Consider the following 72089-nt stretch of genomic DNA (forward strand, 5'->3'; position numbering starts at 1 on the left):
TTTGCTAAAGAATGAACAAAAACTAATTAGTAGAATATATAAATTTCTATTACGGTATAAAATGGAAGAGGAAATAGTGAAAGAAATGATGATCAAATGGGCCCAAAATTTTAATTATGTGGTAGAGTTGAAGAAGTGGGAGAAGATGTAGAAAACAAACATGAAATTAACAATCTCAACTGCATACAAGGAAAACCAGATGAAAATGTTTCACAGATGGCATCTGCCACCAGCAAGAATAGCGAAAATGTTCCCCAGCAACTCTCTGAAAGGTTGGAAGTGTAAGATTAGTTATGGAACATACTACCACCAATGGTGGACATGCCCGGTGGCGAAAGAATTTTGGAAGAAAATTAAAAATTGGATTGAAGAAATAATCCAAAATTCAATAGAGGGAAAGCCTGAACAATTTTTATTAGGGATGTCAATAGAAAATTATACCAAAGAAATACAGTATCTCATACTACATATATTGACTGCAGCACGTATTATATACGCGCAATATTGGAAGAAAGAAGAATCACCACCAGAAATAGATATAATTAAGAAGATTTTGGAATGCGCAGAATTGGATAAATTAACTAAAGAAATTAAGGGGAAAGAGGAAACCAAATATTATAAAGTGTGGAATAAATGGTATGAATGGCTGAAAAATAAGGAAATAAGTTAAAGGAATGAAGAAAGGAAAGAGAAAAATGTGATAGATCAATCATTATGTTAGCAGAAATGAAATATAATAGAAGATAAAGGTTGAATAAGTTAATATTATAATATCTGTAAATATTGATATATAGCAAGAAATGGATCACTGCTAAGTAGCTGAAAAAGAAACCAAGATTTCTATATATGTTGTATGTCTATGTATGTTTTTAATTATGTTTAAAATAAAAAACTTTTTTTAAAAATAAAAGAAAGAAAGGAAAAGGTGCTCTCAGACTCTTTCTGGTTTTTAGCTTTCACCTGGTTGTCTTTCCTCTAGGCTAAGAGCAGCTTCTTTGATCTCTTCCTTGACTTCCTTGCCCTTCCCTAAACCTGATCCAGATCTTCTACAATGTCTTCTCCATTCTTCTCTACAACGGTCCCTATTGTGGACAATTTTTTCAATATTTATTTTGTCAATATATAATTGACAAATTCTGCTGTGTTTTTTTTCTATTTACGGAGAACTGAGTGACACTTGCTTTCCCAACTAAGCATATTTGTAAATTAGATTATTTTAAACTAATGATGATGATCATAATGATCAAATGTACATTTTTAAACACAGGGGTTTTAGTGATCATTCAGAAATCCTACGGTTCATTTTCGCCATTCAAGTGGTCAACAAGAATCCCTATTTCCTGCACAATCTCACACTTGGCTACAACATCCATGACAACTATTTGAATACACTTGGCACTTCAGAGGCATTGCTGAGCATACTCTCTACTGGCGAAGCCAATGTTCCCAACTATAGTTGTGGAAGGAAGGACAATATTTTGGCCCTTATTGATGGAGCTGACTGGGATGTCTCAATCCAGATGTCAACATTAGTAGGTCCCTACAAAATCCCACAGGTTTGTGTGTGTGATTTGTAATTTGTAAAATGAGAGGGAAAGTGATTAGGTCTATCTTCTCTATGGAATTGAAGAGCTCCTTTGGCCATTTGAAGTGTCATGATCAGGGATTAAGATTATAGTGGGGAGGAGGCAAGGATCAAAGCAGACATACCTTATCATGATACCATCTCCATTGTTTGTGGGCTTCTGCTGCACACGTGTGAAGGTGAGGAGAGCCTCTGTGTCCAATTAAAGGGACATCTGTGATAAGAAAGGTGCAGCAGTGATGGAAAACTCATATTTTGTGCAGGAACCCAACCAAAATATTTTCAATGGTAAATAAATCCCATATTCATGAAAATAAATCCAATGGATTATTTTACCTACAGTTGATACAATATTTATGTCCTATGGATTTGTAGGGACCACTAGCATTAATTAATAACTTTATGAAATGGATTATCTTAAGGACTGTTAGTAAAAACATATGTATGGATGCATAGAGACCAATAGCATTAAATAACCAATTGAAAAAAATTACATTAGCCAACACATCAACTATTTTTACCCTAATCTGCTGAAATTCATCACAAAACATTGAAGGTCCCAGAGGGACTTTTCTTCCAACTGAACTATTCAATAAATTTTGTGAAGCTTCTTCTCCGGTAACATTGTATTGCTAACTAGGACATTCAAAACCTTTGCCAGACCAATTCTCGAATACAGCTTATCTGCCTGGAATCCACACTGTATATGTGGATATACATACAGATATTAATATGATTGAGTGGGTCTAGAGGTATTTCATGAGAAGAGTACTCTATTCCTCTACTCACAATACAATCCTTTATGCCACCAGTCTCTTTACGCTCTCCATTGGACTCAATGACCATCAACGCAGCTTACTTCAGGCATGCCTTCTCCAAATGGAGACAAGTCAATGTTTTGGTTCACTTCTTGGAATATGATTCCATTTGGGAGAGAATTTTTCCTTTCCATTTAACTTTTGAAGGTTTGCCAACACCCGTTGAAGGAAAAGTCTGGATCATGACAGGCTTGGGATCATATAACAGTAAAAAACACATGCTTTACAAATACGTCCATAATATTTGGATGTTCGCTTTTTTGCTGAAACAATGGCTAAATGATAATACATTTGTACCTGTTTTGTTTGTGGACCCTGAGTTTGAAGATCAGTCTTTTCGCTGTTCTTTTTCCAAGAACATCTTTTCTGTCAAAAGCCGGAAAACATGCACCCAGAATGCTCCAATGGAAAGCCAGAAGAAAAGGAACAGGATCCAGATTAAAAATCGCCAGTATACTCACAGTGTTATTAAGACGTTGACCTATGCTTTGAATGCTGCATATTCCTCCAGATCCAGGAGGAGAAGGAAGGAGAGTGAAAAGAGTTTGGGGGCTCTAAGATTGCAGCCGTGGGAAGTAAGGAATCCTAACAAGGATCCATCAAACTTAGTTCCTTTCGAGAAGAAGTGCAAAGGAGGAGGGGAACCATTTCAAGCTCCTTGTGCTACAAAAGGCCAATAGGTTTGGCCAATCTAAGTACTTATGGGATAAGGTTCCAAAGAGTGGGAACCAATGACATATATATTATACTAGCAGATAACCCGGTGTTGCCCGGGTATTTATTTATCCCAATCCTGTATTAGACAGGAAAAGGAATTAATTATATCTATAGTGTCAAATCAATCCCCTTTACCTGAGGGAGCCCCCCCTTGTGGAGTACTGTGAAGCCATTACCATGGCAACTCCACTGTGCTGTACAGTAGAAGCCATTTTAAGGCACAACAGGCTGTATCTTAACAGAACTTGAATCCAAAATCTGCACTATCACTGTCAAAAGTACTGTGATTTGACACTATAGATATAATCCATTCCTTTTCATTTCAGCAACCCAGGCGTTCCAGAGTTATGCTGGAACACACACACACACATACATACGCGCACACACACACACACACACACACACACACACTGATGAGTGTTAGGGGTGTATTACCCCCACAGTATTTCTTCCAGACAGTAAATCATCTGATTTATCACAGAGCTATTTATATATCTATATATAGATATAGATATATATAAACATTTCCAATATTAAAAATGGCATTTAAATAGATTCCTGTATGCATTGGTTTGTGATTAGCATAATAGAATTTTACATTCATAAATTTGAAGGAGATCCTGAGATCATCTAGCCCAACTCTTCCTCTCTGCAGGAATCTGAGTTAAAGCTTTGACTGATGGTTGCATCAAGACAATCAGTGAAGTGGAGACAGTGAAGTGGAACTTCTAAAACTGCTCCTCCTTTTAGGATGTTTTTCTTCTCATTCAGCCAGGCTCTCCTCTCTTGTGACTAAAGTCATTTTCCCATTTCTGACACTCTGGAATACCAGAGAAAATATCTTAAGCTTCTATATACCTTCTTTCAGCTATTGGAAGAGTGTTGTATCTTCCCTTCTCCAATGAAAATATTTTATTCATTGGAAAAGATGCTCTCAGACTATTCCTGGTTTTCAGCTTTCATAGACGAAGATGGTTCTTCTGTGTCACTGCGTTATGTGTTTGTCAACCGAGCGTCCATTCTGAGCATTACGGTAGCCTGCCAGAGAACTTTATCACGTATCTTTAGCAACAGAGATAAGACTAGTCTTGTGAAATTTTGAGCTACTGCGCATGTCTACATTCTTTCTTTTCTAACTTCCTGATTTATACTTCCTTTGTTCGTCTGTGTGATAAGCTGCCGGTAAAAGATGTAGTTAGCTAACCTTTTTACCATCGCATGCCAAAAGCTGGGGGAGTGCGGGGTGGCCGTGTGTGTGCATGCCCACACCCATAATTCTATGCACTCTGCCCCCCGCGCAAGCGCGCATGACCCCCCCATGGTCCCCCCGCTTTTGGCATGTGATGGCCTGGTGGGCCCATTTGGACCGTTTTTCACCCTCCCCAGGCTCCAGAGGCTTTCTAGGAGCCTGGGGAGGGTGAAAACAGCCTTCCCCACCCCCCCTGGAGGCCCTCCAGAGGCCGGAAACAGCCCATTTGAAGACTTCCAGTGGGCCCTGAAGGCCCAAAAATCAGCTGGCCAGTGTGCACATTCGTGCTGGAACTGAACTAGGGCAACACTCGCGTGCCCACCAATATGGCTCCGTGTGCCACCTGTGGCATGTGTGCCATAGGTTCGCCATCACAGCTAAAAGCAGGTTCTTTGATCTCTTCATTGGCTTCATTGCCCTTCCCTAATCTTGATCCAGATCTTTTACAATGTCTTCTTCAAGCATGATTTCTACAATGTGAACTGTTAATTGAGTTAGAATCCCTCCAAACCCAAACATTCTCTTTCTGAGATTATTATGGATGCGTCTATGTGGTTTCCGTGAATCGGTTTGCAAACAATTACTATTTTGAGATTGTTTTATCTTATGAAGATATCTTATCTTCATATCTTATGGTATCCCTCATCCTTCTTCCAGTGCATCATTAATAGCATTTTCATCAAATTAAATTATACGATAAGAATCAAATCAGTAAAATACTACTATTGCTACTAATTCATTACAAAATGACTAGTATACATGTATAATAATATGGGAAAAAGTAGAAATGTTATCTTAATGAAGGGTCTATGTTAAAGCACCCTATCTAAAGCATGATTTGGTGATTCAAAATTTATACCAACTTGTAGGCAAAGCTATGTTCAACTCTTTTAAAAACCACCAAACTTCCAAAAAAATATTTATGATTTCCTGGCAGAGAAAAATGCATGAATGGTATCTATAGTCTGTCAAGTCCTAGTTACTAAAAATAAGATAGCAGTAAGCAGTCCGTGGAATTAGTCTTCAGTACTGCATTCTAATGAGAAGGAAGGACTCACTGGAAAAGAGCCCAATGCTGGGAAAGACTGAGAGTAAAAGAAGAAGGGGACGACAGAGAATGAAGTGGCTGGATGGAGTCACTGAAGCTGTAGGCGTGAGATTAAATGGACTCCAGAGTATGGTAGAGGACAGGAAGGTCTGGAGGAACATTGTCCATTGGGTCGCGATGGGTCAGACACAACTTTGCAACTAACAACTGCAGTCTAACCACTGCACCACCACGGCTCTTACAAACTCTTGTTTCTACGTTAATAACAATTTTATTAGTTTATAGTGTAGCACACAAAGAAAATAGAAAAGTAAATAATAGGAAAAATAGGAAAGATAAATTGTTCAATTGTTCAGTTTATTTGTGACCTGTTCTACAATGTTCCCTATAATTGACAATTTTTTTCAATTATTTATTTTGTCAATATATTTGTCAATGAGAAATTTTGCTGAACTGTTTCTTTTTTTAAAAAAATTTATGAAGATATGGGTGACACTTGCCCTCCCAACTAAGCATATTTGCAAGTTAGATTATTTTAGAAGAATGATTCAAATGTGAAAAGGCCGCATGGAATAAGATATGAAAGTCTCAGGTTTTAAAATTCCTCAATGTTTTCCTTCCAATTCCACCCCTTCCTGGAGAAGAATGGATTTTGCAATCTTTCCCAGTGGAAACAGTACTTGGACCAAAATGGAGAAATAGCATCAGACTTCAAAATCATGAGCTTAGTGATTCTCCCCATAGAGGATCTCATCAAAGAACAAATGGGGACATTTGAAAGACAGACACTTGATATCAGCCAAGATGCCCTGTCAAAGCTGAAGTTGCTTAACAAGGTAGCTTATTTTTTATTTATTTTTTCCAGAGCCTTTGGACCCATTTCAAATTGGTTCAACCTTGAGTCTTGAACTTGGGGAGTTGAATCTTGATAGTTTTTGTGGACAGCTTGGGAGGATTCAGTAGTATGGATCAAGGTGTCCTTCACCTGTTACTTGTCCACCATTTGCAAAGAAAAAGACAATTCTGTTCACCTGTGCCCAAGTTAAGGTTTGAATGGATCCAATAAAATTCCATCAGGTCTGGATTGACATCCTGTGGGTCACAGTGCAAAATGAGATTTCGAATCAGGATTCATGTTGTCAGATTAGGGATATTATTCTCTGAATGGGGAGGACTAGGGCAGTAGTGGGTTTCAATTTCGGCCACTACCAGTTCGCTCATGAGTGCGTGCATCAGTGGTGGGTTCCAACCGGCGTTATTACCAGTCCTCTTCATGCACATGCTTTGCACACAATCGCTGCATGCATGCACACTTTGCTCGCATGCGCACCAAACTTCCGCTCTGCACAAGCGCATTAGGTTTCTGCCCAGGAGAGGTGTGGCAATCCACTCTGCTGCACCTATCAGCTGGGCTGAAAAAGAAGAAATAAAGGTAGGAATAATGTGAGGGTGGGCAGGAGGGCCCAGCTCCCAAACAAAGAGAACCGGTTCGGTGACGTCACATCGTCACCGCTACCGGCTCAGCCAAACAGGGCCAAACCGGGAGCAACCCACCACTGCTGTGAATGTGCAGAAGCTTCTGTCCATGCGCAGAGACGTCTGAGTGGGTGGACGGAGCCTCCCACTGCACCGCTACCGGTTCACCCGATCTGGGGTGAACCGGTAGCAACCCACCACTGGACCAGGGTCTGTGACATTGTTAAGCAGCTAGGACTTTGCCAGAGTTATTCATGCCTCTCTTTCTAAAACTGCATTTGACTAGATTGCCAAACTTGAAATTCATGAATATATGAAGAATTGTGTTAACACAACCATGAGGAGGAATCAACGGGTTGTCACTTAATGCTTACATATTTTGTCAATTCCTTCCATCCAGGCTTAATTAAATAGAAAAGTAGCATATTGTAATACTATTTGCCAGAAGCAGAAGGAAAGAACTGAATGAAGAATCTGCCAGTGGGACTATATCCTACAACTATTTAGAACTAGTTAGAGATTTTAGATTTACTTAGGGGAAGCCCAGAGACTGCTAAACTAATGTTCAAGTCAACCTCCATTTTCCATGGATGGTGAGTCTTAACATATTTTCTTTGGCATTTCTTGTTCTTCTTTTTAGTCTCTGCCTCAGTCCAAATGTGTGGAAAATTGTCATCCTGGATTTGTCAAGTGGGCTCGAGAAGGAGAGCCCGTTTGCTGCTATGACTGTGTTCCTTGTCCGGAGGGGACTATTTCCACTCAGGAAGGTGGGTGACTCCCAACAAAAGAGTTTGTAAGGACTTGCCTCTCCTCCTTTCCCAAGAAAGTATAGACTCTTGAAATGTGCTATTTCAAAAGGAACCTTTTATTAAGAAGAAGTGATAGCAGAATAGGTGAAGCAGACTCTAAATTCCTTCCCAAACTATACAGTTAGAAATAGGGCTTTAGAATCCCTCCCCTCCAGTCTGAATGTGGATTTAGATAATCCACAGGTATGAAGATGTTTATTGCAACAGCCGCCTGGAGAACCAGATGAGGATCCATTCCTGGGATCTTCTTCCGCTTTCAACCAACTGACATAATTCATATGGTCCTCCCTCCTTATTTCATTCCCAAATGGTGAGAATATTGCAGGGCGCTTAGGTGGCAGGAAAAAGGTTATAAAATACAGCTTATCCCTATGCTCCCCCTTCCCTCCATTTGAATGGCAGTATCACATTAGGGATCTGACAGTTTTAGATCCATCCATATCCATATAGCAGTCAATCATTTAAGTCAATTTAAAATTGCTATCAAGTCTTCAACTTGAAGAGGATATCTGAAGATGAGTGGCGGTGCAACCATATTATTATTATTATTATTATTATTATTATTATTATTATTATTATTATTTATTGGATTTATATGCCGCCCTCTCTCCGAAGGACTCAGGGCAGCGCACATCAATGAAACAATCCCAATAAATACAAATTAAAACAGACTAAAACAGACTAAAAACCAATTTAAAAGAGTAGACCCCATCAGTCCTGGCTAGGGCATTTAAACAGCCAGGTCTTAAGCTCACAGAGGAAGGTACAAAGGTCGGGGGCCAGCTGAAGACCACGGGAAGTTGATTCCAAAGGGTGGGTGCGGCCACAGAGAAGGCTCTACCCCTGGGGGTCGCCAGCTGACATTGTTTGGCCAATGGCACCCTGAGTAGGCCCTCTCTTTGAGAACGCACCAGGCGATGGGAAGTCGATGCTGGTTGCAGGTGGTCCGACAGATATCCTAGACCTAAGCCATGAAGGGCTTTATAGGTTAACACCAGCACCTTGAATCTCACCCGGAGGGCAACTGGCAACCAATGCAAGCCACGCAGGAGACATGTAACATAGGAGTATCAGGATCCTCCCATTACAACCCGCCCGGCTGCATTCTGCACCAGCTGAAGCCTCCGAGTGGTCTTCAAGGGCAGCCCCAGGTAGAGAGCATTGCAGTAGTCAATCTGGGAGGTGACTAACGCATGAGTGACTGTGCATGGGGCATCACGGTCCAAATATGGGCACAACTGGCGCACCAGGCGAACCTGGGCTAACGCCCCCCTGGTCACGGCTGTTATATGCTCCTCCAAACTCAGCCGTGAATCCAGAAGGACACCCAAGTTGCACGCCCTGTCTACAGGGGGCAACACCTCACCCCCTATAGTCAGAGATGGAACCTCTCATTTGGTCCGCTATGCCGGTATCCACAGCCACTCGGTCTTGATCGGGTTGAGCCAAAGCCTGTTCCTCCCCATCCAGACCCGTACCGCTTCCAGGCACCAGGCCATCACATCGAGGGCATCAATGGGCTGGTTCGGGGTGGACATAAAAAGTTGGATTTCATTAGCGTACTGGTGATACCCCACCCCAAAACCACGGATGATCTCTCCTAGCGGCTTCATGTACAGTAAATGTTGAACAGAAGGGGCGACAGGACCGACCCCTGAGGCACCCCACAAGTGAGAGGCCTCAAGGCTGACCTCTGCCCTCCCGCCAACACCGCTTGCGTACGACCTGAGAGGTAGGAGACGAACCACTGTAAAACAGTACCTTCCACTCCTAACCCCTCGAGGTGCCGCAGCAAGATACCATGGTCGATGGTATCAAAAGCTGCCGAAAGATCTAATAGGACCAGGAGAGAGGAATAACCTCTGTCCCGAGTCCTCCAGAGATCATCCACCAGCGCAACCAATGCCGTCTCCGTGCTGTATCTGGACCTGAAACCCGATTGGTACTGATCTAAATAATCCGCTTCATCCAGGGCCACTGTGAACTGACGTGCCACCACGCTCTGAACAACCTTCGCCACAAAGCAGAGGTTGGAGACCGGATGAAAGTTGCCTAAAATGGTCAGATCCAAGGCAGGTTTCTTGAGGAGGGGCCTAACCACCGCCTCCTTCAAGGCGGAGGGAAAGCTCCCTTCATCCAAAGATGCAGTTATCACTGCCTGGATCCAGTCACATGTCACCTCCCACACTGAATAGACCAGCCAGGAGGGACACGGGTCCAGCAAGCAAGTGATCGCACTCAGTTTCCTCATGATCCTGTCCACTTCCTCAGGGGTAACAGGGTCGAACTCTTCCCAGACCACAAGACCAGATGCCTCCCCACCGTCTGACCCTGCCCAGTCAGAGTTCAAGCCATCCCGAATCTGAGCAATCTTGTCCAACAGATGTTGACTAAACTCCTTGGCCCACCCTTGCAAAGAGTCCTCCCCTGCCCTCTGGTTCAGGAGGGAGTGGGAGACCCTAAACAGGGCAGCCGGGTGATTATCTACGGATGCAATGAGGTCAGAGAAGTAACAATGCTTCGCCGCCGCCATCTCCACCAGGTAAGAATGTGTAAACGTTCTTAGCTGTGCACGGTCAGATTTGGAACAACTGCCCCTCCAACAGCTCTCTAGGCCTCTCCTCCAATGCTTCACTCCCCGGAGCTCCTCAGTAAACCAAGGGGCCAACTGAGATCTGCGTCAAGTGAGAGGCCGCATAGGAATGACACGATTGAGAGCCCTGGCAGCTGCCTCATCCCAGGCTTCCACCAGGGTCTCAATCGAGGCATGGGAGAGAGAGAGAGGAATCATCCCAAGCTCTGTCTGGAACCTGTCTGGGTCCATCAGGCGCCTGGGGTGGAACCAGGTGATAGGTTCCACATCCCAGCGAGGAGAGGTGGCATACTGGAAGCCCAGCCGCAGGAGATAGTGATCGGACCATGACAGGGGACAAACAGCAGGTAATCCCCACCCCCCGAACTCACCATGCCACTGTTCAGAGATGAAAACAAGATCGGGTGCGTGCCCTCCTTCATGAGTAGGGCCCTGAATAATCTGAGTCAGGTCTATGGCTGCCATGGAAGCCATGAACTCCCGAGCCACCCCCGACCCTCCGTCCAGGGATGGCAGATTAAAGTCCCCCAGCACAATAAGTCTGGGGAATTCCACCACCAGCCCCGACAGAGCTTTGAGCAGGCCAGGCAGGACCGTCGCTACGCAGCTGGGAGACAGGTACATAATCAACAGGCCCAACTGTCCCTGAGGGCCCCATCTCATGAGGAGTGTTTCGCATCCGTCTATCTGAGGAACAGTAACCTCCCGCAGTCTTAAGGTCTCCCTAACAACAACCGCCACCCCCCTCCCCTGGGCCCTTGGCTGGTGCAGCACATGGAAACCTGGTGGGCAAAGTTCAGTCAGAGGGACACCTCCCTCCAGGCCCAACCAGGTTTCCGTAATGCAAGCCAGGTTCGTGTTTTCCTCCTCGATCAAATCCCGAATGAGGGGAGCTTTGTTTACCACTGACCTGGCATTAAAATAGACCAGTCGGAGCCCAGAGGGCCTCCCTCTCAAACCCCCAGGAAGTCAGGTGAAACCAGGAGGGTCGGAGCACGGCACCGCTCGGAGATAGCGGAGATCTTGGTCCTTCTGGATCTCTCAATGGCTTTTGATACCACCAACCAAGGTATCCTTAGGCTTGGGAAGGAAATCTGGACTGTGAGTGTGAGTGGGAGCCTGAAACTGTCGTAACACCTCAAGGTTACCTGTTGGGAACAGCTCAGGCAGACAAGCCATTCCCAAAACAAAGCAAATGCAAATGATTAGTGGACAATGGACAGTGAGAGGTCCGGGGTGGGGGGAGGGAAAGTTTTCCTATGCTGTCTGTGTGCAAAATAGTTAGAACTGGCTTTTCTTCTTCTGTACTCATATGTAATCTTCAGTAAAGTTATACTCTTGGTAAAAAAATGTCCCAAGAGTTTCTTTTGCTGTCTAACCCAGTGGGATGGTTGACATATGGTATCATGCATACTCCACCTATGGCCAAGCATATGTGTTGTTGTAGTGGAGGCCAAGCACCTGATGGTTTAATGGGGATGAACTGATTTTGACTCAACCTTGGCAAGATGGAGCAGCTTTCTGTTTTTGATCTCCAAAGATAAGCCATCTCAGAGTCTGAATGAGGTGGTCTGAATGAGGTCTGGATAAAGGGTAGTGCATGATTTGGAGTTTGTCTTAGAGTCATGGCTGCTGCTCAATGAGCAGGTGGCAGTTATGGCTAGAGGGCCTTCACACAGATTCTTCTTATGCACCAACTGTGCTTCTTACTCTACTGGGAAGCCTTGTTCATGCTTTAGTCATTTTGTGTTTTAATTACTACAATGTACTCTATGTTGGGTTCCTCTTGAAGACCATCTGCAATATGGAAATTGTCCAGAATGCCATGCCATGCACATTGTGGGTTTCTCTACATTCACACCAACATTCACCTACTGGTATTTTCCAGGGGTGAAATCTAAAATTTTTCACTACCAGTTCTGTGGCTGTGGCTTGGTAGTGGTGGGGGTGTCCTGTGACTAAGTGGGCATGGCCAACTCAATGTCACTCACAGCCATGCTCACTCAGTCACAAGACACCCCCCCCCCCAAGCCACACACACAGAACCCGGTGGGAAAACATTTTAAATTTTTATTCTGCCACCCGCTCTCCCTTCGCTTTGGGTCAGGGGCTGGGGCCCAGGGACGCACCATTCACTGAAGCCGTGGAGCTGCCACCTGCTCACCGCCTGCCTCAACTGGGTCAGGGATTGCACCATTTTCTGACTCTAGCTTGCCGCAGAGCCACCACCCGCTCGCCCTTCGCCACGCAGCGTGTCCTACTCCTTACCTTTCTCCCACAGCTGGCTGCCAGGGAAGGCAAGCACCTAAAAGTTACTGGAGCTGCTCTCCTTCTTGAATGTGCCACCACCATCGCCACCATGGTCCACGCGCCGGCTGCGCAAGCACACACCCAACCTGCCACTGATGAATGAATGAAATAAACAGTGTGGACGCTCCGCAGCAAGGCTGGAGTCGGGGAATGGTGCATTCCCCGACCCAGTTGAGGCAGGTGGTGAATAGGCGGCAGCTCCAGGGCTTCAGCGAATGGCGCATCTCTGGGCCTTAGCCCCCGACCCAAAGCGAAGGGAGAGCAGGTGGTGAGAGGGTGGGGCAAGACCGGAGTTTCTTTCTGGCTGTGTTGCTTCTGCCTGTTGGGCCACTTCCTGAAGCTAGCAGCTCTGCAACCAGTCGCTTTGCTTTTTCCCTCTTTTTCCTAATGGGAAGCTTTTGCACATGCCTAAGATGTGGTTGTCCTCTGAAGCCCTGCGGAGGGATGGGTGATATTGGGCAGATTTGGGAGCCTTGTGGCCGCTTTGACCATCTATGGCCACTGTCCCAGTAAGCAGAACACTATGCCAGCCAGAAGAGTGCTGTTACACTCTCGGAATCCATGGCGCTGATGGAGGGGCGGCGTTGGAGTGCAGAGGCTGCGGCGGCATTATGGGCAGTGGCGGCGACAACGACAACCTGCTCGCCGGCTGTTTGTTGGCTGGCCCAGCCAGTTTCCTAAGGGCTCCCAGCAAGAAGATCAGCTGGGGAGCTATGAAGCCGGCAATTGAAGTAATGCTGGCACCAGTAACAACCGAGGCAGCAATGGCATCGGCTGCATCAGCAACGGCCTGGGCGTGGGCGTCACCAGCATCGGTGGCAGCATGGGCGATATTCTTCCCGTCGGAGCCAGAGCCCCCAAGGGGGCGAGGACAATGACGGATGGATGCTGGTTCTGATGGGGGGCATGGGTGGCACACAACAATTCCTATGGGAGTGCTGACGATGCCATGGACGGCGGTGCAACAGCTGACCGAGGGGACGGCCGGTAGCCGGGCAGCAGCGATCGACGACGACCATTACGGTGATGGGTGGTCTCCTATATCCGATGCCCCTTCCGAGGCATGTCTGCTGACTTAAGTAAACATGGGCTGACTTTTCCTGGGTCTAGGACTGGCGTTATTTATTTATTTACCATCTTAACTATCATTGTTCGTTTACCGCATAGAGCGGGACAACTGTGGGGATGTACTGAAGGAACGGGTTCAGAACTGCATTTTCATCACCAGTGGGCCATTCCATCTGCTCCATGGCCAGGCGGGGCCAACCACCATGAGAGGATGGCTGTTGGAGGCCTGCCCCCAGTTGGTCGATATGCCATGATTCCTACCCACTGTAGTGAGAGGACAGTGGGGACTTTTTTTGAGACTCTTTGAATTTTCAGTTACACCCAGGGGTTGCTTCTCCCTTTTTATACCAGCATGGCTGACTCCCTAGCCATATTTATCACCATCCCAAAGTTTGGGCCTATATGGATGTACTCTACAACCGATCTTCTAGCGCTGCAAGACTCCCTCCTCTCGCAGGCCTGGCCCTCCACATTATTGAGGGCCTATCTTGATGACGGGTTTTGAAACCCTGAGAGATGGCATGCAGCGAAGAGGGGGTTGAGGGGTTTTTTATTAAATTTTTTAACGAAAATTTTAAGGGGACCCAGGAGTTGGGTGGGAGCTGTAGAGGTGGACCTGGGGGGGTCCATATAAGCCACTGAACGGGGTGGTGGGTCGGATGGGCGCAGCGGAGGGGATGGGGATGGAAGGTTGATGGGGGTTCCGGGGGGGCGAAATGAAGGGCAGCTCAATTGAGATAGTGAGTGGGAGGGGCAGGTACAGCGGGCGCAGGGGACCATATCTAGCTTTAGGAGCGCGCTCGCACTGCTTGCGAGCGATTGCTCACTCCGGCCCCCAATGCATGGCTCATTCCCCAGGTTGCACAGAGTCTCAGGCCCTGGGTCTACGGCTGATGTTGTGTAATCCCAGGTTGGTGGTTAATAAAGCCCCCCTCATTTGCGATCTTATTACAGATGGGGGCACGGACCTGGCAAGGATTACAGAGACCTGGTTGGGCCACGAGGGGGGTGGGCTCGTGGAAATGTGTCCACCAGGTTTCCATGCATTTCATCAGCCGAGGGCTATGGGGAGGGGAGGGGGAGGGGCGGCGGTTATTAGGGAAAGTCTTTGTCCAAGGGAGGCCACTGTTCCTCAGATAGCCGGATGTGAGTCCTTGTTTGTGAAGTGGGGTCGTGGGGTGTAGATGGGCTTGCTGACTGCGTACCTGGCTCCCTGCCACATAGCAGTGGCCCTGCCCAAGCTGCTCGACATCATTGCCGGGGTGGCGGTTGATACCCCCAGACTTATAGTCATGGGGGATTTCAACCTGCCATCCACTGGTGAGGCATCAGAGGCGGCTCGGGAGTTCATGGCTTCCATGGCAGCCATGGACCTGACCCAATTAGTTCAAGGCCCCACTCATACGGGGGGACACACTATTGACTTGATTTTCGTCTCTGGTCAGTGGCTGAATGATCTAGGAATAGGAGATCTAGACATCAAGCCCTTGTCATGGACAGATCATTCTCTCCTTCACTTAGACTTTCGAGCCGCTACCTCCCGCCGCAGGGAGACAGAACTGACTAGGTGGTTCTGTCCCAGGCACCTGATGGACCCTGACAGGTTCCTGATGGAGCATGAGCCATTTCCTGAGACCCTGACACATGACTCGACTGAAGACCTGGTGGCCACCTGGGATAGGGCGGCCACCGGAGCTTTGGATCACGTCGTGCCTTTGCGGCCTCTGACCTGATGCCAATCAATTGGCTCCTTGGTTCTCCGAGGAGCTGAGAGAGATGAAGCATCGGAAAAGACGCCTAGAGAGCGTCTGGAGAACTAGTCAATCTGATTCTGACCGGACACAGGTGAGGTCTTATATCAAGACCTACCTAGTGGCGATAAAAGCGGCAAAATCTAACTATTTTTCCGCTCTTATTGAATCTGCAGAGAATTGCCCAGCTGCTCTGTTTAGGGTGACCTGCTCCCTTCTTCGGGTGGGAGCATGGGAAGATCCCTTGCAGGGTCGAGCTGAGGATTTTGCGCAATTCCTGCATGATAAAGTCGCTCAGATTCGGGAAGGCTTGGACTCTGACTGGATGAATCTGAGGGGGGGGCAGGGGTAGGTCTTGACAATAGTATCTGGGAAGAGTTTGACCACGTGGCTCCCAAGGACGTGGAAAGGATTCTGGGTAGGCTTAGTGCTGCCACATGTTTACTGGACCCGTGTCCCTCCTGGTTGGCATTGGCCTCTCGGGAGGTTACACAAGGCTGGCTCCAGGGGATTATAAATGCTTCTTTGAGTGAAGGTGCCTTTCCCGCCACCTTGAAAGAAGCAGTGGTGAGGCCTCTCCTCAAGAAGCCTTCCCTGGAACCGGCTGTATTAGCTAATTATCGTCCGGTCTCCAACCTTCATTTTGTGGTGAGGGTTGTTGAGAGTGTGGTGGCACGACAGCTCCACCGGTACCTGGATGAAGCTGTCTATCTAGACCCGTACCAGTCGGGTTTCAGGTAGGAGTACAGCACGGAAACGGCATTGGTCGCGTTGGTTAATGATCTCTGGAGGGCTCGGAACAGGGGTTGCTCCTCCGTCCTGGTCCTATTAGATCTCTCAGCGGCTTTTGATACCATTGACCATGGTATCATGCTGCAGCGGTTGAGGGGGTTAGGGATAGGGGGCACCATGTTGCGGTGGTTCTCCTCCTTCTTCTTTGACCGCTCGCAGTTTGTGTTGGCAGGGGAGCAGAGGTCGACCTCAAGGCGCCTTGCTTGGGGGATGCCGCAAAATCATAGCTAGAGGTTCTCCAGAACCCCTGTGAACCCCCAGCAGCCCACCCCTGCTACAAACCAGTTTTTTGGTGGGCATGGCAACGAATTGGTGTCAATTAAAAAAATCTAATGGCCCTCTATCTTTCCCTGAGGGGTGAAATGCTAGTGGTTCCCTCCAGTTCTGGTGAACTGGTAGTGATAAAAACTACCGGTTCAAGTGAACCAGTAGTAAAAAAGTGCTTGAAAAAGTAAAAAAAAAAAAAGTTGGCCATGCCCACCCAGTCACATAACCCTCCACCAAGCCATGCCCACAAAGCCACTCGAACCGGTAGCAAAAAAGTTTACATTTCACCACTGCTTTCTCCATATTAAAATTTAAAAACATTCCATGTTTTCAACCTAGAGCGGCCCCAAACTCCATAGCTCTGGGTGACCTTATCCAGCAGCCCCTGGAGAAAAGAAACCATGTCGAAGAGCAGCAGAAGTCAACAACAAGACTGTGTCTTCCTCCACCATCATTTTCTGGATGGGTCCTGACAGGAAAGACCACAACCGATAGAGAACCCTGCCCTCAGGGGCATATCTGTAATTTTTCACTAACATGCTATACTCTGGCTTCTTTTCTGCAAATGGAGCCAAGGAAGGAGTTCATCATCCCCAGAGGAAAAGTTGCTTCCCACTGTAATTATCACCATCCTTCTCTTTGAGGTGTCTTCTACTTCTCCAGTAACTGATGTAAACAGCAGACTGAAGCAACATGGAGGGAGGTGGCCTCAAGGGAAGGATAAAGGCTTTACGTCACATTCTGTGTTATCTGAATTTTAGGACAGGTAGGGGCTGTGCTGTTAAATGTACCTTTCTCTCTTTTCCAGGTGAAGCTTGGTTTGTCTCTGTCTGAATCAGGAAAGTCACTGGCTTTTATGAGAGGGCTTTTAATTCTTCCTGTTCTTGTTTAGAAACAGGAAAGTAATTGATTCAGCCCTACGAATGATGGACCTTCCGCTTCTGCATTTGATGCTGCTGTTGTCCCAGCCTGTCTCGGGGAAGCTGAGAACGAAATGCCTGCTGAGTTTTGAGCACCAGGGTGCAAAAAAACCATGGAGTTATTACAGACCAGGAGACCATTGCATTAACATAATCATTGCTACATCAAAACTGCTGCATATAACGCTCCCTTTCAACGCAGAGCCTTCTAATCAGTTTGACTCGTAAGTCATCCAGGATAATGCAGTTGCATTCTCTCCGTTTATAATTCGAACACTCTCATTTTGTTCTCCTTATTCCACTGGCTCCTATATTGCAGCACATGTCCTATCTACTTTCCTGAATCATGTTGATTTCCATGCTTTCTTTGTCTTATTTTGAGGAAAAGACTCAAGTCCAAAAATGGGACAGAAAAAAAGTCCACATTATTTTCCTCTCCCCGTTCAGTCTTGAATTTGTGATTTGAATACTGTACTGACTTTTGTTTAAATTAGTGATTATTGTGGTTTCCCCTGCTCAGCTCATTTCAAACTACTCATTGATATTTACTTCCCGATCCTTATAGAAATACAGGATGACTTATTTTTTACAATTGGTTTCTGAGTCACTTTTGAAACATCCTCTTCCTTCTGTGGTGATTCCACTTTAATCATTCATTTATTTCTGACCTTGGTTACTGGCCAGATGAAAATTAGTATTGTTACAAATATTGGTATATTTGCGATTCTTAACCCAGGAGGGGGGCTGTATCCATTCCATCTCCCCAACATTCATTAAAATTAAATGGAGATGGGTGAGGATCATTTGTCTCTGGGTTTGGAGTCCGTGTTGGTTTAAGATTCTGTAGGCTTCAAGAGAGAAAGTGGATTACATTAAAAAACAAATATGTTGTTGGTTCTGTTGATGATGATAGAATAGAGTAGAATAGAGTAGAGTAGAGTAGAGTAGAGTAGAGTAGAGTAGAGTAGAGTAGAGTAGAGTAGAGTAGAGTAGAGTAGAATTCTTTATTGGCCAAGTGTGATTGGACACACAAGGAATTTATCTTTGGTGCATACAGTCTCATTGTACATAAAAGGACAAGATACATTCATCAAGAATCATAAGGTACAACCCGATGATTGTCATAGGGTACAAAAAAGCAATCAAATCATATTAGGAAACAGCCAATATAAATCATAAGGATACCAGCAACAAGGTTATAGTCATACAGTCATACAGTTATAAGTGGGAGGAGATAGGTGATAGGAATGATGAGAAGATTAATAGTAATGCAGACTTAGTGAATAGTTTGACAGTGTTGAGGGAATTATTTGTTTAGCAGAGTGATGCCGTTTGGGAAAATTTTTTTGTTGTGTCTAGTTGTTCTGTTGTGCAGTGCTCTATAGTGTTGTTTTGAGGGTAGGAGTTGAAACAGTTGATATCCAGGATGTGGGGGGTCTGTAATAATTTTCACAGCCCTCTTTTTGACTCGTGCAGCATACAGGTCCTCAATGGAAGGCAGGTTAGTAGCCATGGTTTTTTCTGCAGTTCTAATTATTCTCTGAAGTCTGAGTCTGTCTTATTGGGTTGCAGAACCAAACCAGACAGTTATAGAAGTGCAGGTGACAGACTCAATAATTCCTCTGTAGAACTGGATCAGCAGCTCCTTGGGCAGTTTGAGCTTTCTGAGTTAGCACAGAAAGAACATTCTTTGTTGTGCTTTTTTGATGAAAATTTTGATGTTGGGTGTCCATAGCAATAGCACTTAGACTTATATACCACTTCACAGTGCTTTTACAGCCCTCTCTAAGCGGTTTACAGAGTTGGCATATTGCCCCCAACAATCTGGCTCCTCATTTTACTGACCTTGGAAGGATGGAAGGCTGAGCCAACCCTCAGCCAGCGAGACCCAAAATGCCAAACTGCTGGAAGCCGGTGAACAGCAGAAGTGATGATAATAATGTGATCATTTTTACAGGAGTTTATTTATTGCTCATTCAGAAGTGCAATGCTTCATTTTCACTAGTCAAGCAAAGGTATATTTAAAAATATAAAATATATTTTAAGATTGATGATGGTTGTGGTGATGATAAAATGAACATTTTTTACACTAGAATATACTCTGATCAGTCTAGAATCCTACGCCATATTTTCGCTATTCAAATGGTCAATAAGAATTCCCCACTCCTGCACAATCTCACACTTGGCTACAACATCCATGACAACTATTTCAGCACTCTTGGCACATCAGATGCCTTGCTGGACCTCCTCTCTACAGGAGAAGCCAATATTCCCAACTATGGCTGTGGAAAGAAGGACAACCATTTGGCTCTTTTTGAATCAACTGGCAGTGAGATCTCCATCCAGATATCAACATTAACAGCCCCCTACAAAATCCCACAGGTTTGTATGTCTGCCTCTCTATCTAGTAAATTGGGTGGATTGGTAGGATGGGTAAGCGATAAATCCAACTATATCTCCTCTGTGGAATTCAATCAATCAATCAGAATAGAGCTGGAAGGGATCTGCTAGTCCAATCCCTTGCTCAAGCAGGAGACCCTACACCATGTCAGACAACTGGATGTCCTGTCTCTTCTTAAAAATCTCACTGGAGATTTTTAAGATTTCCAGAAGCCTCCACAACTTCTGAAAGCAGTTCCGCTGGTGAATTGTTTTCACTGTTAGGAAGTTTCTCCTAAATTCCAGGTTGCTTCTCTCTTTGATTAGTGTCTATGTATTGTTTCTTGCCTTGCCTTCTGTTGCTTTGTAGCAACTTTCCAAATACTGGAACACTGCTATCATGTCAGCCCTACTCCTTCTTTTCTCTAGACGAGCCATACCCAAGTCCTGCCACTGTTCATAAAACTATATGTTTTAGTCTCAGTCATCTGAGTTGCTCTTCTCTGCATTTTTTCAAAAGTCTCAACATCTTTTTTGTAACATGGTGACCAAAACTGGATGCAGTATTCTAGGTGTGGCCTTACTAAGGATTTGTAAGACCTTAGCAATACGTCATGTGAATTCAAGAGCTGTTTTTCTCCATGGCCACTCTAGGTGTGTTGTCAAGGGATGGGATAGATATTGTGTGTTTGTTTGTGTGTGTGTGTGTGTGTGTGTGTGTGTGTAGCACACAAGCAGCCATATAATTTCATGACAACATGCACCCTTGTGAAGGTGAGGAAGGGGTTTGTATCCAATCAAAGGGTCTTCTGTAGAAAAGGAAGCACAGATGGAAAGCTTTCATTTTCAGCTTAGCCAAAATAATATTTTCAATGATATACAAATTTCAGGTTTGTGAAAAGAATCCCAAAGGCTTACATTATCTAAAGTTTATAGGAAATATATGTTTGTGGACTTACACTGACCACTCCCATTAATTGATCCAATTCATTTAAAAAGTACAAGCATATTAACCAATATGTCAACTATTTTTTACCCTAATCAGTCCATGATCAAATTCAACACAAAAGACTTGAAGAGCAATAAAGCTCCTGGAAAGGATTTTTTATTGGCTGAACTATTCAAGAAATATCCCAATCTTTGGGACCTGCAATTTGCAGGTTCTTCTCCACAAATAAATAATATATTTGTCTAATAGATATTATGGCTAAAAACAATATCTTGTTCCTCTTGAATAAAGTTTAGAGTGGAAAGATGAAGGAGAACAAAGAATAAGAAGGATTTAGACACAGATAATCCATTGTTGACAATTGGTTTGTCGTGAACAGTGTAATCAGAGGTGGTATTCAGCCGGTTCGGACTGGTTCGGGTGAACCAGTAGTGGAAATCGCGGGTGGCCCACCCCCACCCTGGCTGTATGAAGTCCTATTTAGGCATGTTTTTGAGGCCATGCGCATGTGCTGAAGTGGCATGTGTGCTCATATTTATGACCTGGTAGGGAAACTACCACCCCTGCATGTAATCACACAATATGTCAGTCAGGGGGAATAAAGGTTTGTTGTCTCCATAAACCTTATAAATACTTATTAATAAAGCAAGCTGAAAAGTTATGGTTTTTAGAAATTGACATGAGTTGGTTGAGTTGTATTTATTGAAAGCCAATAACTGACCGCCAAATACAGCATTCTTCATATTTTTTTCCAGATCTGTTCAATTGCTGCAGAAGTTCTGAATGAAAAAAGACAATTCCCTTTCTTCTACCAGATGCTACCCAAATTAGCAATTCTCAACCCAGGAATTCTCCAACTGCTCCTCCATTTTGGATGGTCTTTGATTGGTCTCTTTGCTTCAGACACAGAGAGTGGAGTGAACTTCATGAGGACGTTGACACCTCTGCTTGTCAGAAACGGGATTTGTATAGTTATATCACAACTTTTATCAACCCCTGCACGTACAGCAGCCTTCAGGGATGCCATCTCCAAGTGGAAACAAGTCAATGTCTTTGTTCACTTCGCAGCCTATTTTTCGCTTTCGGACAGAATTCCTCTTTTCCATTCAACACTTCAAGGTTTGCCAGAACCCATTGAAGGAAAAGTCTGGCTATATGCAGGCTATGGGAAAATGCAAATAGGAAGCCACACATTTCTCAAATATGTCCATAGTATTTGGTACTACAGTTTTCACTTGAAAAAAACACCAAATGATGGTTCCTTCTAACCAGATTTCTTTCTGGAACCACAGTTCACCAATCAGTCTTTTTGCTGTACTTTTTCAAAAGACAACATTTCTGTGAAAGGCCGGACAAGATGCACTCAGACATCCCCACTGAACACCAAAGTGGAAAGGGACATGACGTGGATCCCGTATAACCGATTTTTTTATTCTATGATGAATATTATGGCCCATGCCTTGAATGCTGCTTATTCCTCCATATTCAAGAGGAGAAGGAAACAGGGAGAAGAGAGGCTGGGGACTCGAAGGCTGAAGCCATGGCAGGTATGGAGTCCCGACAAAGATCCATGAAACTTATTTTCTTTGGAGAAGGAATACAAAGGAGGCAGGGAACCATTTCAACCATTTTGTGCTTCAAAAGGCCAACACGTTTGACCAACCCAATCATTTGTGGATAATTTTTCATAGAGCGGGTACTGTGACATATACATTTTGATATTAAGACAGTGTTAATTTTACAAAGTATGTATGCATTTTTAAATAAATTCCAGTCCTTATGAATTTGCGATTAGCATTTTGGAATTTTATGTTCATAAATTTGAAGGAGTCCCTGAGGCCATCTAGTACAATCCCTCCTGCCTGCCGAAATCCCAGTTAAAGCTTCTTTAAATAATGGCTGCTGGATCTTTGCGTTAAAGCAATCAGTGAAGAGGAAACTTGAACTTCTCTGGTCCACTAGATCAGCTCTAAAATTGTTCCTCCATTTAGGATGCTTTTCATCTCATTCAGCCAGAATCTCTTCTCTTGTAACTGAGCTCATTTTTTCCATGTCCAACACTCTGAGACAGCGGTGTCAAACTCAAGGCCTGTGGGCCAGATCTGGCCTGTGGGCTGTTTAGATCTGGCCTGTGAGGCTGCCCTGGGAAGAGTGAAGGACCACTACCAGTGAAAATGGAGTTTGGGAGGGCTGCACTTCTGGGCTCCATTTTTGGCCGCAATGGCCTCCTACAGCCATCTGCCACCTCCGTTTTTGGATCCCTCCCCAGCCCTTCCCAGGCCACCACAGGTGCCCCCAACACAAGTTACACCAAGCTGGCCTTGCCCACCCTGGCCACACCCATCCCAACCTTGTCCACCCAGCCCCCCGAGGTCAAACACAACCCTGATGCAGCCCTCCATGAAATCGAGTTTGACACCCCTGCTCTGGAATAATAGTAAACATCTGTTATTTTTCCTTTGAAGAAAGGAAATGCCCTGGAGTTTGATTTGTGAGGGATGCGTTACTGGGAACCTGACATGTAACATCTTTCAGCTATTGGAAGAATGCTGTATTCTCCTTATTCCAACCAAGAGATTTTGTCCATTGTAAAAGGTGCTCCCAGATTCCTTCTGATTTTCATCCCCATAGACCAACATGACTCGTCTCCTTGTTGCCTTTCCTCCAGGCTAAGACCAGCTCCTTTGATCTCTTCCTTGATTTCATTGCCCATCTCTAAAGCTGATCCAGTAATTGTATAATGTCTTCTCAAAGGGGGGTGCCTGCAAGGGGACTTTGTACTTGAGTCAATTTCTCTCCAAACCAGCACATTTACTTCTAACATTTTTATGGATGCATTTGCCTTCTTTCCATGAGCATCACATGGGCAACTCCCATTTGGTTTGCAATCTACTATTTTGAGATCATTTCCACAAATATTCTTATCAAGTGTAGTTAGACAGAGATGTGGACATGGACATAGAATTATAGAGTTGAAATGGACCTTGGAGGTCTTCGAGTCCAACCCCCTACTCAAGCAGGAGACTCTATACCGTTTCAGACATATGGTTTTCCAGTCTCTTTATGAAAGCCACCAGTGATGGAGCACGTACAACTTTTGAAGGCTACTCCAGACTAGTATTTCTGCTTTTAACATTCCTGGATATTTTTGTTCTAGTTCCATTCATTTTTGAAGAAGAATGAGTTTTGCAATCTTTCCCACATTAAACTATACTTGGACCAAAATGGTGATTTGACAGCAGATCGTAAGCTTGATAGTTCTCTCCAGGGAGGATCCCGTTGAAGAGCAACTAGGGGTTTTTGAAGGACAGAGACTTACTATCGATCAAGATGCTATTTCACAACTAAAGTTGCTCAACAAGGTGAATTAAATATCGGTGTCTTTTCTCTGTTTTCCAAAGCCTTAGGGCACATTTCAAGTAGCTAAGCCTATTCACCAAATAGGCTTCAGTGAAAATTGAATTTGGGGAGTAGAATCCTTCTAATTTTTAAAAAATGTTTCAGGAGACGTCAATATAATTGGCAATGTGTCCTTTAGATGCCGTGATATGAAACATGGTTTTAAATTGATTCAGCCACATCCAATTTGGGATGCTGGGTGATGATGGCTATTTTGTGTCCCCTGTGCAAACTAGTATCTGTATAAAACTGCTGAAAGGGGACATCAAGTGCTGGGGATTTTGGTGCTCATAGCACCAACTTGTCTTGTTTCCTTGCTTAAAATTAGCAAAATAGAATACAAGTCTTTTGGCCACTACCCACTTCCTGGTGGAGCTAACGAGGCAAGGATAACTCTAATCAAGGGTGGATGCAATTCCTGTTGATACCATTGGGAATTCAGATTTAGCTTGCCATGGTTGGGCAAGCTTATCTTCTTAAACAGACCATATATTTCAGGAATTTCCATACTTGTCTTTCATGCCATGGGGACAGATGAATAGGCCTTGTGCTCCTGAGGAGAAGGTCCAAGGCTTTCAGTTCACATGATATCATAATGACGGTTCTGATGTGCCCTGACCCAGAAAACTGAAGCTTATAACCTCATAAGGAACATCCTTGAATGCAGTTGTTTGTTTTGATTATTAGCTACCTTAAGTCTCTCTGGGAAAAAGGAGTCTCCAAATGTAACTAATAATCAATGTAGCTCTCTATTTTCATGCCAGGTCGTGTTAGCTAATGGTGGTTTTTCAACAGAAAGGAACTTTTTTTGGATATCTAACTTGACCTTAGAACTGGGGTGTCAAACTCAAGTCCCAGGGTCTGGATCCAGTCCATGGGGTGCTTTCACCTGTCACACGGGCCCACCCTGGAAACAGTGAAGGACTAGCCCAGCGCCTTCCTGAGCTCCATTTTCACTGGCAAAGGGCTGAGGAGGCTGTCGCAGCCGCAAACGTAGCCCGGGTGGGCCCTGCACAGCCTCCCTAAGCTCCATTTTTGCTGGCAGAGGGCTGCAGGAGGCCATTGTTGCAGAAAACAGAGTCAGGGTGGACCACGTGCGGCAGCCGCCCTAAGCTCTGTTTTCTCTGGCAGAGGGCTGAAGGAGGCCATCATGGCTGAAAACGGAGCCTCAATGAGTCACGTTGAGCTGGCCATGCCCCCTGCCCAGCTCAATGTCACTCATTGTGCTTGTTCCCCGAGATCAAACACAACCCTGATGCGTCCCTCAGTGAAATAGAGTTTGACACCCCTACCTTAGAAACATCTTTTTCTGACACAGGGCTCATACTCATGTCCCATGTGATGCAGCAAAAAATGCATGACTTACCCTTTTTAAGGGCACCTCATCTCCAGCTCATCTCTCTACAGTTCCAAAATCTAGGCAGTCAGTTTAGTCTTTGTTCACCACCATATAAAATTAGCAAATAAATATACAAATAAATAGCAGTAGCACTTAGACTTATATACTGCTGCATAGTGTTTACAGCGCTTGCTAAGCAGTTTAGAGAGTCAGCATATTGCCCCCAACAATCTCGTCCTTATTTTACCAAGCCCGGAAAGCTGGAAAGCTGAGTCAACCTTGAGATAGTGAGGATCAAACTCCTGGCAGTGGACAGAGTCAGCCTGCAATTCTGTCTTCTAATCACTGCACCAAATCCAACCCTAATCTGTAACAATGTTTTCCTTTGTATCTTTAATGGAAGGTTGTCCTGGTCCACTTACAAATGGGGGTGGGTTTGCAATGATATATGTCTTCTTCTTCTTGTGCCATATCCGTCATCGGATGTTGGTGATCATGTTGGCCAATGTCCGATGACGATTATGGCACAAGAAGAATGATGATACAATGATACACGTGGTCTAGAAGAAACCTTCCCAGATCCCATTGGCCAGAAGTTTCTTCATCACATTTTTATTCTCTTTCAATAAATTTGGTAAAATAAAAAATTCACAAAGCTTTCAGAATAAATTTCATTCTAAACTTTAATATGACTAAAGCATCATACTTTAAACTCATGGATACATGAAGAAAGGAGGAATGCATAATATAACCATATGGAGGAACCACTAATTGTCACTTCATGCTTTAATCTTTTCTCAATTGCTTCTCTCCAGAATATATTAAATAGAAGGATCCTGTATTACAATGTGATATTCTAGAAGCAAAAGGGAGGAACTAAGTCTGTGATAGTGAACCTATGGTGGTGGGCCCATATTGGTGGGCACACGAGCCCAGCTCCTCCAGCTGATTTTTGGGCCTTCTTGGACCACCGGAAGTCAGCAAACGGCTGTCTTTGGCCCCTGGAGGTCCTCCAGGGGGTGGGGAAGGTTGTTTTTGCCCTCCCCAGGCTCCTAGAAAGGCTGTGGAGCCCAGGGAGAGCAAAAAACGGGCCTACCAAGCCCATCGTGCAAAGGCGGGGGAGTGCGGGGGGGTCATGCGCACATGCACGGGGGCAAGATAAATAGAATTATGGGTGTGGGCACACGTGCGCACAACCTTCCTGGGGCTGCCTCCCATTTTTGGCATGCGATGGCAAAACGGTTAGTCATCACTGAACTAAGTGCAGAATCTGCTGGTAGTTAGATCCCTGCAATATTGAGAGTTAGTTAAAAATTTCTTATTTACTTAAGCGAACTACGTACCCAGGCAACTCCTTGACTAATATTCATGTCTACCTCCATTTTTCAATGATGGTTATTTCTAACAAACTTTGTTTGGCATTCCTTGTTTTTTCCTTAGTCTCTGCCTCAGTCCAGATGTGTGGAAAATTGTCATCCTGGATTTTTCAAGCGGGCTCGAGAAGGAGAGCCAGTTTGCTGCTATGACTGTGTTCCTTGTCCAGAAGGGACTATCTCCTCTCAGGAAGGTGGGTCACACCAGAGGAAAGGGTGCTAGATTCATCTAGAGTGTTTTGATCAATGTGCATTTTAAAAAAGACACATCGAAGGTTGATAATTTTGTGGTTCTTAATTTTCAAGATGCCCAATTTCCTCCATAATGGGAAGGATAAGAAAAAGGTCTTGAGGGATGAGGTAGGAAGAGATAGACGGACACGGTGGATTGCGCAAGATCACTTGCATTAGAGGAAACTTCTCTTTTCTTTTCAGTTTGGATCTGTCCTCCCATGTTGACCATTCTTAGGAACATCTGCATTCTTTGAAATTGAGAAATCATTTCAGATCAATGGCCTTTGCTCACCCAAACCAAGTTTATATTACCGCCCAAAAGAAATATGAATCAATCAATTCATTAATCAGTCAATCTTTATTAAGATCACGGAACCCCCTAAGCAGAAAGATCTAATTCAGGGAACCATGGAGGGAGAGTGTTTGGGTTCAAGGGATGAGAGAAATCCTATTCTCACCTAGGCTTCCCAAAAGCACTTTTATTTAGTTTAAAGTGAATTCCTCTCCAGCTACCTACTCTCCTACCTACTACCTAAGACTTTTAAACCTGACCCCCATCTTTCACTCCTGATATCAGATGTATTTGACAATAGAACTCCTTGGGCTCAAACACTCTCCTCTCTCGCAGGTTTGGCCCTCCACTTTATCGAGGGCCTACCTCAATGACGGGTTTTGGAACCCCGAGGGGTGGCATGTAGCAAAAAGGAGAGTGAAGGGTTTTTTTGATTAAGACCTATGTAAAGTTTTTAAGGGGTTTTAGGAAGGGGTAGGTAGGACCTGGGGGGTTCCTCAGAACCGCAGAGCGGCAGAGTGGGTATGAGGGTCATGGTGGGAGGAGAGAGGGAGGGGTGTTAGATAGGGAGCCGGGTGGCGAGATGAAGGGCCATTCCATCAAAATAGTGGGGAGGAGGGGCAGATATGGCGGGCGCAGGGGACTGTATCATGTTCGGGGAGCACGCACTCGCTGTTTGCGAGTGGTGGCGTGCTCCGGCCCCCAAGGCGCCTCTTGTACTCCAGGTTGTGCAGAGTCTCAGGGCCCGGGCCTTCGGCTGCTGCTGTGCAATGCCAGGTCTGTGGTTAATAAAGCCCCCCTCATTCATGATTTAGTTCAGGAGTGGGGTGCGGACCTGGCTGGGATCACAGAGACCTGGTTAAGCCATGAGGGGGGGTCCCCCTTGTGGAGATGTGCCCACCAGGCTTCCATGCATTTCATCAGCTGAGGGCCCAGGGGAGGGGCGGAGGGGTAGTGGTGATTATTAAAGAAAGTCTTAGTCCGAGGGAGGCCACTGTTCCTCAGATAGCCGGCTGTGAGTCCCTCTTTGTGAAGTGGGGTCATGGGGTGCAGATGGGTTTGCTGACTATGTACCTGGCTCCCTGCTACATAGCAGCTGCCCTGCCTGAGCTGCTCGATGTAATAGCCGGGGTGGCGGTGGATAATTCCAGGCTTATTGTCATGGAGGATTTCAACCTGCCATCCCTCGGTGAAACATCAGAAGCGGCTCGGGAGTTCATGGCTTCCATGATGGCCATGGACCTGACCCAGTTAGTTCATGATCCCACCCACACTGGGGGACACACGCTGGACTTGATTTTTGTCTCTGGTTAGTGGTTGAATGATCTTACAATAGGGGACCTAGTTATTAAGCCCTTGTCATGAACAGATCATTCGCTCCTTCAGCTAGACTTTTGAACCACTTCCCCTCATCGCAGGGAGACAGAACCGACCAGGTGGTTCCATCCCTGGTGCCTGATGGACTCCGAGAGGTTCCTGACGGAGCTTGGGCCATTCCCAGAGGCTCTGACTCACGGCTCAATTGAGGAACTGGAGGCCGCCTGGGACAGGGCGGCCACCGGAGCCTTGGACCACGTCGTGCCTTTGTGGCCTCTGACTCAGTGCTGTTCTCAATTGGCTCCTTGGTTCTCTGACAAGCTGAGAGAGATGAAGCACTGGAAAAGATGCCTAGAGAGCAATTGGAGGTCCAGCCGCACCGAATCTGACCAAACACTGGTGAGGTCTTATATCAAGACCTACCTAATGGCAATAAAAGTGGTGAAATGTAACTATTTTTCCACTCTTATTGCATCTGCAGAGAACCGCCCAGCTGCCCTGTTCAGGGTGACCCGCTCTCTATTACAGGTGGGAGTGAGGGAGGATCCCTTGCAGGGTAGAGCTGAGGATTTTGGACAATACCTGCATGATAAAATCGCTCAGATTTGGGGCAGCCTGGACTCTGATTGGATAGCCTCAGATGGGATGACGGAGGTGAGTCTTGAGAGTGTTATCTTGGAGGAGTTTGACCATGTGACTCCTGAGGACGTGGACAGGATTTTGGGGAGGCTTAACACTACCACATGTTTACTGGACCCGTGTCCCTCCTGGTTGGTGCTGGCCTCTCGGGAGGTTACATGAGGCTGGTTTCAGGAGATTACCAACGCTTCACTGAGTGAGGGTGTCTTCCCATCCACCCTGAAAGAGGTGGTGGTGAGGCCCCTCCTCAAGAAGCCTTCCCTGGACCCGGCTGTATTAGCTAATTATCGTCCTGTCTCCAACCTCCGCTTCTCGGCGAACGTTGTTGAAAGTGTGGTGGCGAGACAACTTCTTCGATTCCTGGATGAAGCTGTCTATCTAGATCCATGCCAGTTGGGCTTCAAGACAGGTTATAGCATGGAAACGGCATTGATCACATTGGTTGATGATCTCTGGAGGGCTCAGGATAGGGGTTGCTCCTCTGTCCTGGTCCTCCTAGATCTCTCAGTGGTTTTTGATACCATTGATCATGGTATCATGCTGCGTCGGCTAGAGGGGGTGGGAGTGGGGGGCATCATGCTATGGTGGTTCTCCTCCTTCCTCTCTGACCGTACGCAGTCTGTGTTGACGGCGGGCAGAGGTTGACCTCGAGGTTCCTCACTTGTGGGGTGCTGCAAGGGTCAGTCCTCTCGCCCCTCCTGTTTAACATTTATGTGAAGCCGCTGGGTGAGATCATCCATGGCTTTGGGGTGAAGTGTCAATTGTATGCCGATGACACGCAGTTGTACATTTCAACCCCAAGCCACCCCAATGATGCCCTTGACGTGATGTCCCACTGCCTGGAGGCCGTGCAGATCTGGATGGGGAGGAACAGGCTGAGACTCAACCCCTCCAAGACAGAGTGGCTGTGGCTTCCGACGGCCCAATATAGTCAGCCAACACCGTTGCTGGCTATTGGGGATAAGATCTTACCCTCCTCAGAGAGGGCTCACAACTTGGGCATCCTCCTGGACTCACGGCTGTCTTTGGATGATCATATGATGGCCGTGGCCAGGGGGGCTTTTTATCAGGTTCGCCTGATCTCCCAGTTGCATCCATTTCTGGATCGGGACGCCGTGCGCACAGTCACTCAGGCCCTCATCACTTCCCGTCTGGACTATTGTAATGCTCTCTACATGGGGCTCCCCTTGAGGAGCACCCGGAGGCTCCAACTGGTCCAGAATGCAGCCGCGCAAGTAATAATGGGGGCGAGTTGTCGTTCCCATGTAACACCTCTCTTGCACGAGCTGCACTGGCTCCCAGTGGTCTTCCGGGTGCGTTTCAAGGTGTTGGTTACCACCTTTAAAGCGCTCCATGGCTTAGGACCTGGTTATCTACAGGACTGCATTCTGCCACTGATTGCCTCCCACCGACCAGTACGCTCCCACAGAGAGGGCCTCCTCAGGATGCCGTCGGCCAAACAATGTAGGCTAGTGACCCCCAGGGGGAAAGCCTTCTCTGTGAGGGCCCCAGCCCTATGGAATGAATTGCCCCCAGACATACGAAGGATCCCCGACTTCTATGCCTTCCATCATGCTCTGAAGACCCTATTATTCCAGCAAGCTGGTCTGACGGGACAAAGGATTTTAATTGGGTTTTGATAGGGGTTTTAAATAACAATTTTAGCTGGGTGTTTTAAATTTGGCCAGTGATTGAATTATTTTAATAAGTTTTTAAATATTTTGTCTTGTATACTGTTTTTATCATGGCTGTTCACCGCCCTGAGACCTTCGGGAGAACGGCGGTATATAAATATAATAAAAGTAAAGTAAAGTAAAAGCAAAGTCCAGGCCAACAGTCTTTCAAGAGATTTCACAAGTTCAGACCTTTATCAGGCTTGGAGAGCTGCCAGGCCGATATCTTCCAAACGCCATTCTGTAGCAGACAATACTTGCCAAGAAGTCAGGAACAGATCTTCACTCTAATGGATTGAACTAATTGTCTCCTGCAAATTCCGCTCCCCTTTTGCTCCTCTTTATTCCTTATGGGAGGAGCCATTCATCATCCATCTGTGGCTTTACTCCTGAGTCGACCCTTGTTGCTTAGCTGTTCCCTTCTCCTGGCAACTCTGCGCATGCTCACACTGGGAACAGGCTCCGGCTATTCTTCTGCCCCACTGATGTCCGACTTTGAAGGCAGCTGACAACTGTCAGACGGCCCTGACTCCATCTCTGCCTCTGATTCAGAGCACTCATCAGAGCCTTCCCCAGACTCCAGGATTGGCCCATGTTCCTCTCCCAACCTCCTCACTGTCCGAATCTGCTGCCAGATCCATAAATACACACAGAAGACTTGCCCTAAAGAAGTGGGAGAGGTCATCTGTGTGAAAGAAGGAATATAAATTAAATGTACCATTATTAGGGGTAAAAGCTGCCTCTTTTATTTTTAGTGCTTTAATTTTTCATATTATGGATTAAGAGGTAAAACACAAATATTGTTTATAGCCCAGTTTAACATTCCCAGGTTCAGCATAACCACCATCATAGTTTCCTTTGTTGGATTGCTACTGTGACTTCTCTTTTCTTTTTATCTTTCCAATTTTCTTATGAAATTGGAAGTTGAAGTTATGAAATACCAACAGTTACAACAGCAACAAAAAGGGAATACAGTTGTGGTTCTAAAAGGTGGAAGCCTTACTTCCACTATTGGGATTAAAAGAAATCAGATCTAACAGAAAGCAGGGAGAAAAGAAAACCAACTACTGTATTTTTCAGAGTATAAGATGCACCTTTTCCCCCCTAAAAGAGGGTGAAAATTTGGGTGCATCTTATCCACTGCTGAAAAAAAGCCTCTGAAACCTCCATTCGAGAGGCTCAAAAAAAGCCTCTGAAACCTCCATTCGAGAGGCTCAAAAAAAAAGGCCTCTGAAACATGGGTTTCAGAGGCTGGAAAAAAAAACAAGATGCAAAGCTCACAACCAACGAAGCTGTTGCTAAAGTTCACCTCTGGAAACAGCTGATTGTAGGTATTCTGGGAGGGTGATACAATCAGCTTTTTTCTTATTTTCCTCCCCAAAAACTAAGGTGTGTTTTATACTCCGGTGTGTCTTATAGTCCAAAAAATATGCTAATCAATTATATTTATTTATTTATTTTGAAAAATATTTTTTATTTTTTTAAAACATCTTAAACATAAAATACATCTTTTGAGAACAAAGGTTTGGTCCGGTCATGAATAGGTACAATTGCTAACACTTCTTTAACAAATTTGATTCCAAGTTTCATCCATTTACATCTTTTAAGATAAAAGTCAAACCACCAATTCTTATCACAAATTGTAACATCTTAATCTAAACATTTAGCATTCTACTGTTTCACCATAAATCTTAATTCCCAAATAAACACAGCTCCTTTTTATATACAATCTTTAGTTTCCAATAAACACAATTCTAATTTATATCATTTTATAAATCAAAATTCCATATATATTCCTTAGTCTCAAGACCCATTTCATCAAATCTCGATCTTAACCTCTATTGATTTACATCTACCGTATTTTCCGGCGTATAAGACGACTGGGCATATAAGACGACCCCCAACTTTTCCTGTTAAAATATTGGGTTTGGGCTATACTCGCCGTATAAGACTACCCCTCTTCCAATGCACACCAAATAAAAATTAAAAAACATCAACTGGCTCACCCACAATGTAAAAGCAGCTGTGCTAGATCCAAAATGGCCCCTGCAACAAGCAGGAACCTCACAAAGCCACAAAAAGCCCCCCCAAAATATTTTCACACTTTACACACACACAACACAACACAACTGGCTCACCCACAATGTAAAAGCAGCTGTGCTAGACCCAAAATGGCCCCTGCAACAAGCAGGAACCTCACACAGCCACAAAAAGTCCAAAAAACCAACTTTCACACTTTACACACACAAAATTCCACATACAGCTTTGTGAGATTTTGTGTGTTTGTGTAGTTAGAGTGAAACACAACAGAAACACACTAAATCTCAGAAAGCTGCACAAATATTATTTTATTTTATTTTATTTTTATTTTTATATGAAAGCTAAATTTAAAACTTCCTAAACTTTAAATGGCTAGGTCTAAAAAAGAACAACTAAAAAAAAACAAAAAAACCAATTGACTATTTTTTTGAAAGCTCCCAAAGGGGAAAAAAAATTACCCAATAGAACAGGGGTCTCCAACCTTGGCAACTTTAAGACTTGTGGACTTCAACTCCCAGAATTCCTCAGCCAGCTTTGCTTTGAAGTCCACAACTCCCTGCTTGCTTGATTGCAGGCAGGGAGTTGCTTGCTGATGGAATAGATTCAGGCAAACGAAGCAAGGCAAGCGTTCCGACTAGCAGCTGAGGTAAGCAAGCTGGAGGGGGAAAACTTTTTCCTTTTACATGGCTTTGGCAATCAAAGGTGAGTTGCAGGGAACTCAGCTGTGATCGTCAGAGCTGGATCGTCAGAGCCATGTGAAAGGGAAAAAACTTTTTCCTTTAACATGGTTCTGGCGATCCCAGCTGAGTTGCAGGGAACTCAGCTGGGATTGTCAGAGCTGGGATCGCAAGAGCTGGGATCGCCAGAGCCATTAAAGGCTCGTCAGCCTGGTTACAGGAGAACGACACCCGGTGTATAAGACGACCCCTGACTTTTGAGAAGATTTTCATGTGTTAAAAAGTCATCTTATACGCCGGAAAATACTGTAATTTTCTTAGGCTTATCATCAATTACACTTCTCATTTTACATAAAATCATTTCAAAATCAGTTCATATTATTTAATTATCATTCATCATCTTCTTTTTCACCCCAAATGATTTCCAACATTTTTATCTTTAGACTTTTTTCCAGCATATTCTCCTCCACATCTCCATCTATTGTTTAGTTTGGTTCCCAGTATATTTTGTTTTAGCTGGTTTCCAGCATATTCTTCTCCATTCCTCCCACTGGTTACCAGCATATTCTCCTCCACTTGTAAATCTATTGTTTGGCTGATTCACAACATTTTTATTTTGGCTGTTTTCAAACATATTCTCCTCCACTCCATTTTTATTGTTTTGGCTGATTCACAGCATATTGTATAGGCTGCTTTTCAGCATATTCTCCTCCATGTCTCCCACCTGTTTAGAATAGAAATGTGTTAGATCAAATATATTCTCCACGTATTCTCTCCTGGGCTACAAATTTTTCTTGAATTTATCCCACATTCTTATTTTTCTACAAAAACATCATTTTTATCCACCTTGGTATCAGTTTTCTATATTTATTACTCTATAAGTACCTGCCATACTTGGTCAGTATCATCTGAAATCGAAAGAAGATCTTTCTTGAAAGGTGAAGAGATATAAAAGAAATATTACTTTTTGGTTTCTCAGATACTGAAAAATGCATAAAGTGCCCATATGATCAATATCCAACCGAGAACAGAGTCCAATGTATCCCAAAAAGAATAACCTTCCTGTCCTATGAAGAACATCTGGGCATCATCCTGGTCTCTTTTGCCTTACTCTTGTTCCTAACCACAGGATTTATTTTAATCATATTCCTTAAATACCTAGAAACTCCCATTGTCAAAGCAAACAACCGGGACCTCTCCTTCATCATCTTGGTCTCCCTCCTGCTTTGCTTTTTGTCCTCCTTTTTGTTCATTGGCCGACCAAGAAGAGCCACCTGTCTTCTCCAACAAACGGCATTCAGCATTGTGTTCTCAGTAGCCGTGTCTTCTGTGTTGGCCAAAACAATCACAGTGGTATTGGCCTTCCTTGCCACAAAACCAGGGAACAGGGTGAGAAAATGGTTGGGGAAGAGCTTGGCCAACTCCATCATCCTTTCTTGTTCTGCTGGACAAATTATCATCTGTGCCACGTGGCTTGGAATCTCTCCCCCATTCCCTGACTCTGACTTGCACACCCTGCCAGGAGAGATCATCCTTCGGTGCAATGAAGGCTCTGTCACCATGTTTTATCTTGTCCTTGGCTATATGTGTTTCCTAGCTATCATTTGCTTCACTGTAGCTTTCCTGGCCAGGAACCTGCCAGGGGCCTTCAATGAAGCCAAGCTGATCACCTTCAGTATGCTGGTTTTCTGCAGCGTCTGGGTCTCCTTCCTGCCCACCTACCTGAGCACTAAAGGAAAGTTCATGGTGGTCGTGCAGATCTTCTCCATCTTGGCCTCCAGTGCTGGGCTTCTGGGCTGCATCTTCTTCCCCAAGTGCTACATTATCATCCTGAGACCAGATCTAAACACTAAGGAGCATCTAATGATAAAAGTGGGGAACTGATTGTGAATTGGTTTCATGGGCTTATAACATTTAATTATTCATTGAATTTATTACAGGGTTTGTATGCTTCCTTTGCATCTGTTTGATAATTAAGGTGATTGAATAATGAAAGAATTAAAACTATGAAGTTCAAGACAAGTGAAATTAAAATCCAAGCTAATAATCAAAAATAAAATATGTGAATTAATAAATAAATGTATGATTCATTTATCCACAGTTGTGATCGGTGTGCTTTGCTTCTTGGACACAGAAAAGTCGGGAGCTGAAGCTGGTGATTGGCATGGTCATATAAATCCCTTTTGCAAAAATAAGACCAAATAACGTTGCAGGGTGGCTGACTCTGGCTGACATTTGGTATTGCCTCTTGGAAGGAATTTGGGTGCCAGGAACCAGGTTAAGGGGAGAATCACAGTCTCCATGTGAGGATAACCTCCAGTGATAAAACACCCACAACTTCTGAAGGCAGCTGTTCCCCTGATTAATTGTCCTCACTGTTAGGAAATTTCTGCTTAATTCCAGGTTGCTTCTCTCCTTGGTTAGTTTCCACCCATTGTTTCTTGACTTGACTTTTGATGTTTTGGAAAATAAGTTGACCCCCTCCTCTTTGTGGCAGTCCCTCAAATACTGAATGATTGCTATCATGTTCCCTCTAGTCCTTCTTGTCCCTAGACAGCCTCAGAGATCTGGAGGTCAAAAAGCCCCATCACCATAGAGTGCATCCACACAACCAGAAGAAGGGAAATCATGTCTCTTCAAACCAGGGGTGGACCTCAAAAATTTTATCAAGGGGTTTTCTGCCTGGTTGCTGGGTAGGCATGGCCACAGTGGGCATGGCCTAGTAGGCCTCCTGCACCATGGCTGGGGTGTGTGTGTTTGCCTTCCCTGGGCTCTGGAGGCTTTTCTCAGGCCTCCAAGAGGGTGAAAACAGCCTCCCCCGGGTCTCAAGGCCCTCTGGAGGCTAGAAACAGGTCCATTTCCAGCCTTCCCAAAATTCTGGTAGCCCCATTCATAGGCCGGAATGTGTGCACTACACTTACCTGCATACAAAATGGGCTGTGTGGGGACTCCTGGGAGGGGTGGGGTGGGCTGGACTGGCCAGGTGTGGGATTTGGGGGTTCTCTGAACTGCACAGAATCATAGCTAGAGGTTCTCCCGAACCCCTGCGAACCCCCAGCAGCTCACCCCTGCTTCAAATCAGTTTTTTTGGTGGGCATGGCAACGAATTGATGTCAAGAAAAAAAATCTATTGGCCTTCTATCTTTCTCCGAGGGATGAAACACTACTGGTTCCCTCCGGATCTGGTGAACCGGTAGTGATAAAAGTTACCGGTTCAGGTGAACCAGTAGTAAAAAAGTGCTTGAAAAAGTAAAAAAAAAAAGCTGGCCATGCCCACCCAGTCACATAACCCCCCACCAAGCCATGCCCACCAAGCCACTTGCACAGAACCGGTGGCAAAAAAATTTACATTTCACCACTGCTTTCTCCATATTAAAATTTAAAAACATTCCATGTTTTCAACCTAGAGTGGCACCAAACTCCATAGCTCTGGGTAACCTTACCCAGCAGCCCCTGGAGAAAAGAAACCATGTTGAAGAGCAGCAGAAGTCAACAACAACACTGTGTCTTCCTCCAGCAACATTTTCTAGATGCGTTCTGACAGGAAAGACTAAAACCTATAGAGAATCCTGCCCTCAGGGGTGTATCTGTAATTTTTCACTAACATGCTGTACTCTGGCTTCTTTTCTGCAAATGGAGCCAAGGAAGGAGTTCGTCATCCCCAGAGGAAAAGTTGCCTCCCACTGTAATTATCACCATCCTGCTCTTTGAGATGTCTTCTACTTCTCCAGTAACTGATGTAAACAGCAGACTGAAGCAACGTGGAGGGAGGTTGCCTCAAGGAAAGGATAAAGGCTTTAGTTCACACTCTGTGTTATCTGAATTTTAGGACAGGTAGGGGCTGTGCTGTTAAATGTACCTTTCTTTCTTTCCCAGGTGAAGCTTGGTTTGTCTCTGTCTGAATCAGGAAAGTCACTGGCTTTTATGAGAGGACTTTTAATTCTTCCTGTTCTTGTTTAGAAACAGGAAAGTAATTGTTTCAGCCCTACGAATGATGGACCTCCTGCTTCTGCTTTTGATGCTGCTGTTGTCCCAGTCTGTCTCGGGGAAGCTGAGAACGAAATGCCTGCTGAGTTTGGAGCACCAGGGTGCAAAAAAACCATGGAGTTATTACAGACCAGGAGACCATTTCATTAACATAATCATCGGTACATCAAAACTGGTGCATATAATGCTTCCTTTCAATGTAGAGCCTTCTAATCAGTTTCACTTGTAAGTCATCCAGGATAATGCAGTTGCATTCCCTCCATTTATAATTTGAACACTCTCATTTTATTCTCCTTATTCCACTGGCTCCTATATTGCAGCACATGTCCTATCGACTTTCCTGAATCATGTTGATTTCCATGCTTTCTTTGTCTTATTTTGAGGAAAGGACTCAAGTCCAAAGATGGGACAGAAAAAAAGTCCACATTATTTTCCTCTCCCCGTTCAGTCTTGAATTCGTGATTTGAATACAGTACTGACTGTTGTTTAAATTAGTGATTATTGTGGTTTCTCCCTGCCAGGCTCATTTCAAATACAACTACTCATTAAGATTTAGTTCATGATCCTTATAGAAATACAGGATGACTTATTTTTTACAATTGGTTTCTGAGTCATTTTGAAACATCCTTCTATGGTGATTCCATTTTAATCATTCATTTATTTCGAACCTTGTTTACTGGCCAGATGAAAATTAGTATTGTTACAAATAATGGTGCATTTGCGATTCTTAACCCAGGAGGTGGGCTGTATCAGTTCCATCTCCCCAACATTCATTAAAATTAAATGGAGATGGGTGAGTATCATTTGTCTCTGGGTTTGGAGTCAGTGTTGGCTTAAGATTCTGTAGGCTTCAAGAGACAAAGCGGATTAAATTGAAAAACAAATATGTTGTTGGTTCTGTTAATGATGATAGAGTAGAGTAGAGTAGAGTAGAGTAGAGTAGAGTAGAGTAGAGTAGAATAGAATAGAATAGAATAGAATAGAATAGAATAGAATAGAATAGAATAGAATAGAATAGAATAGAATAGAATTCTTTATTGGCCAAGTGTCATTGGACACACAAGGAATTTCTCTTTGGTGCATACGCTCTAAGTGTACAGAAAAAAAAAGAGATACATTCATCAAGAATCGAACGGTATAACCCAATAATAGTCATAGGGTACAAATAAGCAATCAAATCATATTAGGAAACAGTCAATATAAATCGTAAGGATACCAGCAACAAGGTTATAGTCATACAGTCATAAGTGGGAGGAGATGGGTGATAGGAACGATGAGAAGATTAGTATTAATGCAGACTTAGTGAATAGTTTGACAGTTTTGAGGGAATTATTTGTTTAGCAGAGTGATGGCATTTGGGAAAAAACTGTTCTTGAGTCTAGTTGTTCTGTTGTGCAATGCTCTATAATGTTGTTTTGAGGGTAGGAGTTGAAACAGTTTATGTCCAGGATGTGAGGGGTCTGTAACTATTTTCACAGCCCTCTTTTTGACTCATGCAGTATACAGGTCCTCAATGGAAGGCAGGTTGGTAGCCATTATTTTTTCTGCAGTTCTAATTATCCTCTGAAGTCTGAGTCTGTCTCATTGGGTTGCAGAACCAAACCAGACAGTTATAGAGGTGCAGATGACAAACTCAATAATTCCTTTGTAGAACTGTATCAGCAGCTCCTTGGGCAGTTTGAGCTTTCTGAGTTAGCAGAGAAAGAACATTCTCTGTTGTGGTTTTTTGATGACATTTTTATTGTTGGGTGTCCATAGCAATAGCACATAGACTTATAAACCACTTCACAGTGCTTTACAGCCCCTTCTAAGCGGTTTACAGAGTTGGCATATTGTCCCCAACAATCTGGCTCCTCATTTTACTGAGCTTGGAAGGATGGATAATAATGTGATCATTTTTGCAGGAGTTTATCTATTGCTCATTTAGAAGTGCAGTGCTTCATTTTCACTAGTCAACCAAAGATATATTTAAAAATATAAAATATATTTAAAGATTGATGATGGTGGTGGTGATGATGATAAAATGAACATCTTTTACACTAGAATATCCTCTGATCAGTCTACAATGATACGTCATATTTTCGCTATTCAAATGGTCAGTAAAAATTCCCCGCTCCTGCACAATCTCACACTTGGCTACAACATCCATGACAACTATTTCAGCTCTCTTGGCACATCAGATGCCTTGCTGGACATCCTCTCTACAGGAGAAGCCAATGTTCCCAACTACAGCTGTGGCAGGAAGGACAACCATTTGGCTCTTTTTGATTCAACTGACAGAGAGAACTCCATCCAGATATCAACATTAATATCCCCCTACAAAATCCCACAGGTTTGTATGTCTACCTCTCTATCTAGTAAATTGGGTGGATTGGCAAGATGGGTAAGCGATAAATCCAACTATATCTCCTCTGTGGAATTCAATCAATCAATCAGAATAGAGCTGGTAGGGATCTCCTAGTCCAATCCCCTTCTCAAGCAGGAGACCCTACACCATTTCAGACGACTGGCTGTCCAGTCTCTTTTTTAAAATCTCCAGTGAGATTTTTAAGATTTCCAGAAACATGTACAACTTCTGAAAGCAGTTCAGTTGATTAGTTTCTATCTATTGTTTCTTGCCTTGCCTTCTGGTGCTTTGGAAAATAAGTTGGACCCCTCTTCTTTGTAGCAACTTCTCAAATACTGGAACACTGTTATCATGTCAGCCCTACTCCTTCTTTTCTCTAGTCTAGTCATACCCAAGTCCTGCAACCGTTCATAAAACCGTAAGTTTTAGTCTCCAGGTCTTTAATCATCTAAATTGCTCTTCTCTGCATTTTTTCTAAAGTCTCAACATCTTTTTTGTAACATGGTGACCAAAACTGGATGCTGTTTGTGTGTGTGTGTGTGTGTGTGTAGCAGCCAAGCAGCCATATAATTTCATGACAACATCCCCATTGCTTTGGGGGCTTCTCCTGCACACTTGTGAAGGTGAGGAGGGGCTTTGTGTCCAATCAAAGGGTCTTCTGTAGAAAAGGAAGCACTGATGGAAAGCTTTCATTTTCTTTGTCAGCTTAGCCAAAATAATATTTTCAATGATGTATACATTCCTGATTTGCTAAAAGAATCCCAATGGCTTATATTACCTAAAGCTTATAAGAAATATATGTTTTTGGACTTACACTGATCACTCCCATTAATTAATCCAATTCATTTAAAAAGTACAAGCATATTAATCAATATGTCAACTATTTTTTACCCTAATCAGTCCATGATCAAATTCAACACAAAGGACCTGAAGAGCAACAAAGCTCCTGGAAATGATTTTTTATTGGCTGAACGATTCAAGAAATATCCCAATCTGTGGGACGTGCAATTTGCAGGTTCTTCTCCACAAATAAATAATAGATTCATCTAATAGATATTATGGCTAAAAACAATAATTGAAATTATTCAGTTTAGAGTGGAAAGATGAAGGAGAACAAAGAATAAGAAGGATTTTGGCACAGATAATCCATTGTTTACAATTGGTTTGTCATGAACTGTGTAATCAGAGGTGGTATTCAGCCGGTTCGGACAGGTTCGGGTGAACCAGTAGTGGAAATCAAGGGTGGCCCTCCCTGGCTGTATGAAGTCCTATTTAGGCATGTTTTTGAGGCCGTGTGCATGTGCTGACATGGCATGTGCACTCATATTTGCGAACCGGTAGGGAAAGTACCACCCCTGCGTGTAATCACAGAATATGTCAGTCAGGGGGAATAAAGGTTTGTTGTCTCCAAAAATCTTATTAATACTTATTTAAAAAGCAAGCTGAAAAGTTATGGTTTTTAGAAATTGACATCAGTTGGTTGAGTTGGATTTATTGAAAGCCAATAACTGACCTCCAAATACAGCATTCTTCATATTTTTTCCCAGATCTGTTCAATTGCTTCAGAAGCTCTGAATGATAAAAGACAATTCCCTTTTTTCTACCAGATGCTCCCCAAATTAGCGATTATTAAGCCAGGAATTGTCCAACTGCTCCTCCATTTTGGATGGTCTTTGATTGGTCTCTTTGCTTCAGACACAGAGGATGCAGTGAACTTCATGACGACTTTGACACCTCTGCTTGTCAGGAATGGGATTTGTATTGTTATATCACAACTTTTATCAACCCCTGCACGTACAGCAGCCCTCAAGGATGCCATCTCCAAGTGGAAACAAGTCAATGTCTTTGTTCACTTTGCAGAATATTTTTCGCTTTCAGACAGAATTCTTCTTTTCCATTCAACACTTCAAGGTTTGCCAGAACCCATTGAAGGAAAAGTCTGGCTATATGGAGGCTATGGGGGAATTCAAATAGGAAGACACACATTTCTCAAATATGTCCATAGTGTTTGGTACTACAGTTTACAGTGGAAAAAAACGCCAAATGATGGTTCCTTCGAACCAGATTTCTTTCTGGAACCACAGTTCACCAATCAGTCTTTTCGGTGTTCTTTTTCAAAAGACAACATTTCTGTCAAAGGCCGGACAAGATGCACTCAGACATCCCCACTGAACACCAAAGTGGAAAGGAACAGGAAGTGGAACCTGTATAACCGATATGTTTATGCTATGATGAATATTATGGCCCATGCCTTGAATGCTGCTTATTCCTCCATATTCAAGAGGAGAAGGAAAGAGGGAAAAGAGAGGCTGGGGACTCGAAGTCTGAAGCCATGGCAGGTATGGGGTCCCGACAAAAATCCATGAAACTTATTTTCTTTGGAGAAGGAATACAAAGGAGGCAGGGAACCTGTTGCATATCCAGGAATTTGCAGAGTTCTGATTGGCTGTTATGATGCCGTTGTTCTTATTGGTGTTACATTGACAGCTCTACTATAATAGGAGCTGTCAAGCGCGGGATGTTGATTCTGAGGTAATTGCCTGTTGTCAGAATAAAGTTGCAGTTAATTCGGAGCCGTTTCCGGCCTGTCAATTAGCCGTCTGGGATGAAATAGTGGCGACGAGGATGGTCGGAACCCTGGGGAGTAAGACAGTGAGTGATCCCGTTCAATTCCTCACCAGCCGGCAGAGTGAGCAGGCAGATTGCAGAGCACGGGGAGAGGCAAATGGCGGCCTCACACCATTTTGCTCCATTCAATCCAGCAACGGAGTCTTGGGAGGCGTTTGTAGCCCAATTTGACTGCGTCCTGATCGCCAATGACTACTGTGACTTATCGAGCGAAAGGAAACGAGCATACTTTCTGAGCTTCTGCGGGCCGGAAATGTTTGTGATGGCAATGACTCTCATGGCCCCACAGACTGTGCATGCGGGGACCTGGGAGGATTTCATGTCTATGTTAAAAAAACATTATGCCCCCGCCCCCTCCTGGATTGCCCACCATCAGCATTTTTATCATCGGGACCAGGCTGAGGGGGAGTCCATTAGCCAGTATGTTGCGGCCCTGTGTAAAGCGGCTAGGCATTGCCAATTCGTGGACTTAGATGATTACCTGTTGGATTGTTTGGTTAGTGGCGTGAGGGACGAGAACCTGAAGAGACGCTTAATTGGTCGTAGTAGAAGCCCCATTGCCGAGTTTATTAGGATTGAATTGGTTCCAGGCACTGAGGCTCCAGATCCAAGGGGTGAATGCTATACATCCATCTGACTTAGATACGCTTGTGCAGGAATTTCCTACAGTTTTCGATGGCAAGTTAGGATGCTATAAGGGCACCCCTGTCTCATTTAGTCTGGATCCACGAATTCCCCCCCCCCACCGGCTGAAACCTCGCCGGGTTCCTTTTGCGTTGCGGGCGAGGGTGGATGCAGAATTAGATAAATTGATTGCACAAGGAGTGCTGGAGCCTGTAGAGTTTGCCAGGTGGGAGACACCTATAGTAACACCTATTAAGCAGGATAGCTCGTTCCGCATCTGTGCAGACTACCGGGCGACATTGAATAAGGTGCTCCAGGGTCACACTTATCCAGTACCTGTGGTGCAGCATCTGCTGCACTCCCTGGGCCAGGGGTTGGTTTTTGCCAAGCTTGACCTAGCCCAGGCTTACCAACAGTTAAAAGTCGATGACCAGACAGCTGAAACACAGACAATTGTGACCCACCGGGGGGCGTTCCGGTGTCGCCGCTTGCAGTTTGGGGTTAGTGTTGCCCTGGGGATTTTCCAGAGCATGATGGAACGGATGCTGCTGGGAATCCCCGGGGTCAACCCGTATTTTGATGACTTGTTAGTTGTGGCAACTAGCATGCCTCAATTAATGGATAGATTGCAACAGGTTCTCCGGAAATTCAGAGACACCGGTCTCAAAGTCAACAAGTCCAAATGTCAAGTAGCGGTGCGGCCGGTGGAATTCTTGGGATTCCAAATAGATAGTTCTGGAATTCACCCGATGGCGGCTAAGATTACGAATGCTATTACGAATGCTCCAACCCCTAGTTGCAAAGCTGACCTACAATCCTTCCTCGGTCTGTTAAATTTTTATGCTGTTTTTATTCCGCATAAAGCGACATTCGCAGAGCCACTCCACCGCCTGTTAGACCGGAAGGCAAGTTGGAAATGGGGTGCCAAGGAAGCCGTCGCATTCTGCGCTGTGAAGCGCCTCCTGGTATCTAACGCAGTACTCACACAGTTCTCTGCCCACCTTCCATTGACGCTAGCCTGCGACGCATCCCAGTATGGGGTGGGGGCGGTGTTAAGACACAAGTTGCCATCGGGCCGGGAACTGCCCATTGCATATTTCTCTAAAACCTTAGCCCCAGCTGAGCGGAATTACTCTCAGTTGGATAAAGAAGCCCTCGCGTTGGTAGCCGGGGTTAGACGTTTCCACCACTACCTATATGGCCAGCCTTTTGTCTTGTATACTGATCATAAACCCCTTTTGGGCATTCTGGCAGGTGACCGGCAAGCACCGCAGATCTTATCTCCCCAAATGACTTGCTACTCTGTCTTCTTGGCTTCGTACTCGTACTCGTTGGTTCACCGCCCTGGCAAGGACATCGCACACGCAGATGCCTTGAGCCATTGCCCTGTCCCGGACCTCCTATTGGATCCCCTTCCTGTTTCCACTGTTCTCCTAATTGATGAGTCGCCTCTGTTGGTCACCACATCGGAAGTAGCCCGCCTCTCTGTGAAGGACTGCATCCTATCCCAGGTGATCCAGTGGATGGACAGGGGCTGGCCGCAGGGACCATTTGCACCGGAGTTTCAGCCCTACGCTATGAGGTGCCTCAAACTGTCCACCCAGGCCAGATGTTTACTGTGGTGACACCGGGTGGTGATCCCACCGCCCCACCGAGACTCGTTGTTATGCCAATTGCACCGGGGCCACCCGGGGGTGGTGCATATGAAAGCGTTGGGCCGATGCTATATGTGGTGGCCGCTCCTAGACTGAGATATAGCAGAATGGGTCTCAAAATGCTCCCATACTGCCTATGCCAGTAAAATAACATCCTGGGGAGTGGGAGAAGCCAGGGGGGCCGTGGTCTCATTTGCACATTGATCTCACTGGCCCTTTACAAGGCCAGTCATTTTTAATGGTGGCAGACGCATTCTCCAAGTGGGTTGAGGTTGTCCCTATGCGCTCCACCAATGCAGAGGCTGTCATTAAGGTGTTACGCCATATGTTTGTCACACATGGGTTGCCTGATGTGGTTGTATCTGATAACAGGCCCCAATTTACAGCTGCCGAGTTTGAGGGGTTCCTGGCACACTGGGGTATCAGTCACTGTTTAATACCACTGTTCCATCCATCTAGTAACGGATGTGTGGAATGCGCCGTGAGGTCTGTGAAGGAGGCCCTAAAGAAGATAGGACAGGGGTCTTGGGGTGACCGGGTGGAGGAGTTCATGAAGGCACAGCATACTACACCTTGCCAATTAACTAATAGGAGCCCCGCCGAGCTTTTGATGGGCCGTAAGCTCCGCACGACCCTGGATAGGTTACACCCCACGTATGAGTATAGCTATCCTTTAGATTCCCGGAGGAGATTTCAACCATTCCTCATAGGAGACCTGGTATACTCCAGGATCTTACAGAGGGCTGCCTTTATGGGTGGTGGGGACAGTAGTAGGGTTAGTGGGGCCACATTCCTACTATATAGAGGTAGAAGAAGGGAAAATGTGGAAGCGTCATAAAGACCAGCTGAGGGCCCGGAAACAGCTATCAGACTACCGGAGCAGCGTGGACAAGCCGAGTATCCGGCAAGACCGAACGGCCACGGGACCGAGGCACCGGATACCTTCAAAGCACTATCCCCAACATGTAGTGAATCAGGGGGCTTACCTTCACCGGGCAGTAGAGAAGAGTCCAGGGAAGTTGGGTGTGAGGATAGGAGATATCCCGAGGACACTCAGACACAGAAGGAGCATTCAAAACCGCCACCAAATCTGGTGGAAGGGGTGGGACCCAGGCGATCCGGAATGATTCGCCGACGGCCGGCATATTTGAGTGATTACGCATGCGTTTAATGCCGGCGCATGCTCAAGCTTGGTGGGAAGGAATGTTGCATATCCAGGAAGTTGCAGAGTTCTGATTGGCTGTTATGATGCCGTTGTTCTTATTGGTTGTTACGTTGACAGCTCTACTATAATAGGAGCTGTCAAGCGCAGGATGTTGATTCTGAGGTAATTGCCTGTTGTCAGAATAAAGTTGCAGTTAATTCGGTCAATTAGCAATCTGGGATGAAATAGAACCATTTCAACCATTTTGTGCTTCAAAAGGCCAACACGTTTGACCAAGCTAATCACTTGTGGATGATTTTCCAAAGAGCGGGTACCGTGTCATATACATTTTGATATTAAGACAGTTTTAATTTTACAAAGTATGTATGCATTTTTAAATAAATTCCTGTCCTTATGAATTTGCATTTAGCATTTTGGAATTTTATGTTCATAAATTTCAAGGAGTCCCTGAGGCCATCTAGTACAACCCCTCCTGCCTGCCGAAATTCCAGTTAAAGCTTCTTTAAGTAATGGCTGCTGGATCTTTGGGTTAAATCAATTAATGAAGAGGAAACTTGAGCTTCTCCGCTTCACTAGATCAGCTCTAAAATTGTTCCTCCTCCTCTCTTCTCTTGTGACTGAGCTCATTTTTACCATGTCCAACACTCTGAGACAGGGGTGTCAAACTCAAGGCCTGTGGGCCAGATCTGGCCTGTGGGCTTTTTAGATCTGGCCTGTGAGGCTGCCCTGGAAGGAGAGAAGGACCGGCCGATGGTACATCTACCAGTGAAAATGGAGCTTGGGAGGGCTACACTTCTGGGTTCCATTTTCAGCCGCAATGGCCTCCTACAGCCCACTGCCACCTCCGTTTTTGGATCCCCCCAGCCCTGCTCATGCCACCACAGGTGCCCCCAACACAAGTTACATCAAGCTGCCCATGCCCACCCTGGCCACACCCACCCCACCCATGTCCACCCAGTCCCCCGAGGTCAAACACAACCCTGATGCAGCCCTCCATGAAATCGAGATTGACACCCCTGCTCTAGAATAACAGTAAACATCTGTTATTTTTCCTTTGGGGAAAGGAAATGCCCTGGACTTTGATTTGTGAGGGATGTGTTACTTGGAACCTGACATGTAACATCTTTCAGCTATTGGAAGAGTGCTGTATTCTCCTTTCTCCAGCTAAGAGATTTTGTCCATTGTAAAAGGTGCTCCCAGATTCCTTCTGATTTTCATCCCCAAAGACCAACATGACTCCTCTTCTTGTTCCCTTTCCTCCAGGTTAAGACCAGCTCCTTTGATCTCTTCCTTGATTTCATTGCCCATCTCTAAACTGATCCAGTTAGTTGTACAATGTCTTCTTAAAGGAGGTGCCTGCAAGGGGACTTTGTACTTGAGTCAATTTCTCTCCAAACCTGCACATTTACTTCTAAGATTTTAATGGATGCATTTGCCTTCTTTCCATGAGCATCACACGGCCAACTCCCATTTGGTTTGCAATCTACTATTTTGAGATCATTTCCACAAATATTCTTATCAAGTGTAGTTAGACAGAGATGTGGACGTGGACATAGAATTATAGAGAAGAAATGGACCTTGGACGTCCTCGAATCCAACCCTATACTCAAGTAGGAGACTCTATACCATTTCAGACATAAGGTTTTCCAGTCTCTTTTTGGAAGCCATCAGTGATGGAGCACGTATAACTTTTGAAAGCTATTCCAAACTAGAATTTCTACTTTTAACATTCCTGGATATTTTTGTTCTAGTTCCATTCCTTTTTGAAGAAGAATGAGTTTTGCAATCTTTCCCACATGAAAATATACTTGGACCAAAATGGTGATTTGGCAGCAGATCTGGACATCGTAAGCTTGATAGTTCTCTCCAGGGAGGATCCCATTAAAGAGCAACTAGGGGGGTTTATAAGACAGAGACTTACTATCGATCAAGATGCTATTTCACAACTAAAGTTGCTCAACAAGGTGAATTAAATATTGGTGTCTTTTCTCTGTTTTCCAAAGCCTTAGGGCACATTCCAAGCAGCTAAGCCTCTTCACCAAACAGGTTTCAGTGAAAATTGAATTTCGGGAGTAGAATTCTTCTAATTTTTAAAAAATGTTTTAGGAGGTGTCAATATAATTGGCAATGTGTCCTTTAGATGCGGTATTATGAAACATGATTTTAAATTGATTCAGCCATGTCCAACTTGGGATGCTGGGTGATGATGGCTATTTTGTGTCCCTTGTGCAAACTAGTATCTGAATAAAACTGCTGAAAGGGGACATCAAGTGCTGGGGATTTTGGTGCTCATGGCACCAACTTGTCTTGTTTCCTTGCTTAAAATTACCAAAATAGAATGCAAGTCTTTTGGCCACTACCCATGTTCCTGGTGGAATGAAAGAGGCAAGGATAACCCTAATCAAGACTGGATGCAATTCCTCTTGATACCATTGGCAATTCAGATTTAGCTTGCCATGGTTGGGCAAGCTTATCTTCTTAAAGAGACCATATATGTCAGAATTTTCCATACTTGTCTTTCATGCCATGGGGACAGGCGAATAGACCTTCTGCTCCTGAGGAGAAGGTCCAAGGCTTTCAGTTCACATGATATCATAATGACGGTTCTGATGTGCCCTGACCCAGAAAACTGAAGCACTGAAACATGACTTGATCCAAAGAAAAACCCTTCTTCATATTGGAAGAAATGAGGGACAAATGGGGTGGGGGGGAGTTACTTAGATTGGCTCTTTAGCTTATAACCTCATAAGGAACATCCTTTAATGAAGTTGTTTATTTTGATTATTGGCTACCTTAAGTCTCTCTGGGAAAAAGGAGTCTCCAAATGTAACTAATAATCAATGTAGCTCTGTATTTTCATGCCAGTTGGTGTTACCTAACGGTGGTTTTTCAAGAGAAAGGAACTTTTTTTGGATACCTAACTTGACCTTAGAACAGGGGTGTCAAACTCAAGGCCCGGGGTCTGGATCTTGTCCATGGGGTGCTTTCATCTGTCACAGAGGCCCACCCTGGAAACAGTGAAGGACCCGCCCAGTGCACAGCCTTCCTGAGCTCCATTTTCACTGGCAATGGGCTGCAGGAGGCTGTCACAGCTGCAAACAGAGAGCAGGTGGGCCATGCATGACTCCCCTAAGCTCCATTTTTGCTGGCAGAGGGTTGCAGGAGGCCATTGCAGCAGAAAATGGAGCCAGGGTGGGCCACGTGCGGCGGCCTCCCTGAGCTCTGTTTTCTCTGGCAGACGGCTGAAGGAGGCCATCATGGCTGAAAATGGAGCCTCAATGAGTGACATTGAGCTGGCCATGCCCCCTGGCCAGCTCAATATCACTCCTTGTGTTTGTTCCCCAAGATCAAACACAACCCTGATGCGTCCCTCAATGAAATAGAGTTTGACACCCCTGCCTTAGAAACATCTCTTTCTGACACAAAGCTCCTACTCATGTCCCATGTGATGCAGCAAAAAATGAATGACTTACACTTTCTAAGGGCACCTCTCTCCATCTCATCTCTCTACAGTTCTAAAAACTAGGCAGTCAGTTTAGTCTTAGTTCACCACCATATAAAATTAGCAAATAAATATAAAAATAAATAGCAATACCACTTAGTCTTTTATACTGCTCCATAGTGCTTTACAGCCCTTTCTAAGCAGTTTACAAAGTCAGCATACTGCCCCCAACAATCTTGTCCTTATTTTACCAAGCTCAGAAAGCTGGAAAGTTAAGTTAACCTTGAGATAGTGAGGATCAAACTCCTGGCAGTAGGCAGAGTCAGCCTGCAATTCTGCCTTCTAATCACTGCACCAAATCCAACCCTAATCTTTAACAATATTTTCCTTTATATCTTAAATGAAAGGTTGTCCTGGTCCACTTACAAATGGGGGTGGGTTTGCAATGATATATGTCTTCTTCTTGTGCCATATCCGTCAATGGATGTTGGTGATCATGTTGGCCAATGTCCGATGACGATTATGGCACAAGAAGAATGATGATACAATGATACACGTGGTCTAGAAGAAACCTTCCCAGATCCCATTGGCCAGAAGTTTTTTCATCACATTTTTATTCTCTTTCAAGAAATCTAGTGAAATAAAAAATTCACAAAGGTTTCAGGATAAATTTCATTCTAAATTTTAATAGGATTAAAGCATCATACTTTAAACTCATGGATACATGAAGAAAGGAGGAATGCATGCTAATATAACCGTATGGAGGAACCACTAATTGTCACTTCATGCTTCAATCTTTTGTCAATTGCTTCTCTCCAGAATTTATTAAATAGAAGGATCCTGTATTACAATGAGATATTCTGGAAGCCAAAGGGAGGAACTAAGTGAAGAATCTGCCGGTAGTTAGATCCCTTGCAACATTGAGAGTTAGTTAAAAAATTCTTATTTACCTAAGCGAACTATGTACCCAGGCAACTACTTGACTAATATTCATGTCTACCTCCATTTTTCAATGATGGTTATTTCTAACAAACTTTGTTTGGCATTCCTTGTTTTTTCCTTAGTCTCTGCCTCAGTCCAGATGTGTGGAAAATTGTCATCCTGGATTTTTCAAGCAGGCTCGAGAAGGAGAGCCAGTTTGCTGCTATGACTGTGTTCCTTGTCCAGAAGGGACTATCTCCACTCAGGAAGGTGGGTCACACCAGAGGAAAGGGTACTAGATTCATCTAGAGCATTTTGATTAAAATGTGCATTTTAAAAAAGACACATCGAAGGTTGATAATTTTGTGGTTTTTAATTTTCAAGATGCCCAATTTCTTCCATAATGGGAGGGATAAGAAAAAGGTCTTGAGGGATGAAGTAGGAAGAGATCGAAGGACACGGTGGATTGTGCAAGATCACTCGCATTAGAGGAAACTTCTCTTTTCTTGTCACTTTGGAACTGTCCACCCATGTTGACCATTCTTAGGAATATCTGCATTCTTTGAAATTGAGAAATCATTTCAGATCAATGGCCTTTGCTCACCCAAACCAAGTTTATGTTACAGCCCAAGAGATATATGAATCAATCAATTCATTAATCAGTCAATCTTTATTAAGATCACGGAACCCCCTAAGCAGAAAGATCTAATTCGGGAAACCATGGAGGGAGAGTGTTTGGGTTCAAGGGATGAGAGAAATCCTATTCTGACCTAGGCTTCCCAAAAGCACGAAGCGAACTCCTCATCCCGATAAAATTCCTTTTATTTAGTTTAAAGTGAATTCCTCTCCAGCAAAGTCCAGTCCAACAGTCTTTCAAGAGATTTCACAACTTCAGACCTTTTTCAGGCTTGGAGAGCTGCCATGCCGATATCTTCCAAACGCCATTCTGTAGCAGGCAATACTTGGCAAGAAGTCAGGAACAGATCTTCACTCTAATGAATTGAACTAATTGTCTCCTGCAAACTCCCCTCCCTTTTTGCTCCTCTTTATTCCTTATGGGAAGAGTGAACCTTGTTCGTTAGCTGTTCCCTTCTCCTGGCATCTCTGTGCATGCTCATACTGGGAACAGGCTCCGGCTATTCTTCTGCCCCACTGATGTCTGACTCCGAAGGCAGCTGACAACTGTCAGAAGGCCCTGACTCCATCTCTGCCTCTGATGCAGAGCACTCGTCAGAGCCTTCCCCAGACTCCCTGACTGGCCCATGTTCCTCCTTAACCTACTCACTGTCTGAATCTGCTGCCAGATCCGCTGGTGGGCCACAACAAATACACACAGAAGACTTGCCCTAAAAAAGTGGGAAAGGTCATCTGTGTGAAAGAAGGAACATAAATTAAATTGACCATTATTAGGGGTAAAAGCTGCCTCTTTTATTTTTAGTGCTTTAATTTTTCATATTATGGATTAAGAGGTAAAAGACAAATATTCTGTATAGACCAGTTTAACATTCACAGATTCAGCATAACCACCATCATAGTTTCCTTTGTTGGATTGCTACTGTGACTTCTCTTTTCTTTTTATCTTTCCGATTTTCTTATGAAATTGGAAGTTGAAGTTATGAAATACCAACAGTTACAACAGCAACAAAAAGGGAATACAGTTGTGTTTCTAAAAGGTGTGGGGGGATCCTTACTTCGACTATTGGGATTAAAAGGAATCAGATCTAACAGAAAGCAGGGAGAAAAGAAAACCAACTACCATATTTTTCAGAGTATAAAATGCACCTTTCCCCCCTAAAAGAGGGTGAAAATTTGGGTGCATCTTATCCACTGAATGTTGCCCTGCTGAAAAAAGCCTCTGAAACCTCCATTCGAGAGGCTGAAAAAAAAGCTAGGCACAAGGCACACAACCAACGAACCTGTTGCTAAAGTTCACCTCTGGGAACAGCTGATTGGGGGTATTCTGGGAGGGTGATCCACCTGCCAATCAGCTTTTTTCTTATTTTCCTCCCCAAAACCTAAGGTGTGTCTTATACTCCGGGTGTTTTATAGTCCAAAAAATACGCTAATCAATTATATTTATTTATTTATTATGAAAAATATTTTTTATTTTTTAAAAACATCTTAAACATAAAATACATCTTTTGAGAACGAAGGTTTGGTCCTATCATGAATAGGTACAATTGCTCACACTTCTTTAACAAATTTGATTCCAAGTTTCATCCATTTACATCTTTTAAGATAAAAGTCAAACCACCAATTCTTATCACAAATGCTAACATCTTAATCTAAACATTTAGCATTCTATTGTATCACCATAAATCTTAATTCCCAAATAAATACAGCTCCTTTTTATATACAATCTTTAGTTTCCAATAAACACAATTCTAATTTATATCATTTTATAAATCAAAATTCCATATATATTCCTTAGTCTCAAGACTCATTTCATCAAATCTCTATCTTAACCTCTATTGATTTACATCTAATTTTCTTAGGCTTATCATCAATTACACTTCTCATTTTACATAAAATCATTTCAAAACCAGTTCACATTATTTAATTATCATTCATCATCTTCTTTTTCACCCCAAATGATTTCCAACATTTTTATCTTTAGACTCTTTTCCAGCATATTCTCCTCCACGTCTACATCTATTGTTTTGCCTGGTTCCCAGTATATTTTAGTTTAGCTGGTTTCCAGCATATTCTCCTCCATTCCTCCTGCTGATTACCAGCATATTCTACTCCACTCCTAAATCTATTGTTTGGTTGATTCACAACATTTTTATTTTGGCTGTTTTCCAGCATAATCTCCTCCATTCCTCCTGCTGATTACCAGCATATTCTCCTCCATCCATTTTTATTGTTTTGGCTGATTCACAGCATTTTGTATAGGCTGCTTTCCAGCATATTCTCCTCCATGTCTCCCACCTGGTTTTTTTTTATTTAATTTGATTTATATGCCACCCTTCTCCGGAGACTCAGGGTGGCTTACAATGCATTAAGCAATAGCCTTCATACTTTTGTATATTTATACAAAGTTAGCTTATTGCCCCACAAACTGGGTCCTGTTTAGAATAGAAACATGTTACATCAAATATATTCTCCACATATTCTCTCTTGGGCTATAAATTTTTCTTGAATTTATCCCATATACATACATATTCTTATTTTTCTATAAAAACATTATTTTTATCCACCTTAGTGTCAGTTTTCTATATTTATTACTCTATAAGCACCTTCCACGCTTGGTCAGTATCATCTGAAATCGAAAGAAGATCTTTCTTGAAATGTGAAAAGAGATATAAAAGAAATATTACTTTTTGTTTTCTCAGATACTGAAAAATGCATAAAGTGCCCATATGATCAAAATCCAACTGAGAACAGAGTCCAATGTATCCCAAAAAGAATAACCTTCCTGTCCTATGAAGAACTTCTGGGCATCATCCTGGTCTCTTTTGCCTTACTCTTGTTCCTAACCACAGGCCTTGTTTTAATCATATTCCTTAAATACCTAGAAACTCCCATTGTCAAAGCAAATAACCGGGACCTCTCCTTCATTCTCCTGGTCTCCCTCCTGCTTTGCTTCTTGTCCTCCTTTTTCTTCATTGGCCGACCAAGAAGAGCCATCTGTCTTCTCCAACAAATGGCATTCAGCATTGTGTTCTCAGTAGCCGTGTCTTCTGTGTTGGCCAAAACAATCACAGTGGTATTGGCCTTCCTTGCCACAAAACCAGGGAACAGGGTGAGAAAATGGTTGGGGAAGAGCTTGGCCAACTCCATCATCCTTTCTTGTTCTGCTGGACAAATTATCATCTGTGCCACGTGGCTTGGAATCTCTCCCCCATTCCCTGACTCTGACTTGCACACCCAGCCAGGAGAGATCATCCTTCGGTGCAATGAAGGCTCTGTCACCATGTTTTATCTTGTCCTTGGCTATATGTGTTTCCTAGCTATCATTTGCTTCACTGTAGCTTTCCTGGCCAGGAACCTGCCTGGGGCCTTCAATGAAGCCAAGCTGATCACCTTCAGTATGCTGGTTTTCTGTAGCGTCTGGGTCTCCTTCCTGCCCACCTACCTGAGCACTAAAGGAAAGTTCATGGTGGCTGTGCAGATCTTCTCCATCTTGGCCTCCAGTGCTGGGCTTCTGGGCTGCATCTTCTTCCCCAAGTGCTACATTATCATCCTGAGACCAGATCTAAACACTAAGGAGCATCTAATGATAAAAGAGGGGAACTGATTGTGAATTGGTTTCATAGGCTTATAACATTTAATTATTCATTGAATTTATTACAGGGTTTGTATGCTTCCTTTACATCCGTTTGATAATTAAGGTGATTTAATAATGAAAGAATTAAAACTATGAAGTTCAAGATTAGTGAAATTAAAATCCAATGTAATAATCAAAGATAAAATATGTGAATTAATAAATAAATGTATGATTCATTTATCCACACCTGTGATCGGTGTTCTTTGCTTCTTGGACACAGAAAAGTTGGGAGCTGAAGCTGGTGATTGGCGTGGTCATATAAATCTCTTTTGCAAATTTAAGACCAAATAATGTTGCAGGGTGGCTGACTCTGGCTGACATTTGGTACTGCCTCTTGGAAGGAATTTTGGTGCCAGGTTAAGGGGAGAATCACAGTCTCCGTGTGAGGATAACCTCCAGTGATGAAGCACCCTGAACTTCTGAAGGCAAGCTGTTCCATGGATTCATTGTCCTCACTGTTAGGAACTTTCTGCTTAATTCCAGATTGCTTCTCTCCTTGGTTAGTTTCCACACATTGTTTGTTGACTTGACTTTTGATGTTTTGGAAAATAAGTGGACCCTCTCCTCTTTGTGGCAGTCCCTCAAATACTGAAAGATTGCTATCATTTTCCCTCTAGTCCTTCTTTTCCATAGACAGCCTCAGAGATCTGGATGTCAAAAAGCCCCATCACCATAGATTGCATCCACACAACCAGAAGAAGGGAAATCATGTCTCTTCAAACCAGGGGTGGGCTTCAAAAATTTTAGCAAGGGGTTCTCTGCCTGGTTGCTGGGTGGGCATAGCCATGGTATGCATTGCCTAGTAGGCCTCCTGCACCATGGCTGGTGGCAAAAATGGCCTCCCCATGCTCTCAAGGCTCTCTGGAAGGCAGTAATGGGTCAGTTTCCAGCCTTCCCTGTTAGGTGTTTTGTGCCAGCCATGTCAGTCTCTTCAAAGGCCAACAGATGGGGTCAAAGAGGAACCTTTGATCCCACTGGTGGGTCAAGGGGCTCCGGCCCCTGCAGCCCCATTGGGGAAAGTTAATGGCCCTCCAGCCCCCCCACACACACCTTGTAAGGGAGGGGCCAGGGGCCCCTATAAGAACCCCTGCACAGGGGGTGTTCTCCCCTTTCTTTGCCCCTTTTTACCCTTTCCCTTTTGCCTGCTCTTGTTCTAGTCTCCTATGGGACTGACCCATGGGCTCAATCCAGGCATGGCTGCCTCCATGCCTGGGACCTTAGTTTACTCCACTTTTACTTCTAAATAAAGACTTAATTTGATTGCATCCTTGTGTGCTGACCTTTTCTTGGAAGCGCCCTCAACGAACCATCATTCTTCGTGAGATCCCTCACAAAGTGGTAGCCGAGGATGGTTTGAGGCAATGCTTCCAAGCCAGCAGAAGCAAGATGCCAGGAGATTCCAGCAAGAACCCCCAAGAGATAGATGGCAGGACTTCCCCGGTCATGACCAGGAGTCTCCAAGCAAGGTTGGCAGCCCTACATCCAGTCCCTGATGCGAGCTTCGATCCAGAGGAGGGTACAGATGATCTCTATGCCCCCAGAGGACCCAGCAGAATGCAAGGGACCCCTTTGCATGCTTCCTTGCAGCTGCAAGCCACAGAGGAAGGCATGGAAGGCCAGCAGTCCACCCAGGACTGCCAGGACACCGGGGATGCGGCCAGGGACCAGGCCACCCCCAGCGTAGACCAGCTCACTGGTGAGGAATGCAGAGAGCTGCTACGATCACTCCTAGCAACCTGAGGGACGCCAGGAGCCCAGCCACGTGGGACACAAGCGCAAGGGGCCTCTGGACGCTGGGTAAGTCCTTCCCCAGCGCCCAGGAGGCTCCCCAACATGGTGGCCCCCAGCCCACCTACTCAAGCGAGGCTTGGTAGGCCTCAGCTAGGCCACGAGGCCAAGCAACGGATGGCAGCCCGCCAGAGCAGCATGCAAACTGCTCGCCCCCCCCCAGGCAAGCCTCGAAGTCTGCCCAGCCACTTCTGCTGCAGCAGGCATCAGGGCTGCAATCCAAGTCCTGGTCGCAGCCCTGGAGGCCACTATGACCGTGGCCTCAACCTCGGGGGCAGCCAGCCTCCCTCAACACCCCCAGGGGACCAGCGAGGGGGGGCATCCAGTCCGGAGCCCCCCAGCCAGGGCCCAGGCCTCCAGAGAGCCCCAGAAGAACCCCTGGGGGCTCCAGCCTTCCCAACACCCCCACCAAGGCAATGGAGGACTCACCTCGATGACTTCAGGAGGCCTCCAGCTGAGCCTCCCACCTCCCAAGACGGATGCCTCCTCCGGAGTCTTCACGACCAGCAGTGGGCCCCTCCAGGCGATCCTCAGCATTTTTGGGCTTTTCTGGCCCCATCCTGCAGCCTTCGCCCCCTGGTAAGTGTTCCAGTACCAGGGGGCTTCCAGAAGACTCTTCAGAGCCCCACAGGCCTGGGACCAGGCCTGGCTCTGAAGCACAGAGGGAGAGGTCCGCCCCCGTCGGCTCCTGGGCTGCAATGAGATCTGAGCATGCTCAGCAGTTCGCACATGCTCAGTTGGCTCCACCTGCAAAAGAAAAGAATAATCAGAGAAAAATGCCTACACCGGCCAGCAGAGGGATCCCTCTCCCATTTACTTCAATGGAACCAAAGCAAAGATACCTTGGACAGCAAAATATATCAGCATTTTCTGCCCCAGCTGTGTCTGTTCTCCCAAATAATTTCCAGAAGCTACATCTGGGAGGGGATAATTATAATATATGGAATAAAGAGATTCAGGTATGTCTCTTAAAAGAGGGGACCCTAGAAATGGTTTTAGACCCCCCACCTTTCCCTTGGGGACCTCAAGAAGAGTGGTACCACAGGAGAGCCTATACCACTCTACTGAGCTCACTGGATGCTAAATTGTACCCTAGCATTCCAGATGGGCTCACAGCTGGTGAAATTTGGGGGTTGTTATATAGCCTATTTAATAGTGATAGCTTGGGCTCCACCACAAGACTCACAACAGAGTTCTATAACACCAAGCTAAAATTTGGGGCTAGCATGGCTGAGCACCTGGGAAAGTTGAAGGCACTCAGGGCAGAGCTGGTGCTCAGGGAATACCCCGTGACTGAGGCCAACATGATCGCTGTCATTCTGGCATCCCTGGACAAAAGTTGGGCCAATTTTATTGTCTCACTAGAGGGAACCAGAAAGGAAGCCATGACTCTGTCCTACCTCACAAGGAGGCTCAATGAGGAAGACAGGAGGCGTAGAGATGTGGGAGAGTACACCAGAGCCACAACTCATCGCATCAACAGAAGGGACCAGAGTTCAGAACAGGTTAATGCTCTACCCAAGTGTTTCATCTGTGGCTCTGAGGAGCATCTGAAGAAGGACTGCCCCCATTACCAGCAAGGACCTAAGTGTGGTTCCAATCAATGAGGGGGCAGGGGGCAGAGAAGGGGGCCTGGTGGGGGCAAAGGTGGTGCTAAGGGCAATTTTGTGAATACCAGCTATTTCACCCCCGCCACAAAGGCTGATGGCCCTACTGGCCTCTGGTTACTGGACTCTGGGGCTTCATCTCACATTGCTAACTTGAGGCAAGGCTTTAAGAGGTTAAGGAGAATTAACTCCTCTGTTAAGGTTGCGAATGGTAACAATGCTTTGGTTGTTGGGGAAGGCACTGTCTCTGTACCAGGGCTGGGCAATGTCGAAGGTGTATTACATGCTCCCTCTATAGCCAATAACCTGTTAAGCATAACCAAGCTATGTGATGATGGCAGGGTGGAGGTATTGTTTTGCAAAGGGGGAGGTCATGTCACTTGAGACAAAAGGGTCATTGGGAATGTTACCATTATAAATGGTTTGCCATATTTCTCCCCCGAGTACCCAGCCACAGGAGACAGCTCACAGGGTGCCACCCCAGAAGGGGCCTGCGCGCAGAGAGAGAGAAAGGCTCCACAGCCAGCTCCCAGGCTGTCAAAGATGCACAAGACTGAGGCAGTTGTGCCCACGCCGCCTCAACCAGTACCACGGCCCTCCAAGGCCAATGCGGGCAAGAAACCCGAGCCTCAGCAGGCACCTAAGGCAGGTAAGCCCAAAGAAGGGCCTAAGGTGCCAGCACCGCCCAAGGCAACCAGAACCAAGGGGGTGTCAGTGGGAAAGCCGCTGCATACTAAATGTGCCCACCTCTTACATCGGAGGTTAGGCCATGCAAGCTTCCCAGTGGTTAAAAAGATGGGGGAATTCGCTGAGGGGATTCATCTCCAGGATTGTGAGGTGTTTCTGGACTGTGCCATCTGTAAGAGGGCAAAGAGGAAAGCCGCCCCAATACCTAAGGTGTCACTGCGTAAAACTCAATACCCTTATCAATTAATACATGTTGATTTGGTTGGGCCATTTACACCGTCCCTAGAAAAAAGGCAGTATTTCCTCACTGCCGTCGATGATTTCTCGAGGTATGGCCATGTGTATACCCTCACATAAAAGTTTGAAGCCTTTGATGCCATAAAATCATTGTACTATGTGGAAACTCAGTACAATACAAAGATCGCGCAGCTGCACAGCGACCGTGGGGCTGAGTTCATGTCCCAAAAATTCCAGGACTGGATAAGGCACAAGGGCATACACCATTTTCGTATAGCGCCTTTTACACCTGCGCAGAATTGTGTGTCAGAAAAACGCAATGGCATTCTGCAGACCATGGTGTGCAGCCTGATTGCAGATGCTGGGGTTGCAGAATCATACTGGGTGGGGCGGTACACTACGCCAACTACACCCTGAACCGCACCTGGAGCAGCGTTGTGAACCAGACCCCATATTTTCTGGTCCATGGTAGGAAGCCAAATTTGGGACACTTGCGTGTGTTTGGCTCCTACGCTTGGGTGCACATCCCCAAGCAGCTGCGAAAGAAGGGGAGATCCGTCTCCCAGAGACTGAGGTTCTTAGGCTATGCCCCTGGCTCCAAGGCCTACTGATTCCTGGGAGAAGGGGGCAGGATTGTGACCTCCCAATCTGCCTCCTTCGAAGAGGACTCCAATTGGACCCAGATCCACTCAAATGATCTGGGTCCATACATTAACCGGCCCAGCAAAACTGCACCAACCATGACACCGCCTGAGACAACCATAGACCCTGCCACTGACGAGAGCGAGGAACAGGACGAAGAGGTCAGCCTACCTGGTCCAGATGAGGAGGATGAGCCATCCAGTCCTGAGGGGGAAGACACGCCATCTTCACCTGACTCTTCGCCTCCAGCGACGCTCCAGAGGCCCATGATGCCCAACGCCTGGGACCGAGGGCCTCCACATCCCGGTCGTGAACAGCCAGTTGGTGAGGAACCCGCAGAGGAAAAGGGTGGTGAGTGGCAGGAGGTCAGAAGGTCAAAGCGGTCCAACAAGGGGGTCCCACCTAAGAGAATTGACATTGGGCACGTCGCATCCGTCAACAGCGTCGTGGTCACCCCAAAGACTTTCTCTGACATCCAGGAGCTGTCCGTCGAAGAACAGGAGAAGTGACAGCTCGCGATGGAACAGGAGATGGAGAGCCTGAGAAAACTCAAGGTCTTCACCCCCGGGCAGCCACCCAAGGAGAAGAAGGTCATTGGCACAAGGTGGGTTTTCAAGGCCAAACCACTTGCCAATGGCTGCTATCTGTACAAGGCCCGCTTGGTAGCACAGGGGTTCGCCCAATGCTACATGGAGGACTACATAGAGACCTACACTCCAACTGTCCAGGCAGAAAGAGTCAAGGCCGCCCTCATAACTGCAGCCACTCTGGGGAAGGAAGTCTACCAATTTGACATCCAGACGGCCTACCTCCATTCCAACTTGGACCAGGAGATCTACGTGAGGGCCCCTCCTGGTTACCAGCAGGAGGGGGAAAACACATGGCTACTCCAAAAGGGTTTATATGGCCTCAAGCAGTCGGGGAAACTCTGGTACAACTGCCTCAAAAAGGGTTCAGAGCGAATTGGCTTCAGGGCATCTCAAGCAGATGAGTGCGTTTTTACACGTGACACCAAAGGTGATACAGAACGGGTGTTGGTTTTCGTGGATGACCTCCTATATGTAGGACCTGGCAAGGATAGGTGTGACAAATTTGCCAAGGCCCTGGGGGAAAAATTTACCCTAAAGTCCTTGGGGCAGGTTGACAGGTACCTGGGTGTACATATCTTGGCCACTAAGAAGGGATTTGCATTATCCCAGAAAGAAAAAAATTGAGGAATTGTTGGCCAAATGTAAAATGGTGGAGTCTAACCCAACGCGTAGCCCCATGCAAAGTGATTACTACGGCCACAATCACAAAGACAGCCTTGACTTCACAGACAACAAATTATATAGATCTGTGATTGGCTCCTTGCTATACATTAGCAATTGGAGCAGGCCTGACATAGCTTTAACTGTAAATCTATTGTCCAGGCATGTGGAAAACCCAAAGGAATTCCACTGGATTGCTGTCAAGAGGGTACTTAGGTATCTCAGGGGCACGGCCGATGCCCTCCTTATGCTGGAACCAGAGAAGGGGAAGCCGGCCCAGCTCTCCGCTTACTCAGATGCAGACTGGGCTGGTGACACCAAGAGTAGACGGAGCACCTCTGGTTTCCTCATACTGCTAAATGGCTGTCCTATCCATTGGCATGTTAGGCAGCAAAAATTTGTTTCTTGCTCCACGGCTGAGGCAGAATATGCCAGCCTATCGGACTCTGCAAATGACTTAATTTGGTTCAATGCTCTGGTAACGAGCATCTGGGCACCTCCTACTCTGCCCATCCAAATTCAGGAAGATAACACGGCCGCAATTGGGATCTCCGGGGCATACGCGGTGGGCTCTAGGTCTCGCCACATAGACATCCGCTACAAGAATGTCAGGCAGCTTGCCAGAATGGGGTTTGTACAAATCAAACATTGTAACACTCCCGAGCAGTTAGCTGACCTGTTTACAAAACCTGTGCCCATTGACCGACACAACCTTCTGTGTAAGCGTTTGTGTTTGATCCTGTAAACGATCATCTGTATGTCTATGACACCTGCTCACCCTCTCACACACATTCACCGTCACCTGTCATTGGCTGGCAAGAAGGGGAATTGTTAGGTGTTTTGTGCCAGCCATGGCAGTCTCTTCAAAAGCCACCAGATGGGGGCAAAGAGGCACCTTTGATCCCACTGGTGGGTCAAGTGGCTTCGGCCCCTGAAGCCCCATTGGGGAAAGTTAATGGCCCTCCGGCCCCCGCACACACCTTGTAAGGGAGGGGGCAGGGGCCCCTATAAGAACCCCTTCACAGGGGCTGCTCTCCCCTTTTTCCCCCCTTTTTACCCTTTCCCTTTTGCCTGCTCTTGTTCTAGTCTCCTATGGGACTGACCCATGGGCTCAATCCAGGCATGGATGCCTCCATGCCTGGGACCATATTTTACTCCACTTTTACTTCTAAATAAAGACTTAATTTGATTGCATCTTTGTGTGCTGACCTTTTCTTGGAAGCGCCCTCACATTCTTCGTGAGATCCCTCACATTCCCAAACTAACGGTAGGACCGTTTTTTGCCTTCCCTGAGTTTGTGCCCTACACTTACCTGCACCCAAAATGGGCTGTGTGGGGACTCCTGGGAGGGGTGGGGTGGGCCGAACCAGACAGGTGTGGGATTTGGGGGTTCTCTGAAATGCACAAAATCATAGCTAGAGATTCTCCCGAACCCCTGCGAACCCCCAGCAGCCCAGCCCTGCTTCAAACCAGTTTTTTTGGTGGGCATGGCAACGAATTGATGTCAAGAAAAAAAATCTATTGATTCTCTATCTTTCTCTGAGGGGTGACATGCTACTGGTTCCCTCCGGTTCTGGTGAACCGGTAGTGATAAAAATTTCCGGTACGGGTGAACCAGTAGTAAAAAAGTGCTTGAAAAAGTAAAAAAAAAAGTTTGCCATGCCTACCCAGTCACAAAACCCCCCATCAAGCCATGCCCACCAAGCCACATGCACAAAACTGGTAGCAAAAAAAATTACATTTCACCACTGCTTTCTCCATATTAAAATTTAAAAACATTCCATGTTTTCAACCTAGAGTGGCACCAAACTCCATAGCTCTGGGTGACCTTACCCAGCAGCCCCTGGAGAAAAGAAACTATGTTGAAGAGCAGCAGAAGTCAACAACAACACTGTGTCTTCCTGCAGCATCATTTTCTGGATGCATCCTGACAGGAAAGACCACAACCGATAGAGAACCCTGCCCTCAGGGGCGTATCTGTAATTTTTCACTAACATGCTGTACTCTGGCTTCTTTTCTGCAAATGGAGCCAAGGAAGGAGTTCATCACCCCCAGAGGAAAAGTTGCTTCCCACTGTAATTATGACCATCCTGCTCTTTGAGATGTCTTCTACTTCTCCAGTAACTGATGTAAACAGCAGACTGAAGCAACATGGAAGGAGGTTGCCTCAAGGAAAGGATAAAGGCTTTAGGTCACACTCTGTGTTATCTGAATTTTAGGACAGGTAGGGGCTGTGCTGTTAAATGTACCTTTCTCTCTTTTCCAGGTGAAGCTTGGTTTGTCTCTGTCTGAATCAGGAAAGTCACTGGCTTTTATGAGAGGGCTTTTAATTCTTCCTGTTCTTGTTTAGAAACAGGAAAGTAATCGATTCAGCCCTACGAATGATGGACCTCCTGCTTCTGCTTTTGATGCTACTGTTGACCCAGCCTGTCTCGGGGAAGCTGAGAATGAAATGCCCGCTGAGTTTAGAGCACCAGGGTACAAAAAAACCATGGAGTTATTACAGACCAGGAGACCATTTCATTAACATAATCATTGCTATAGCAAAACTGGTGCATATAACACTCCCTTTCAACGCAGAGCCTTCTAATCAGTTTCACTCGTAAGTCATCCAGGATAATGCAGTTGCATTCCCTCCGTTTATAACTGGAACACTCTCATTTTCTATGCCTTATTCCACTGGCTCCTATATTGCAGCACATGTCCTATCTACTTTCCTGAATCATGTTGATTTCCATCCTTTCTTTGTCTTATTTTGAGGAAAAGACTCAAGTCCAAAGATGGGACAGAAAAAAAGTCTACATTATTTTCCTCTCCCCGTTCAGTCTTGAATTCATGATTTGAATACTGTACTGACTTTTGTTTAAATTAGTGATTATTGTGGTTTCCCTCTGCCTGACTCATTTCAAATACAACTACGCCTTGATATTTACTTCTTGATCCTTATAGAAATACAGGATGACTTATTTTTTACAGTTGGTTTCTGAGTCACTTTTGAAACATCCTCTTCCTTCTATAGTGATTCCACTTTAATCATTCATTTATTACAAAGTGGATTAGATTGAAAAACAAATATGTTGTTGGTTCTGTTGATGAGGATAGAAAAGAGTGGTGCATACACTCTCAGTGTACATAAAAAGAGAAGATACATTCGTCAAGAATCATAAGGTACAACACAATGATAGTCATAGGGCACAAATAAGCAATCAAATCATATTAGGAAACAGCCAATATAAATCGTAAGGATACCAGCAACAAGGTTGCAGTCATACAGTCATAAGTGGGGGGATATGGGTGATAGGAATGATGAGAAGATTAATAGTAATGCAGACTTAGTGAATAGTTTGACAATGTTGAGGAAATTATTTGTTTAGCAGAGTGATGGCATTTGGGAAAAAAACTGTTTTTGTGTCTAGTTGTTCTGTTGTGCAGTGCTCTATAGCGTTGTTTTGAGGGTAGGAGTTGAAACAGTTGATATCCAGGATGTGAGGGGTGTGTAATTATTTTCACAGCCCTCTTTTTGACTCATGCAGTATACAGGTCCTCAATGGAAGGCAGGTTGATAGCCATGGTTTTTTCTGCACTTCTAATTATCCTCTGAAGTCTGAGTCTGTCTTGTTGGGTTGCAGAACCAAACCAGACAGTTATAGAGGTGCAGGTGTCAGACTCAATAATTCCTCTGTAGAACTGGATCAGCAGCTCCTTGGGCAGTTTGAGCTTTCTGAGTTAGCACAGAGAGAACATTCTCTGTTGTGGTTTTTTGATGACATTTTTATTGTTGGGTGTCCATAGCAATAGCACATAGACTTATAAACCACTTCACAGTGCTTTACAGCCCCTTCTAAGCGGTTTATAGAGTTGGCATATTGTCCCCAACAATCTGGCTCCTCATTTTACTGACCTTGGAAGGATGGATAATAATGTGATCATTTTTGCAGGAGTTTATCTATTGCTCATTCAGAAGTGCAGTGCTTCATTTTCACTAGTCAACCAAAGATATATTTAAAAATATAAAATATATTTTAAGATTGATGATGGTGGTGGTGATGATGATAAAATGAACATTTTTTTACACTAGAATATCCTCTGATCAGTCTAGAATCCTACGCCATATTTTCGCTATTCAAATGGTCAGTAAGAATTCCCCACTCCTACACAATCTCACACTTGGCTACAACATCCATGACAACTATTTCAGCACTCTTGGCACATCAGATGCCTTGCTGGACATCCTCTCTACAGGAGAAGCCAATGTTCCCAACTACAGCTGTGGCAAGAAGGACAACCCTTTGGCTCTTTATGCTCAAACTAACAGAGAGTACTCCATCCAGATATCAACATTAATAGCCCCCTACAAAATCCCACAGGTTTGTATGTCTGCCTCTCTATCTAGTAAATTGGGTGTTTTGGTAGGATGGGTAAGCGATGAATCCAACTATATCTCCTCTGCGGAATTCAATCAATCAATCAATCAGAATAAATCTCCAGTGAGATTTTTAAGATTTCCAGAAGCATCCACAACTACGGGACCGCCTTCTGCCACCAACAGCCTCCCACCGACCAGTTCGCTCCCACAGAGAGGGACTCCTCAGGGTTCCGTTGGCCAAGTTATGTTGACTGGCGACACCCAGGAGAAGAGCCTTCTCTTTCGGAGCTCCTGCCCTTTGGAATGAATTGCCCCCGGATATCCGTAACATCTCTCACCTCCGGGTCTTTTGTTGTACCCTCAAAACCCTACTGTTCCGACAGGTGGAGCTGTCTAACGGAATGATTTTAAATTGGGTTTTAATTTGGGGTTTTATAATTCAGCCAAATTTATTTAATGATTTTAATTAATTTTAACTATGATATTGTATATTTATGTTTTAATTCTGGCTGTACACCGCACCGAGGGCAGTATATAAATAAAATATTACTTCTTCTTCTTCTTCTTCTTCTTCTTCTTCTTCTTCTTCTTCTTCTTATTATTATTATTATTATTATTATTATTATTATTATTATTATCATCATCATCATCATCATCATCATCATCATCATCATCATCATCATCTTCTGAAAGCAGTTCCGCTGGTTAATTGTTTTCACTGTTAGGAAGTTTCTCCTAAATTCCAGGTTGCTTCTCTCTTTGATTAGTTTCTATCTATTGTTTCTTGCCTTGCCTTCTGGTGCTTTGGAAAATAAGTTGGATCCCTCTTCTTTGTAGCAACTTCCCAAATCCTGGAACACTGCTATCATGTCAGCCCTACTCCTTCTTTTCTCTACAGTAGCCATACCCAAGTCCTGCAACCGTTCATAAAACTGTATGTGTTAGTCTCAGTCATCTGAGTTGCTCTTCTCTGCATTTCTTCGAAAGTCTCAACATCTTTTTTGTAACATGGTGACCAAAACTCGATGCAGTATTCTAGGTGTGGCCTTACTAAGGATTTGTTAGACCTTACAAATACGTCATGTGAATTCAAGAGCTGTTTTTCTCCATGGCCACTCTAGGTGTGTTGTCAAGGGATAGGATTGATATTGTGTGTGTGTGTGTGTGTAGCACCCAAGCAGCCATATAATTTCATGACAACATCCCCATTGCTTTGGGGGCTTCTCTTGCACACTTGTGAAGGTGAGGAGTGTTTTTGTGTCCAATCAAAGGGTCTTCTGTAGAAAAGGAAGCACAGATGGAAAGCTTTCGTTTTCTTTATCAGCTTAGCCAAAATAATATTTTCAATGATATACAAATTTCAGGTTTGTGAAAAGAATCCCAATGGCTTATATTACCTAAAGCTTATAAGAAAGATATGTTTTTTGACTTCCATTGAACACTCCCATTAATTAATCCAATTCATTTAAAAAGTACAAGCATATTAATCAATATGTCAACTATTTTTTACCCTAATCAGTCCATGATCAAATTCAACACAAAGGACTTGAAGAGCAATAAAGCTCCTGGAAAGGATTTTTTATTGGCTGGACGATTCAAGAAATATCCCAATCTGTGGGACCTGCAATTTGCAGGTTCTTCTCCACAAATAAATAATAGATTTGTCTAATAGATATTATGACTAAAAACAATATCCTGTTCCTCTTGAATAAAGTTCAGAGTGGAAAGATGAAGAAGAACAAAGAATAAGAAGGATTTAGGCACAGATAATCCATTGTTGACAATTGGTTTGTCATGAACTGTGTAATCAGAGGTGGTATTCAGCCGGTTCGGACTGGTTCGGGTGAACCAGTAGTGGAAATCACGGGTGGGCCCTCCCTGGCTGTATGAAGTCCTATTTAGGCATGTTTTTGAGGCCATGTGCATGTGCTGAAGTGGCATGTGCACTCATATTTGCGAACCAGTAGGGAAAGTACCACCCCTGCGTGTAATCACACAATATGTCAGTCAGGGGAAATCAAGGTTTGTTGTCTCCATAAACCTTATTAATACTTATTAATAAAGCAAGCTGAAAAGTTATGGTTTTTAGAAATTGACATCAGTTGGTTGGTTGGATTTATTGAAAGCCAATAACTGACCCCCAAATACAGCATTCTTCATATTTTTTCCCAGATCTGTTCAAGTGCTTCAGAAGCTCTGAATGATAAAAGACATTTCCCTTTTTTATACTGGATGCTCCCCAAATTAGCGATTCTCTATCCAGGAATTGTCCAACTGCTCCTCCATTTTGGATGGTCTTTGATTGGTCTCTTTGCTTCAGATACAGAGAGTGGAGTGAACTTCATGAGGACTTTGACACCTCTGCTTCTCAGGAATGGGATTTGTATTGTTATATCACAACTTTTTTCAACCCCTCCACGTACAGCAGCCCTCAGGGATGCCATCTCCAAGTGGAAACAAGTCAATGTCTTTGTTCACTTTGCAGCCTATTTTTCGCTTTTGGAAAGAATTCTTCTTTTTCATTCAGCACTTCAAGGTTTGCCAGAACCCATTGAAGGGAAAGTCTGGATATTTTCAGGCTATGGGGAAATGCAAATAGGAAGACACACATTTCTCAAATATGTCCATAGTGTTTGGAACTACAGTTTTCAGTGGAAAAAAACGCCAAATGATGGTTCCTTCGAACCAGATTTCTTTCTGGAACCACAGTTCACCAATCAGTCTTTTCGGTGTTCTTTTTCAAAAGACAACATTTCTGTCAAAGGCCGAACAAGATGCACTCAGACATCCCCACTGAACACAAAAGTGGAAAGGAACAGGATGTGGAACCTGTATAACCGCCATGTTTATGCTATGATGAATACTCTGGCCCATGCCTTGAATGCTGCTTATTCCTCCATATTCAAGAGGAGAAGGAAAGAGGGAGAAGAGAGGCTGGGGACTCGAAGGCTGAAGCTATGGCAGGTATGGGGTCCCGACAAAAATCCATGAAACTTATTTTCTTTGGAGAAGGAATACAAAGAAGGAAGGGAACCATTTCAACCGTTTTATGCTTCAAAAGGCCAAAACGTTTGACCAACCCAATCACTTCTGGATAATTTTCCAAAGAGCGGGTACCATGACGTATACATTTTGATATTAAGACAGTGTTAATTTTACGAAGTATGTATGCATTTTTCAATAAATTCCAGTCCTTATGAATTTGCAATTAGCATTTTGGAATTTTATGTTCATAAATTTGAAGGAGTCCCTGAGGCCATCTAGTACAACCCCTTCTGCCTGCTGAAATTCCAGTTAAAGCTTCTTTAAGTAATGGCTGCTGGATCTTTGCGTTAAAGCAATCAGTGAAGAGGAAACTTGAGCTTCTCCGGTTCACTAAAATTGTTCCTCCTCCTCTCTTCTCTTGTGACTGAGCTCATTTTTACCATGTCCAACACTCTGAGACAGGGGTGTCAAACTCAAGGCCTGTGGGCCAGATCTGGCCTGTGGGCTGTTTAGATCTGGCCTGTGAGGCTGCCCTGGAAAGAGTCAAGGACCGGCCCACGGTACCTCTACCAGAGAAAATGGAGCTTGGGAGTGCTGCACTTCTGGGCTCCATTTTCGGCAGCAATGGCCTCCTACAGCCGTCTGCGACAGGGGTGAAATCTAAAATTTGTTACTACTGGTTCTGTGAGCCTGGCTTGGTGGGGGGTAATGTGACTGGGTTGGTGTGGCCAATTTTTTTTTTAACTTTTAAAACCATTTTTTCTACAACCTCTTCGGCTAAGAGGTTGTAAAAAAATGCTTTCAAAAGGCTCTGATGATCCCAGCTGAGTTGCCTGATCGGCAGGCAGAGGCTGTCAGGTTTCGATGTCATCTCAAATAAATTGCACTCCCAAACAATTAATCTTTGCTGAAATATTCCATTTATTGAGTACGACAATCTGACCACGACGTGATCATAGCTAATACTAACCCTCTGACCCCAAACTCTTCCCTTTCCGTTCCCCAATTCTCATCTTCTCATTGGCCATCTTCCAAGTCCCTCTTCCCAGCTCCTGCCTTCAACCCCGAGAATGTCCCCCTCCCATCCCATCTCCTAGGGGATATTATCTACAGAGAAAATAAGTAGGTGAAAAGTCAAGCCTCACCTCCTCCACTTTTATGGCAGCAGTAAATGCTGACAGAGGCTTTTCAAAAAAGCCTCTGCCTGCCGAACAGGGAACTCAACTGGGATCATCAGAGCATTTAAAAGAAAAAAAGTTTTTTTTTCTTTTAAATGCCTGTGACGAGCCGCACAATTATCAGAGGCTTTCAAAAGTAAAAAAAAAGACTCTGATGATTGTGCGGCTCAGCTGGGCATGGGGGGGTTGCGGGGATTTTTGCTACCGGTTCTCCGAACCACCCACCTCCATCACTACTAGATTGAGCATTTCACCCCTGTTCTGCCACCTCGCTTTTCAGATCCCCCCAGCCCTGCCCAGACAACCACAGGTGCCCCCAACACAAATTACATCAAGGTGGCCATGCCCACCCTGACCACGCCCACCCCATCGTTGTCCACCCAGCCCCCCGAGGTCAAACACAACCCTGATGCAGCCCTCCATGAAATCGAGTTTAACACCTCTGCTCGGGAATAACAGTAAACATCTGTTATTTTTCCTTTGAGGAAAGGAAATGCCCTGGAATTTGATTTGTGAGGGATGCGTTACTTGGAACCTGACAGGTAACATCTTTCAGCTATTGGAAGAATGCTGTATTCTCCTTATTCCAACCAAGAGATTTTGTCCATTGTAAAAGGTGCTCCCAGATTCCTTCTGATTTTCATCCCCAAAGACCAACATGACTCCTCTCCTTGTTGCCTTTCCTCCAGGCTAAGACCAGCTCCTTTGATCTCTTCCTTGATTTCATTGCCCATCTCTAAAGCTGATCCAGTAGTTGTACAATGTCTTCTCAAAGAGGGGGTGCCTGCAAGGGAACTTTGTACTTGAGTCAATTTCTCTCCAAACCAGCACATTTACTTCTAATATTTTTATGGATGCATTTGTCTTCTTTCCATGAGCATCACATGGCCAACTCACATTTGGTTTGCAATCTATTATTTTGAGATCATTTCCACAAATATTCTTATCAAGTGTAGCTAGACAGAGATGTGGACATGGACATAGAATTATAGAGTTGAAATGGACCTCGGAGGTCTTCTAGTTCAACACCCTACTCAAGCAGGAGACTCTATACCGTTTCAGACATATGGTTTTCCAGTCTCTTTTTGAAAGCCATCAGTGATGGAGCACGTACAACTTTTGAAGGCTACTCCACACTAGTATTTCTGCTTTTAACATTTCTGGATATTTTTGTTCTAGTTCCATTCATTTTTGAAGAAGAATGAGTATTGCAATCTTTCCCACATGAAAATATACTTGGACCAAAATGGTGACATGGCAGCAGATCTGGACATCATAAGCTTGATAGTTCTCTCCAGGGAGGATCCCATTAAAGAGCAACTAGGGGTTTTTATAAAACAGAGACTTACTATCAATCAAGATGCTATTTCACAACTAAAGTTGCTCAACAAGGTGAATTAAATATAGGTGTATTTTCTCTGTTTTCCAAAGCCTTAGGGCACCTTTCAAGTAGCTAAGCCTATTCACCAAATAGGCTTCAGTGAAAATTGAATTTGGGGAGTAGAATCCTTCTAATTTTTAAAAAATGTTTTAGGAGGCGTCAATATAATTGGCAAGGTGTCCTTTAGATGCCGTGATATGAAACATGGTTTTAAATTGATTCAGCCGTGTCCAACTTGGGATGCTGAGTGATGATGGCTATTTTGTGTCCCCTGTGCAAACTAGTATCTGTATAAAATGGCTGAAAGGGGACCTCAAGTACTGGGGATTTTGGTGCTCATAGGACCAATTTCTCTGGTTTCCTTGCTTAAAATTAGCAAACTAGGATGCAAGTCTTTTGACAACTACCCACGTTCCTGGTGGAGTGAAAGAGGCAAGGATAACGCTAATAAAGACTGGATACAGTTCCTGTTGATACCATTGGGAATTCAGATTTAGCTTGCCATGGTTGGGCAAGTTTATCTTCTTAAACAGACCATATATGTCAGAATTTTCCATACTTGTCTTTCATGCCATGGGGACAGGCGAATAGGCCTTCTGCTCCTGAGGAGAAGGTCCAAGGCTTTCAGGTCATATGATATCCTAATGATGGTTCTGATGTGCCCTGACCCAGAAAACTGAAGCACTGAAACATGACTTGATCCAAAGAAAAACCCTTCTTCATATTGGAAGAAATGAGGGACAAATGGGGTGGGGAGGAGTTATTTAGATTGGCTCTTTAGCTTATAACCTCATAAGGAACATCCTTGAATGCAATTGTTTATTTTGATTATTAGCTACCTTAAGTCTCTCTGGGAAAAAGGAGTCTCCAAATGTAACTAATAATCAATGTAGCTCTGTATTTTCATGGCAGTTGGTGTTACCTAACAGTGGTTTTTCAAGAGAAAGGAACTTTTTTTGGATACGTAACTTGACCTTAGAACAGGGGTGTCAAACTCAAGGCCCGAGGTCTTGATCTGGTCCATGGGGTGCTTTCATCTGTCACAAGGGCCCACCCTGGAAACAGCGAAGGACCCGCCCAGCTCACAGCCTTCCTGAGCTAAATTTTAACTGGCAAAAAGCTGCAGGAGGCCATCATGGCTGAAAACGGAGCCTCAATGAGCGACATTGAGCTGGCCATGCCCCCCTGGCCAGCTCAATGTCACTCATTGTGTTT

At 44.7% G+C, this 72089-nt stretch overlaps 1 protein-coding gene across 1 annotated transcript; it reads left to right on the top strand.

Moving 5' to 3' along the window:
• The first annotated feature begins 13549 nt into the window (after positions 1 to 13549).
• LOC148116039 (vomeronasal type-2 receptor 26-like) lies at positions 13550 to 35760 on the top strand. Its single transcript, XM_087885358.1, has 2 exons — positions 13550 to 13628; positions 34790 to 35760. The coding sequence occupies exons 1-2, from the start codon at positions 13550 to 13552 to the stop codon at positions 35596 to 35598; spliced, it is 888 nt and encodes a 295-aa protein (XP_087741484.1). The 3' UTR covers positions 35599 to 35760.
• Positions 35761 to 72089: the final 36329 nt, after the last annotated feature.

This window comes from Pantherophis guttatus, chromosome 2, assembly GCF_059756535.1.
Source record: "Pantherophis guttatus breed Tessera chromosome 2, ASM5975653v1, whole genome shotgun sequence".
Taxonomy (NCBI): Eukaryota; Metazoa; Chordata; class Lepidosauria; order Squamata; family Colubridae; genus Pantherophis; species Pantherophis guttatus.

Excerpts from the sequence above, each read along its gene's own strand:
- LOC148116039 (XM_087885358.1), top strand. The coding sequence starts at position 13,550 with ATGCCATGGACGGCGGTGCAACAGCTGACCGAGGGGACGGCCGGTAGC. Across the intron at positions 13,629-34,789 it reads GATCGACGACGACCATTACG|AACATCTGGGCATCATCCTG; the intron begins GTGATGGGTGGT and ends TGTCCTATGAAG.